Here is a 72,089-nt window from a genome sequence, read left to right as displayed (position 1 = left end):
GCAGTTACACAAACACCACTATTCTATGTCTTCTTATTACAATCGTGATTTCTGGTGTGGAAGCGGTAACCATTTATAATGTAACCTTGATATGTCTTTGCCATTGGAATGGACCCTTAGATAGCCAAACAAGTTTCTGTGAGAAGCTTTCAATTGCAACCTATTTCATGAATAATATAAAGTTTGAGTTATTGCTTGATTCGAAGTAAAATTTTGAAAATTACAAATTCTAATCCCCATTACTTACTTTTTTCTTATACCATTCAAGGAATTCCTTATGGTGGATGTTTTCTACCTCTTTTAGTGGAGCTCGGTGATGTTGCCTCTGACTTTTAGCATGATGTTGCCTGATTATCAAGTCATACACCTACTTAAGCATCCAAATTTAATGTCTTTGAATAAATTTAGGGCAAATTAAACTTACTGAATGTATGGATTGACTGCTTGGCAATTAAACAATATGTATCGGTGTGCCCTTTCCATTGCCTCTTGGTCTAAGTAAATCACATCAGTTGTCCCAAATCCATGACCTGTTTGTAAAATGATAGCAAACTCTTCTTATATTTCAGCAACCTCGACATCGTCATTTCTCCTTCCCCTATTAAATTGGGTCTCAAACCCATCCAAGTACATAAAGCAGAATGTTAAATACTCATCTGCCAAGTATCCTTTTATAATAGGTCCTTCAGGAAATGCTCTATTATGTACATTCTTCTTTAATGTAAGTAGGTACCTATGAATAATATGTCAGGAAGTCAAGCAAAAAGGTTGGCTAACTAGATAAAGTAACTTTTCAAATTGCTTCTAAATTAAATAAGCCAAGGCAAAGCATACCTCTCTATAGGGTACATCCAACGGTATTGTATAGGTCTAGCTATTCTAGCTTCATCCGCTAAATGGATAGGCAAATACATCAAAAAAATTGGGTGGAAATATTGTCTCTACGTGGGAGAGTGTTACTGCAATTTGTCTTCCCAACTTTGAGAAATCCTGTCCAATTGCCTTTTTAGAGCATAAATCTCTAAAGAAGCCATACAAGTCAATTAGGACTGAACTAACATTACGAGGCAAAATCCGTCACATGGCTAATGGAAGTAGTTACTGAATTAAGACATGATAATCATGGCTTTTCAATCCTAATATCTTGCGTAATTGAAGGTTGGCGTGTCTTGAAATGTTAGATGTGTACCCATATGGAAGCTTAACATCTTTCAAAACCTGGTAAAAGTTTGTTTTCTCCTCATTTTTTATTGTAAAGCATGCAGGAGGCACCAATAACTTGTTGGCTGTTGTGGGCTTAATGTGAAGAGCCAGTCTAATTCCCATCTTTTGCAAGTCAAGACGTGCTTGCAAAGAATCATTTGTTTTTCCTTCAATATCCAATAGTGTCCCTATGATGCTTTCACATATATTCTTCTCTTTCTCCAACTTGTTTTTTCTTATATTTCATTATTCTCATCATCTCTATTTTTCCTTTTTCCCAAATTAAGACCATCCAATTTACCCAATACATCAGATCCGGATAGCTTTCTTGGTAGAAATCTCCATTCTTCTTCCCATTAAAAAACAATGCTTCTCAACTCGAAAACAATGATCTGGAAGCAAGGATCATCTATGGCCCATGTAACAAAACTTTCTTCCATGCTTCAACCACTTGGAGCAAGTTTCATTATTACATGATGGACAAGATAATTCACCCCTTGTGCTCAAACCTGACAAGTAAGCATAAGCAAGAAAGTCACTTATAATTCATAAAAATCTGCCATCATTCAAAAAAATTCCTTTGCATTTGCATCATATGTATCAACACAAACATACCATAATTCCTTCAAATCCTCTATTAAGGGTTGCAAATACACATCAATGTTCATCCTTGATCTAGAAGGCTAAGAATAAGCAGTTGCAGTATAATGAATGGCTTCTTTAAACACAACCATGGGGGCAAGTTATAAGGAAATAGAAGCACTGGCCATGTATTATGAGAAAGACTAATTATACCAAATGAATTCAACTCATCACTAACTAACCCAAGTCGAGCATTGCGAGGCTTTAAGGCAAAAATCTTCATACTTTGCATCAAAACTTTGCCAAGCAGAAGAATCAACAAGATGTCATAACACATCATCACTATCATTATGTTTATCATAATGCCACCTCATGTCAGAAGCTATCTTTGATGACATAAACAACTTCCTTAACCTCGGCTTTAAAGGAAAATGTCAAAGAACATTAGCAACAACCTTTTTACTATTTTCCCCGAACGTGATGTCTCTATCTTCCATCTTGTTTCACCATAATGAAAACACGATTCTAAATTTGTAGTTTCCTTCCAAAACAACATACAATGCTTGGGGCATGCATATATTTTCTCATACCCGAATCCTAAATCTTTGATTATATTTTTTGTCTCATAATAGTTCTTTGGTCACCGTTCACCTTCAAGAAGAGCATCTTTAATCAAGGCAATTACCATGTCAAATGAATTTTTGCTCCAATTGCATAGACATTATTTATGTGAAATTTGAATGATGAATGCCAAATTAAAATATTTTTTTCTAACCGGGGTATAACTCTTGTTTTGGGTCTTCTAATGACTTCTTAAATGTTTGGGCATTCATATTAGCTTCTCCTTCATCATTGTATTCTAACTCTTGAAACTCATCATTAGCATTCTCCACTGGAAATGTATTAGATAACATTTCATGAATACCATCATGTATCTCACTGGGGTCAGTTATTGGCTCATGATTTGGTACACAAGGTGTTGGCTCTTCCCCATGGAATTCCCAACGCCTATAATTATTCACAAAACCCTTAGCAAAAAGATGGTCTGGCACCTCATCCCTTGTTGCCCATCTATCGTTGCAAATGTTTATATATGGATACACAATTTTTCCATCATATGATGAGTTAGCTTCAACCTAGTTCAAAAATTGAACAACTCCATCTATGAATTCATCCATATTCCTACATTACCCAAAGATAAATTATAAGCCCTCAAAATATTGAATCTAACATAGATATATAAGAATTTGTTCGTTGTAGCAATTTTACCTCTGCATATACATCCAACTGCTATCCTCCATTGAGTGCTTCTACTAATCTATAATATTAGTATATAAAAGAAAAAATAGATTTCTTGAAATTTAGTAGTAGTCATGCAAAAGCATTGTTGTCAATTGAAAATATTATTTGATTAAGCAAAAAAAAGGATAAATAATTACATAGTAGATTTATAAAGTCCCTTCAAGCTCACCACTATGTGGGCTAGCACACATAAATTTAAAGCATGTAAACATCCAAATTTAATAAAAAGTAAAAATAAAAATCTCAATGTGGAAAAATCATAAAATCTCCTATAATTCCTCACCACATGGGTTAGCACCTTCCATTACGCTCTAGTGTTGTATAAAGAAAATTCTTAGGGTAAGGATGTCACACACCCAATTTTCCACTAATGATAACATTTAGGATTAACTATAGTTTCATGGTACCCCCTGGCTACTATCATTCAGCTTATCATTTAATTAACTCTCTTTTGCTACTGATTAAAATAAATGCATTTGAAATTCTTCTCATAGTGGGGGCTTTTCTTATTCTAATCAGCTTTTATAAATAGGATAAGTATTTTAGGAGGACTTGTGGTCAGGGGATTCTCCACTATGTCTTTCTTATCCTAGAACCTAAGCTTGTCCATGTTCAAAAGCAAAACAATATCTGAAATGGCAAGCAAGGAAAGGAATGGGATGGCTTAGGATATGAAGTGGAAGTGTTGAAAGAAATGTTACTTGCAATGTTAGATGTGGATTTTTCATGAAAGGCTACAAATATCCCGAATAAAGTCATCCTATTAAGGATTTGCTTATTTGGGGGTTGGCTACACAAAATCCTTTTTCTCCATTCCTAAGGACACATCTTCTGTTGCAACACATCACTTCTGGATTGTTGATAAAAAAAATACATCTTTGGAGCATTTTTAGTTCTATGTTAGGTGGTAATAATATTTTATAAGTTATGGATTTATTTGGATGTGGATTTGTGTCATTTTTTTCATGGCAAAACCTTGGTCAATTTTGTTTTTGACAGGGAATTTGATTTACTTAATTTACAACAGATTCCTAACATTTTCTATGAAGATGATATGGAAAATTTTCCTTCTCCTAATGCGAGCAACTATTTAATTTCATAGGTAAACCATGAATAGGTTTAGGCTCTCTACTCATTATTATCTATGGAATAAAAAATATTTGGATGGATCTAACATCAAGGTGAACCGCTAACATCTTAGCAAAACTTGCAGCTTTTCATGCTGCTAGTGTGACCTGCCTCCATCATGTGGTTGAACCATCCATTACATTTCATTTTACTATATGAGGACCGATGGATTAAGAAGGCCTTTCCTTGCATGCTTATGGTGTTGCATTTTGTGTTCAAACTCTAACCCTTGCCCCTGCATGTGCACCAAATATAGCTCTTGGTGATCTGTTAGAATTGAATTTTAGGTTTCTCCTTCACCTATTTTGCTTTTAACATCCTTAATTGAATTGTTGTTCAGGATGATACTTCTTCAAATGGAAACAGAGATCCACTATGTTTTGAGGGCAGGACTAAAACTAAGGTTGAAGGGAGATTAAAGGACTAAAACTAAGGTTGAAGGGAGATTAAAGGTTGTTTTGAGGGCAGGACTAAAACTAAGGATGAAGGGAGATTAAAGGTCCTTGCTTGGCTTGTCAGGATTTTGTGGGTGGTGGGATGGTGATGTAGGTATATCCTTGGAAAGTCATATCTTTTACCTTAATTGTACTTTGAGAGTAAATTGATAAAAGAAAAAAATTCTGAGAGTAAAGAGAAACTTGTTGATGAAGCATAATAATTAAAAAAGAAACTATTGATCTATAAGCACATCAAGTAGATGACTGAATGGGGAGAAACCATTCAATGTCAAATTACCATTCATTCTCAGGTAGCTTTTAAACTAAACATAACTGTATGTGAAAATGATATCTATAATTGGAAAATTTGCAGTCCAAATTTGTAAATTTGTTATAGAAATCTGAGGTTACCTTGAATCCTAAAAAAAAGATCAGATTTTCAATGGCTGTATTTCTTGGGTTAAATCACAAATTCAAGAGTGAGAACGATGCAAAACAACCTATTGATAAAAATTTCAGTCTGTCATATACTTCCATTTTGGACGACACTTGAAACTTGAAGAGACCTCAAAAGAAATACCAGTTATTTTCTTATCAACAACAAAATAGATTGCATTCAATTAAGAGAAAAAATCCCTATTACCCAAAAGATTGGGTGGCAAGCAAGAGGAACAAGGCTATCGCTGGCTTCGTCATTCAGTTAACGAGAGAAAATTTTACACATACAATCAACTTAATGTAAAGAAACCAGAAATTAGTAAAAATAATAAATTACAAATCTGTCAACCCCCTACCCCAAAGGTAGACTAAACAAAACAGTTGTCACTTACATCCTTCTCCAAAGGTATCCAAATTCACGGAATCCATGTATAACACCTTGTGAATATAAGTCCTAAAAATTCACATCAATCAACATAAGTAAATAATATTAAGGAAAGCAAGACATAGCAAACTAAAAGGAACAATTAGACTAAAGGCCACCTTTCTTGTAGTGTTGCAGCTGCTATGAATGTAAAGCTTCATTTAGACTTACATATCAGAAAATGTGCTAGATGATGCAATGGCTAGGCAAGGGGAGAACAGGGAATTGATGTTTCGGGGCAACTTGTTGTAAGAGAATAAGTATAGGGTGAGGAATTGCCTCGTTGGACTGCTAGGCAACTTATATCATGGGGATTCTCGGCATTTTGTAAATATTCATTCTTTCACTTGGTCATTAAAACTTTCACAGTTACGTACAAATCAGGAAAAAAAAAAAAAAGGCAAAGTTTAGACTAGAAGAGGGTGTTCAATGTTCTATGTGTTTTGGAACTACTACTACTACTTTTCAATAGCATCTAATCATCATTAGCAATACTAATCCTCAAAAGTGGAGGGTAATCAAGGTACACCTATCCTCCCTACCTTTCACAAAGAAAAATAGTGGGAAAAACTTGTGGCTGTCCAATTCAAATTATCTTGTTCCACATTGCAGTACACAAGTGGAACTTTGGTTGGGATCTCCCAAACTCTAGAAGAAATAAGGTTACCAAAACAAAACCCATTAAATTCAAATTATCTTGTTCTTTGCTCTCTTGTAAGCAAGAGACTCAAGACTAGCAACTCACTGTTAATACACCCTTAGCCCATATAAACTAGCATTTATAAATGGACTTGGGTTCAAAGTATTAAAAAAAAATCATAAATATGGACAAATATCCATTGCATAAAAAAATCTATCAAAATATTGTAAACTCTATTAAAAATAACAATAAACCACCAGAAGAAATTTTGTTTTGAAAGTAGACATGCATTTTCTAGTTATGCCATATCAAGACTAAAGCAGAAAATTTCTAACACGGTTTGAGCCATAAAGTATAAAAAATATAAAAAAAAAATCATAAATATGGACAAATATCCATTGAATCAAAAAATCTATCGAAATATTGTAAACTCTATTAAACATAACAACAAACCACCAGAAGAAGTCTTGTTTTGAAACTAAACATGCATTTTCTAGTTATGCCATATCAAGACTGAAGCAGAAAATTTCTAACACAGTTTGCACCATAAGGTATTAACAAGAAAAGGTGCCATACTTAGGATCATAACTGTTCATACGACAAGAACCCAAACAAATAAGCGAAGCAATAAGTTATTAGCATATTGAATCCAAGCAAAAAAGTCCAACATGCAGCATATACAGACTATGGTTTTATGAAAATCATAGATCATAAATTAAAGCATTAGATGATTTATAAACTGAACGCATAAAACAGCTAATGAAAATAGAAGAAAGATGAATAAAACAGAGAAGAAAAAACGAAGATGATGCAAACCTTGCGAGTCGTAGGTGGAGCTTATGCCGAACGAGTAGAAAATAAATTGAAAAACAAGAAAGCCTTGCAGCCATGGAGAGAGAGAGAGAGAGAGAGAGGAAGAAGTAGATGATGATGATGATGATGATGAAGTAGAAGAGGGATAGAAACACTCACCGTTGCTTTTGATTTGAAGAGAGATAGACGAGTGGAAGACCAAGGGTTTTCAACTATATTGTACATATCTAGGCCGGCATCCCTTTAATCGATTATAGAGTAGCTACTAACCCAAATCAACTCCTCCCAGCTATCTAGACGAAAATAAGCCCTTACTCCTTGAACACCGACAACCTGCGAGCACCAACAGCAACCAACCAAGAAGGAGAAATAAAGAAGAGAGAGATAGACAGAAAAGTGAAACAAAAGCAGAGAGGTGCAAGCAAGAAGAAATGCACGAGCGAGCAATGTTTTTGCTATTTTCTTTTGTTAAGTGATGAAAAGGAAAATACCCGCGCAAACATGCAAAATAGCCACAGTTTCATATTCTATGAAACCGTTGGTAAAATATATACGAGAATCAAACACAGAGACGGACAAAATATTCGGTTGCTATATATGATTTTTTGCAACTGTTTTTTGTTGGTTGCTGAAAAAATCATGCTAAAGATTATATTTCTTGTAGTTGACGTCAAATTAAAAAAAAAAAAAAAAAAAAAAAGAAAATAAGTCCTTTAGAATTTGGTAGGGGTGCCCATCCAAACCATGGGCAAATTGTTGAAACCCAATTGGTTCGTCGGATTTTAGAATATTGAGAACCAAAACTAAATCAAAATAATTGATTGGTTTAGTTTTTTTACTGATTCACTTCTTTCGTTTTTTATATTCATAATATATATTATAGATGAATATATAAATATATGATATATTAAAAATATATATGTACCAATCAGTTGTTCCATTTAACAATTGGTTTTTATATAGGTTCATCCAATATTTTCAAACCGACGTTGGTCCAAATGGTCGGACCTTTTGGCCGAGGAACCATCCAGCAACTAGTTCTATTTTACCCCAATCCCGATCTTTGGCCAAAAATCATTGAATTGGTCAATGACCCATTTATCCTGGCGGTTGAATTGTATACACGTTTAATGGTTTTTTGGCTGTCTTTTATTTTAATTATATTTTTAATTTTTTTCATTAGAATGAGTTGTCCGTTCGAATCAGACGGTCGAACTATCAACCTAAAAATCAGTGGCCAGAATGGTTCCAGTCCCGGTTTGATTTTTAAAACATTGGGTCAATCGAAACTAAAAGGCTTTTTTATTTTGATTTCCTTGGTTCGGTTTATTTTTTCGGTTTTTGATAAACATTTGATAGAGTTTTATTATAAAACATAAATCTCACATATATTACATATTATAGTATGTGGTATTATAATCGAATTGGATGAATTGAGACAGGTTTAATGGATTTGGGACACAACGGGTTTGGGAAATTGAAAAGAAAAGTTAAACGGATTTGGATTTGAGATAAAGGGTATCTAAGCGGGTTCTGAAATGAAAAAGATAATTTACACGACACCCAACTGTTGTCATTCCTAAATACATATAAGACCATGATTCTCAGTTTTAGCCCCATGCCACGACATTGCTATAGTAAAAGTGAATTCTTCTTAAAAATCCTAGGCTTCACCACTTGGGCGAGCTTGGATTGAACATTCTTTAAATTTTGAACAGGCCAGGCCCAAAGGCCCGAGGAAGTATAAACTCTTCTAATCGAGCGTCCACATCACACTATTGGCACAACTGATCCAACCTAAATATCAGCAAGCCAGGATTATTGGAGCCTTGTTACACAGCACAAACTAATATGAAGTTGGATAATATATATATATATATATATATAAAGGTTGCCAGCTAGTTTGTTAGTAAAGTCTCTAGCTGATTGAGATTGGATTCAGTCCTCACAAAGACTGTATTTATAGCTATTCACAGCCACTTGCAAAGGTGTATTGGGAAGATATTCTTAATGCACAGATTCAAGTGGTTGTTAGTGTGAGGACGTCCTTTTGAGGACGAATCTGAGTTTTAACTGATTGTGGAAACCTGAGATGAAAAGTGGGATTTGTTCTTCACATAATGCACCTCACACCAACCTCAGCCTCATCCCATCGTGTATTGAAAACATCTCTCCACTAATAACAAATAAACTAGAGGAAATGTTCTTGATGCGTGGCTGGGATGGAGCTGTGAGGTCGATGTAAGGAGGGCTCTATGAATAATACATCCTAACTCCTGAGATGGAACCCTTCCTACCTTGAATTAGAGTAGCAAACACCCAATCGTAAGTGGAGTCACAAAACAAGTCTACATCTATCCTGAAAAACAAATTTGCCCTTTTCTGCATTCAAGGGCTTATGACAGGATAGATCGAGGATTGAGAAAGAAAGCCACCTTCAAAGCTGGCTACGTTAGTTAATTTGTTTTTCAGGATAGATGTAGACTTGTTTTGTGACTCCACTTACGATTGGGTGTTTGCTACTCTGATTCAAGGTAGGAAGGGTTCCATCTCAGGAGTTAGGATGTATTATTCATAGAGCCCTCCTTACACCAACCTCACAGCTCCATCCCAGCCACACATCAAGAACATTTCCTCTAATTTATGTTGTTATTAGTGGAGAGATGACATAAGCCCTTGAATGCAGAAAAGGGCAAAAGGGAGTTACTACCCTCTAGGCAGTAAGACCAGATCTGCTCCTCACTCCTGGCGCCTCACATGCATATCCTACCATGCATTGAGAACATCTCCCATATTTATTAATTATTATTCACGGAAGAGTAATGCAGGGTGGATATACATGTGAGGCGCCCATTTGTGAGGTAGGCAGTAGGCTGTAGCTCGTTTATTTGCCCCAATCTACCCCGTATCTCGTTTGTTGAAAGGACCTAACCAAAACCCATGTTTCATGATTCTATTTCAATTTTCGTGATGGACATGGGCCACATGGCCCATGCTTTATTTTATTTTATTCATGCCCATTTATGGTTTTATTCAGAAACGCAAATGCGATGTAATTATACAGACAGACACTATTTTGATGTTTTCATAGCGGGGACGGGCATTAAACTCATTCGGCCATACTCAACCCAAGTCCAAAGTTGAAGCCACTCATCGGGCCAAGCTTGGTCCATCGCTCCATTTAGGGCCCAATCTGAGTGGGCTGGGTTAGTATAGATTCTGACCCGTCTTTAGAGCATCATGTTTCACTTGAATTTACATACACATGTCTATATGCCCATAAGAGAGAAAATCCTCTAAGTTGTCCATTTGCTAACTCCTCCTACCCATATAGTTCTATGTTAGCATGCTCTATCTTTACAAATCTTCATTTTTTTTCCTTTTCATCATAAAAAAGGACCCCAGAAAAAGGGGTTTTTTCTCTAAAACATTTGTTGGGAAGGTTAAGGGTTTTTATGTCACCCAACAATATTTTCATGTGGCTGATCTAGACTATATATCTATACTACTATTAAAAGTGTGAAGGAGAGTGTAAAACTTTTGTATGATTAAAATACCCAAATTTTTATTTTGGTTGCTATTTAATTGTAAGGACAAAAAATGTAATTTGAACACTCACTTTTTTCTCATTTAATTTTCTCTCATTAAGTCTTATATTTAGGTATTATTTGTCATTCTTTCATTGAATCCTATATTAATTAATCATATTAAAGAAAAATAAGTTTAATAAAGAATAATTATTTTTATTGATGATAGAAATAAAATAAAAATTTAAACCAACACAAAATTAGAGTTGTTTTCCTGTTTTGTGGTGAGTCAACAATTCAACCTTTTGGGTCAAATGTTAAACCCTTAATGTAATAGTAATAGTGGTAGTAACAACAACAACAACAACAACAACAACAACAACAACAACAACGACAACAATAATATAAAAACACTTAAAAGTATACAAAATATACAAAAAAATTAAAAAAAAAAAGCATTTGGGCACATCTCTAATACCATATATTCATCATATTAAACAAAAGTAAATGTGGCAAATAGGAATAATTTTTTAGACATAGAAATATAAAATATATATATATATATATATATATATATATACAAAATTTTGGAAACATATTATTTACTATCATCTTCATCATAAAAAAATACCACGTGCAAAACATGTGCACACTTACGAATCAGATACAAACAGGGGAACCACTAGACTGGCTACATGTTCAGTCCACTGCCCATCTCAGGACAAAACTCAACTTATATTGCATTTTTCTCCAATCTATAATAACCATTTCAACCTTTTATTTATTTATTTTTATTTCAATATAAAACTTGTCCACAAGCAACATTCTTTGAAACACCTAACAAAATTTTATGATTTAGAATTGTACAGAAATTTATTACTCTTTTTCAGCTCTAAACCAAGTTTTCACATAGAAGATTCCTGAGTTGTTTAGAGAAATTCACTTAAAAAAAACCTGTTCAACAAGCCTATAAGCATGTTTATATTAGAAAAGAAGCAAGATTTTTGTAAAAGTCATAATGGTTGAAAAAATAATAAATAAATAAAAGAACTCATATATATCAGTTTGAAATTTTGAACACGACTTAATAGTTCTCAATCTTCTGATCACTATATTTGGTGACTTTTTAGCTTTTATACTTTGAATTTTATATTTTTCCCCCTTTCTTTCTTACGTTAATGGTCGTATGAAAGAAAGTCTAGTAACTAAATTGTATTAAACAAAAGGGTAATGCATAGAGCAGCTTCCCTCAATCAAGTCAAACAAATTTATTGTCTAAACAACATGCATTGCCATGTGGGGAGATCATCTTACCTAGGCATGTCAATGGACTGATTTTGGGTTGTACTCATCCAAATCAAAGTTAATTTAAACGGATTGAACGGATTAATAAGACATTAAATTGGATTAGATTGGGCCTGGTTCATTCACAATGGAAATTGGATCGAATTGAACTAATATCTAGCCCATTGATAAAAGATAAGAATACAGATGTTAATGGATCAGTCCAAAATGATCCTAAATATTCATCGGATTTGGACTGGACCTGATCCATCTATAAAGGACTCATATTACATTGGATTGGATTGGACCAAATCCAATCCGATTAACACCCTAATCTTATCATTCCAAAGCATCCCTCAGATAGGTCCATTAGTCATGTGTTCACTCCACCTGTCCATGTCAACTTCATACCCACAATTGAGCATGTGGCAAGGTCCATTGGTTTGGCAACCGGTAGACCACTCTTGAGATAATCAAGGCCTACTTTTCTGACAAGGGCAAAGAATAATCTAATTAAAGAACTCACACTGCATTTCAAGCGCCAGAAACAAGGTAAGCCTAACAAGTTGCATCAGTTGAGAAACCTCCTGTCTAAAAGAATGAAGGACCCAAACTCTATATACATTATTTCAAGGTATTGTTTGTACTACCCAAACTATACAAGTACATTTTACCTTCCATAATATCTTAATCATGTGGCCCTCCTAACTGTGCACACATCACAGTTTAATTAATTAAGAGGATGGGGACCTATTCTGGGGCAAAGGGTGGGTGGGTTTCCAAAAGCTCGAGAAATGCAGCTTTTTCCATGAAAGTAGTGAAATTGTTCTTTAACTTTTTCACATTGAAATAAAAGAGGCATTGTAGGGATTGTCTCAGGTCCAGGAACACAGGACCACCAGATTCCTCTCTTGTATCCACATTACTTTTTTGAAGTTTTGAACATGAGCTCATAGTTTTGTTCAGTAATATATGTGTTTTTCATCTCTTTTTCTCTTCAACTTTGAATTTGCTATTCTAATTACAAAAATATGCAAAAAAAAAAAGCCTAATTTTATTAATTTTGAGCATGTAGCAAGGGATTTGGGATTTAAACACTGTTTTCAAAACCGGACTGGACCAGACGGTCGGACCAGAAAAAACAGGGAATCGGTCATTTGATTGGTTCTTTTTTCCTCCAAAACTGTTTTTTCTCCCAAAATCGTTGATTTTGGTCAGCAAATTGCTGAATCGGTCGGTTAACCATTCGAACGGTTTTGACCATTTTTCAATTTTTTTATTTTTTTTATTTGTTTTTGTTAGAATGGGCCGGCCATTCAGATCGAACGGTCGGACCATTCAAACCGGTAACCGGACCCTGACTGGTTCGGTCACCGATTCATTTTTAAAAACCATGGATTTAAATCTGTCCTATGAACAAAGAAGAAAGGAACATGTGGACCCTTTTCAAGAACTCAATCTTGCTACCACATGGAAGAATTATAGGGTCATTTACACCGTATTTGTATTTGGCTGTAAAGAAAATGTGGGAAAGGAACGAAAAAGAGAAGAGAGATGAAACGAAAAATTCATCTAACAGAACAGGGCTAGTTTTACTTCCTCCCACTCTTTCTTGGTTCCCTCTGCTTTCTCTGCCTGCGTTTCAGAAGAGAAAAACAAGAAAGTCAGGAAATAATTTACCTTGCTACTCTTAACTTTCTTTTCTCTTTCTGCATTTCCTTCTTAGCAGAATGAAGGAAAGCCACTTTCTTTAAGATTGTTATTTTATGTTCATCCTTTGCCTCGTGAGTAATTAGGATGCAAAGAAATTATATATGATTGATGTTTGGATTTTGGAGCTTTCCTTGTTCAACTGGATGGAGCCAGAAGCCAAATGCCAACTGACTAGATAAAAATACCAAATATCGTTATGCTTATTTTAACCATTAGAAAGTTCAAAAGAGGGTTCAAATAATCAAGGTGTTCCACTTAGGAAGGGGGATTTGATGGAGACAAACAATTCCTTGCTTTCAAATAAGAATAAGGGCTCTTATCGTATGTGCGAAAGTCAAGTTAGATAGGCCAAAAATTGTCTAAGTTGAGAAGCCTCACAGCTAAGACTAAATGACCCAACCTTATCCAGTCAAGTTGAGGGAGCCTCTGAATATTTGATCAGTGCCATACATCTTCCTTAACAGTTTGATAGGAACCCCAATGAACAGGTCATCATCTCCCTCCATAACCATAAATATGTGATCAATAAAACCGGTTGAGTGTTGACTGATTGACTCAAGGAAAGAAAAGAATTTGAGTGGTTATCTCAGCCAGTAAAAATGAAGAAAACGGATTCAAGCCTAGGTCTTAGGTTGATTTTTTTTTTCCTTTTTTTTTACCACGCCCAGACTTTTCCAACTAAATTAGCCTGCACATTCCTATGTTGATGCTAATTACTCCCACCGATACATATTTCTATCCAAAGATACTATTAGGGTCCGTTTGGTTTGTAGTTGGAATTAGAATCGGAATGGTGGTCTATTCCCATGGTTTGTTTGATTTAGACAGAAATGAAAAATGAGAATTAGAATCAGTAGAAATGGGATTTCGTTCCCAAAGAAAGGTCTAAAAATGGCCATTCCCTTAAATGGGGGAAATGTCATTCTAATAAAAATGAAAATGAGAATCCGATTCTGCTCAACCAAACAGTTAGAATCCGAAAAACCCATTCCAATTCCAATTCCAGACCCCTATTCCTACGAACCAAATGGGGCCTTAATAAGTAGACCTCTTGTAGGATTACTAGTTATCCCTTCCACATATAATGTAAGACATGTGTGTAAATAGGGTGCAACTTGGATGGATTCAGGTTGGGCTTTTGTCAAATTTCAAAGGGGCCTAACCTAAAATGTTAACTCAGGCCAGCTCGAGTTATAGAGGGCCTAATCTTTTATTTTTGAAAGCATAAATACTATATCATACTCATTTATCATTTCTTTGTAAAGGGTAGTGATTTGGGCAAATATGTGTTTTGAGAGACAAAATAATCCCCGTGCATCAACTTTTATATCATAATAAACAATGATTTTTCTTGTCTTTAAACTTGGGATTGTGAGGTTCATCAATAATTGAATGTGCCCAAATCAATCCCCATGATAAAAAGTGAAACAAGAAGGGTTGAGACTTAAAATCTAAAGATGCCACAAAAGGGAGACGATTAAGCAATAACATTTAATCTGTTATTTACTTTGAGGGAGAAACTGTGAAACAAAATTAAGAGAATCATTATTATACTAGCAACTAAGATGGTAGGTGAGCAAAAAGATGGTGGTTTGTGCATGATTTATTAGAAAGAAACAAATATAGAAAAAAAAAATTAGTAATATTTCTGAATTATTTGGATGGGCAAATTTGTCCTTTACAAGAACAGGACAGAAATAATTGCCTGATGTTGCTTTTGGTATAAAAAATTTAGATGAAGCAACTTTGAATACCTTCAACAGTCAAATAACTTGACTTTTCCTCCACGTAAAAATTTGGAAAATTTTATCTAAAAAATAACAAAAATAATAATAATAATAATAATAATAATAATAATAAAGACGTACAGACATTCCAACGTATTGATTGTTTTATTTTTCTTTTTGGTAGAATACACAGCATTGAACCTTGACTTCCAAAATAGAGATAAACAAGGAGAAGCTTTTTCATGCCATAGTATCTTTAATTCCACAGCCCTCCCACCTAGGCTAGAAGAAAAGAGTTAATCTGTCACAACTCATTACTTGCTTTGTTCAGAAGGATAGTCAACTCTCTCTCTGTAATCAAATTTAACTAAGGCAAAATTATCCCTTTATATAGTACAAATTTATTATATATCATCAAATAAAATAATAATGGGCTTTAAAAATTATAAAAAAAATCATTTCTAACTCATTACACAATATATTTGTATATATAAATATTATTGTATAACGTGAAATATAAAATAATATATAAATAGTATATATAAAGTCATAGGTGATAGTGTGATGAGTTCCGACTATAATCTTTGTCATATATGCTAAGCCTGGCCAATGATCAAAAGAACGGTTTGTGATAAGGTTTTAAAAACTGAGAAATCTCATATTTGCACAAATCTATCTCTCTCATGCGAGACGGTGAGAAAGATCTGAGATGTGTGAAAGATATATATGCAAGATGATGAGAGAGATCTAAGATGTGTAAGACAGTGAGAGAGAGTGAGATTTGAGACCGAGAAATATTAGATCTACTTTCACCGCTAGTTTGCCACCATTGTCGCCGTTGTTGCTGCTGTAGTTTGCCATCACCATCGTTGTCGCCATCACTATTGCCGTTACAACCTACAAGCCTTCTTCTTCTTCTTCTTCTTCTTTCAACTGACATTTTTCTCAAATCTCTCTCATTCAAACCTTATTTTCTCTTATATAATATACATCTTACCCTAATATTCCAATCTAATGGGTTAGATGTTTGAACCGTTCAAACTGTTTGACCCAGATGATCAAACCGCCAACCCAAAAACTGGTGGCCAGAATGGTTCATTTTCGAATCAGTTTCTCATCTACGTCTGCTTTGCAATGAAAGGAGTCAAATAATATAGCAGAATATTTTAGTGCGAAATTGTTTTCTAACACCAAAGGAGCACGTACTATAGAGGGATTGACTTGGGCCGAGAGACACATGGCTGGTATGGGCTCCATAATTACTTCCCATGTGGGAGATCCTCAGACAGGTCCCACATCAGAAATCAACATGATGATCAGATATTCTTTTACTTGAAAAGCAGAGGTTTTAGACAAGGGTTGGCCCTAGGGGTGTCAATGGACCGGTTTTGGGTTGGACTCCGTCCAAATCAAAGTCCATTTAGACGGATTAGACGGACCAATAAGACATTGAATTTGGATGAACTGAACGAACCAATATGATATATTGGATTGGACCTGGTCCATCCATAATGAATTTATATTGGATTGAGCCAATATCTGGTCCATTGATAGAAGATAAGAACATAGGTATCAATGGACCAGGTTTGAGTTGAAACCAATCTAAATTAACAGGAATTTGAACAGATTGAACAGTCTTTGGATTGGTCCAAAATACTCATTGGACTGGATTGGACCAGGTTCATTTGTAATGGACTCACATTGGACTGGACTGGATTGGACCAAATCCAATCCAATTGACACCCCTAGTTGGCCCCAAATAATCTTCAAGCTGTATATCCAAGAAAGAGGGCCCAGACTGTGTAGCTAGCGATACGATGGATCTTGTATAAAATTAGGGAAAGGGGCCAGGCGTAAGGGTGTCAATGAACCTGTTTTGGACTGTATCCATCCAATCCAAAATCAATTTGGACGGATTGGACAGACCAACAAGATATATTGGATTGGACCAATTCAATCCAAAATATTTATTAGATTGGATTAGACCTAGTCCATCCATAATAAATTTATGTTGAATTTGATTGGATTAAACCAATATCTAGTCCATTAATATACGATAAGAATATAGATGTCAGTGAACTGGGTTTGAGTTGAAACCAATCTAAATTAAAACAAATTTGAACAGATTAGACGATCCACACATTAAATTGAACCAATCCAAAATATTCATTGGATTAGACGTGATCCATTTATAATAGATTCACATTGGACCGAATCAAATGGGGCAAAATCCGGTCCAATTGACACCCTATTAGGGAGGATTGACTGGGCTTACTGTGGGTACGGGTGAATAATACCCTAGGCCCAGCCCTGGCCCTACCCCAGTCCGGTTGGTGGAGGCTGAAATGATAAACACATGGACAGTGCTGCAAAGACCCGCTTCCATGTGTTCTATTAAAGATGTTTTGGTGTAATACTAGCTCCGGAGAACTTGTCAATCACCAACAATATCTATTTATCTATCCATCTATCAACGTGATTTTTTTGTTTCATATTTCTTCTCCCAATATTTTTTAAAATCCTTGCTATTCATGCATTATATGTAATTTTAATATTTTTTAATATTTTAGAATGGTATACATGCATACCTGTGAAAGTAACCAAAAGATATATATGAAAATGGAATTGGAATTGGCTAACTCAGTCTGGCTAGATTTCTTTTTTTCTCTCTTTCCCTCAAAGTTATGAACCTAAAAAAATACATCTTGTTTGTAGAATTAGTCTTCCTTATGCACAAAAAAAAAAGAAGTCTTGATTTTTTGCATTCATGAATGTTTCTTCTTATGTCAGCATATTCAAATAGACTTCATTAGAATTGTTCCAACCTTTCAGGTGGGAGTTTCCATTGAGCCGGTGTTAGACTTGACTGATGCACAAACATTTTAGAATAGCGTCAACTAATAACTTGATTAGGGTGAACATCAAATATTGGAAATTAAGTTTATAATGGTTCGGGTAAGGATGTAGTAGGCATGTTACGTAAGCACAATAAATGAGCACATAATAGTTGTGTGACACATGTCTCAATTAATGCATCTTTCATCCAAATGCTTTTGTTCTATTATGTAGAAATTATCTATTATTTTATTATTTTTGTCAAAATAATTAAAAAAAAAACTTATACATGTTGAGAATTGGGATTCATTTAGGTTTTCTTTTTTTATTGTTTTTTATTTTTAATTATTTTGACAAAAATAATAAAATAATAGACAATTTCTGTCTAACGGAATAAAAACGTTTGGATGAAAGACACATTAATCGGAACATGTGTCACACAGTTATTACATGCTCATTGTATCTACCTAATGTGCCTACTACATCCGGACCGGAATGGTTCGCATTAAATCAACCTTATTGACCTACTGCTTGTGATTGGTCGATAGAGAAACCCATTGGAATGTGATGGGACGAAAGTATTAATGCATTATAATTAATACAATACTCTAAAGTGAGGCTCATTCAAAGAATGTTTCAACAACTCCATTTTTTCTATTTAGAAATGAAGACCATATGTTTTTCTGATAAGTTATATTAAAAAAAATTGGAAACATATTTGCGATTCTTTGTCAAATAATATATATATCAGTTTAGTTTTATTTAATTACTTTTATATATTTAAAATAAGATAATGTCATAATTGTTATTTCCATCCAGTAGAAATTTAATTTCAGTTAAATTTCTGTCCCTTTTACATGAAAACAGAAGACAGTTTCAACCAATATTTTTTGTGGCACTTAAAATGAAGGAAAAGAAATGTTTTTTTTTCTTAAAAATTGTTATTTTGTGATGTTTGGTTGCACGTAGAATGACTTGAGAAAATAGCCAAGTATTAGTTGTAGTAAAATGAGTAAAGAACATTCCTTCTAATTTTTCATATATCTTTAATTAATTGAGATTGGTGGTGTAAATGTTTTATATGATGCAATGCATAAAAGGCCCTTTTGATTCACAGCCAGAATTAGAATTTTCTATTTTCATAAATTGTTTGATTCAGACAAGAATAAGAATGAGAATTGAAATCATCAGGAATGAAATGTCATTCCCAAGGGAAGCGTAGGAAACGACCATTCCTCAGAAATGGGAATCAGATTCGGATTCCAGACTCTTATTCCCGCAAACTAAGCAGGGCCTCAAAAGTAAGCAAAATGAATCTGTATCTATCCACGTAGCTTCCAACATTATCTACAGCTGCACATCTCAGATATGAGCGCTGCCTCAAAAGTAAACGCTAAACAGTATAAAACATGCTTGTTTGCGGTGCGAGGCTGTAGATGGATCATGTCGGAAAGCTGTGTCTCAATACCAGATAGGCTGTTGAGACAGTTTCTGGGTTGGGCATATTCTGGGCTGCTCACTTATTCACACTCATGCTTTAATATTTAATAAAAATAAATTAATATATAATTATTAATTTACCCCTTTTCATAATTTATACCATGCATTGGGTGGTACAAGCAAAACACCAGGAAAATTAGGGACACATTTTCTTTCCCTATTTATTGTTTTTCATGAAAATCATGGAACCAAAGTGAATTGAATTGGTTCTCTTAAACTAGCTAGCCGTGTATGACTATTATCCCTTCAAACTTCAATCTTTAATTCTGACTTCTGACCTTCTATTTCTAACAAAAGCCAAATCTTGTAATTCTCAAATTTCAAATTGTCTGATTTTGGGAAACCAACTTCTACTTCTTCCCACTAGTAATAAATGCATCGACTTGCTTTTTGCATCGGATAGAGGTGATTTTGTAATTTTACTATTTATAAGACGCTCAGTGCATGTTTGGTACAGGGAGTATTTATTAGTTGTCAACTAAGGTAGGGAGTATTTATTAGTTGATTACTGAAATCTCTTTACCACTAAAAATCAAAAGAATCTGATAATGACAACTTTTGAACCTTATTATCAATAAAAAAAAAAATGAATATAATTTTTAGATTAGACTAGGGCACAAATATTGTTCATCTCTTCCTTACTCAAGACCATCAAAAATCTTCCCACCTCCGATTTTTCTCTCTTTCTCTTTAAAGCCTGGAAATTGGGATTGGAAAAGGTCTATGAGTATGCTAAGTGGAGAAATTAAATACATATAATGAAATGCAATGGGTTTTGCTATTTTTGCTTGCACCAAGTCAGCAATTACAAGGGTGAACAAAAAAGTAGAGATCTGTGACCAATATTTATTAATATTGATAGAGATTTATTCGATAGTTTGAAGGAAAAAGGAGGAAGGAGATGAAAGTTTTTCTGCCCCTATTTGATATTTTTTAATAAAAGTTAGCATATTTTAATAATTATGTTAAAAGATTATTTTTATTGATATTAGGGCCCAAGATTCCCTTATCAGCTACAATCCTGGTACTAAAGTTGCCCTTATTAATCTCCACGTGTAATGTTCCAACAAGGATAAATGGTATCTTTTAGTTACTTAAATTTGTAATGGAGGCTTGATGGTGGTGTTCACACTGTATCATTTCTCTAGCCGTTGCCGAGTTAGTGGTATTTAGACCTGGCAATTGGGTTGGGTTGGTCAAGTTCGGATTGGGTCAAGACACTTTGGGTTGATTTCAGGTAGTCTTGAATTTCAGGTTAGGTTATCAAATGCTAGACCCTAATTAACCCTAAATGTTCAGGTTAGGGTTGACACATGGGTCAATTGGGATTGTCCTAAGAAAAATAACTAAAGTTAAAAAAAATAAAGAAAAAATACATGAAAATTTCCAAATTTAAAGGAATTAACCTTGAAATTCCAAATATAAAATAAAAAATAAAACTCAAAGATTTAATAATTCAAAGAGTAAAAACTAAATAGTAAAAATTAAAGAGTGCAAAGTTCTAACAATGCATAAATAGTTCGAATTAGACCTGACAATTGAGTTAGTGGGTTGACCCATGATCCAACCCAACCTAGTATTTTATAGGTTTGGTCAGGTCGGGTCATTCTCAAATTCAAGTAGCTAATAGGGGTGGATTCAAGCTGAGCCAAGCCGAATAGTACGAGGCTCAAGCTCGACTCAAGACTGTTCTACAAGGCTCAAGCCCAGTTCGAGCCAGAACCTTGAGCTCGAGGTCGATTTTGAGAAAAAAATATTTTATAAAAATAAAAATTATATATAAAAATAATTTTATTTGATATTTTTTAAAATAAGAATTATAGTAAATAATAATTAATAATTATAATGTTATTATTATATATATGAGACCCTAATCCCAAAGCCGGCTCACGAGCCTCACGAGTTGAGCTCTAGTAGGCTCGAGCTCGGCTCGTTTCATTATCGAGCCAGTGAATTGGGATCGATCTCAAGCTTGAGTTCGATTGAAACCAAGCCGAGCTAAGCTTGAGTAGCTCATGAAAAGCTCGGCTTGTTACCACCCCTAGTAGCTAAATATGAGACCCTAACCCTGCTTGTTCAGGTTGGGTTGGGTAGGGTCAACTTTTTGCTATGTCTAATGGTATTCAATCTTAACAACCTTTACTCTCAATCTAACACCATTATTCAACTTTGGGGTTTTTATTGGGTGCAAGTCAAGCGGGTTGGGTCGGGTTTTAATTCAACCCAAGCTCAACTCTAAGAATTGGGCTTAAAATCCGAGCTTGAGGTCAAGCCCAAACTATTTAGCTCAAGCCAACCTTCACAAATGTGGTGTACTTCGGTTGGGTTCGGGCTTAGGTCAAGCTTGGGCCAGTCAATTAACCCCTACTAAAAATTGATATACATTTGTGTATGTGCATGCATGTATGCATATATGTACAATATTAAAAAATATATATATGCATATATGCATGTATACATGCAAATATATACCTACATATACACCTATACATATATATAATCAGGCCAGACTCGGGCCAGATTCGGGCTTCCTAAGGGTTGAGCCCAAACGTAGCCCAAAAAACCACTACTTTAAGTATGCACCAGATGACCAAGCACTAGAAAATTAATAGGATAACTGTGACATAAAACACAAATGAATCTCTTAATTATTGCAAGGTCCTTGACCATTCATAGGCTATTTGTTCACGATAAGAAGAATCTTCAAGATAGGACAACTCTTAATTATTAATAATCTTGCATGCAAGAACCTCAAAAATTGCTCACGATAAGAGAAACATAAAGTGCTTCCACATTTGGAAAACCATTTCAAGCCATCCAATAGAAGGTACATACGAAGAAAGTGATGATGATCCATTGTATCTAAAAGTTTTCTGGGAAAAAAAGATTGCCATGAAGATAGCATCCCCACGTTTCTTCATTCAAAAGTTAATCAAAACTCAAAAGCATGTTCCATTTCAATAGATAATAGGGGACGTACCTTTTCTTCCAAATGGTATGTTCATCCTCAATGTCTCCACCCCTTAATTCCAAAAATACTTTTATCTTTTATCAAGAACAGAAGTTTTATGGAGAAAAAGAAAGGAATCGGAAGGCAACTTCTATCATTGAGAAAGAGCAGTACAAGTGCTGAAACCCAAATAAACTTTGATCTAGTGGAGGCAAATAAGAACTTAGCAACTTACATGCTTATTACAAGGTCCCCAATATCAACTACCTCTCCTAATTACAAAAGTTGTGTTCCTACAATGTCAACTCAGAGCTACAATACCTAAAATACTAAACCCAATGGGGATTCTGAATGCCTTGGTATTAAAAGCGCAATGTTATATTTGCTAACTCTAATTAATTAATAGCAATTCAGTTAATAATGATGGAATTATTGCTTTAGTCATGATTTTCAAACCATCGTTGGCTAGAACGGTCTAACCATTTGTCTTGAAAATCATCCAAACAATCCGTTCCGTTTCACCCCTGAATCACTCCTTTGCCAGAAATGATTGGCTTGATCAACAATCTATTAATTCAAGTGGCTTAACTGTTGATCCATTTGATTTGAACAACAGTGTTCGGTCTTTTTATTTATTTTTGTTTTAATCATTATTTTTTTTTCATCAAGCCATTCATTCAGACTGAACAATTGAACCACTGACCCAAAAACTGATGGCCAAAGCAGTTTCAAATTGGTTTTTGAACACTAGTTTTAATAATATTAAAAAACCAAAATGCAAAGGTAACGAACGACAGTTTTGGTGGAAACAATTAAAGAAATACCTAATTCAAAAGAATTTGCAAACCTAGATTCCTAAGAAATTATGTATTTCAAAAATTGGTTGATAGAGATCATTTGTCTGGGTATAATCCTCAAACATGATACAGATAAATTGGTAAATAGATAGAACTCAAGTTCATAGCATTTAATTCACTTTTTAAAGATCTTCATATGCAAGTCTCCTTCCTTCCATCTTTAATATTATTTTTTGCATTCCTTTTTTTATTTTGTTTCTGTTTTTCTTATTTCTGACGCTTTCCAATTAAATCACTCTTCCACAGTTAGGCTAAGAAAAGCTACCAACTGACAATCTTCTTTATAAACCTCCTTAAATGGAGATCCACTTCTTGTTTCAATTCCATTTCAAAAACGCTAGTCACGTTCCGAATATGAATCGCATAACCATTAAATAAAGGGAAATTTATGATAAAGGAAAGGCATGGTATCAGAATAGTTTTGATCAATCAAAACTCATCCATGAATTTTGATAAATAACACCTGATTAGCTTCTACGTTTATGATTGCAATTAATAGGTCAAAAATTTTTCAGATATCATATCTTTTCGATATCATAATTGAACCCACCATGGGCAAATCCCTTAAACCTGGCTTTAAACCTCCCCTCAACTTTGACCTACCCTTAAACCTCGCCTGGGTTTCTTGAAAAGGCCTTAAACTTCTCTTCAACTTTGACTGCCCTTAAACTTCCCCCAACTTTATGGGATAATGGGGTTTACAGACTCCTTCAATTACTTTCAAGTGGACAAGGCATTAAGGCTTTGTTTGGTTAGAAAGAAAAGGTAGGGAAATGAAGGGAAAGACAAGGAAACCTATACAAGGTTTGTAAAAGTTTCCCTATTTTTCCCTTCTTTTCCCTACTTTTTCCTTCAAACCAAGCATAGCCTAAATGTCTTTTTTTTTTTTTTAAGCATTAATTAAATGTCTATTACGCCTATATTAATCCCTCCTATCAAGTTAGTAGATTTTTCCTCGTTATAACTTTGCCCTTAAATTATTAACATGAGTAAATATGTTTTAATATTTCATTTTTGCGCATAAACAAACTTGCATAAAGAGAGGTTTAGAGAGAGAGATGGGGAAGAGGGAGGTGGTAGAAAGCTGCATGGATAATCTGATGATAGAGATGGTATCAGCGTACTGTAACCAATTCTATGCCACAAAGCCAGAGCTTGCCGCCCGGAGGATAGAGGCCATCGGGTATCATGTTGGTCACCAGCTCTCCGAGAGGTATACATTCTCCAAACCTTAAGCAGTTGTAGTGTTATAATTGCACAGTTCTCATACAATTAAGCTCCTGAAACGTATTTGATTTATTAAAAGATCTATGACGATTTGAGCTTTGTGTTGTCCAATTGTAGATTGGAGAATTTCGCCTGATTAGGATCCTAATTGAAATAAGAATTTCACTAGTTCATCATTAGTTGTTTCATATTGTTTGGGATTCAACTAATTAAGAGAAGGACAAGAAGGAAATTTAAATGACATTGCAAAACATATTATTTTAAAGAAATATGAGAAACAATTTTCTGAGGATGAAATGATACAAAGAAATAACCAAGGAAACAAGAAGTGAGGCACGATAAGAAAGTGGAGTGATGCCAACAACAAATCATTGACTCTTAATGGAATTTAGAAAGAACTCTTCTTTTTGACATGCGCCAATTTCTCTCATTCAATGGACCTATGAAGAAATTCTAGTCAGATTAATTGCAGGGATAAGAATGCTAGATTTGGAAGAGATCAATTCAGTCAGTGCAAGATCCATTCGAACACCATTAAAACAATCTTTACAGCCTTGCATTGGGGATGTCTCTATACTTCTGTGCTTTATTTCATGTGACATATTCCTAATGCAAGACTATAAGGTTGTTCGGGCCTTGCACTGACTGAATCTGATTTCGATTTGGAAGCTGAAATATTGTAGAGAATCGTGTTTGACAAATCCTGTAATATCGTGTGAATTCTAACAAGCATATTACCTATACAAATAAATCTTCATGTTCATTTTTTTTTTCTTCATTAAGAACCAAAACTCTCCATAGGACAATGAAGAGTTCATATAGTTTGCTAATTATTCTTTATGACAAAATGAGAAAAAATAAACAAGAAAAAAATGAAATCTCTAAACTGTTCATTGGTAGCTAATTAATCAAGAATCCATTGGTTTTCAGTGTCAAAATTTTGTATCCAAAAGAGATGTAGAGGAAAAGCTAGTTTATTCATTTCTGACAATAGTGTAAGGAACATGGACATGGCAAAGATGGTTGGATCTCTGAAGGTCAGAGGAAATAGCTGAGGAATAAAAGAAAGATCTTTATCCAATGTACATTGATCTATAAAAGACTTATGATATAGTTTCTAGAGTGACAATATGGTGGGTTTTGGAAAAGCAAAGGGTTCAAAATAGGTATGTAAACCTAATAATTAAGGATATGTATGAAGGGGAAAAATCAATGTTAGAACACCAATGAGAAAGACTTCAGATTTTATAGTTGCAATGAGTCTTTATTAAGGTCAGCACTTAGTCCTTATCTATTTGCATTGATCATAGATGAATCAACTAAACATATTTAGGAAGAAGTTCCATGGTGCATGTTATTTGTAGATGACATTGTTTTAACTAATGAAATTAATGAATGACTAAATGCAAAATTAAGCTTATGAAAAAATGTCTTAAAAAAAAGAGGTTTTAAAATAAGGAGGACTAAAGCAGAGTATTTGGCATGTAATATTAGTAATAAAAGGAGTGCAAATCAAGATACACTTAGGATTGGAAACCAAGAGATAACTCAATGTGGTCATTTCCAACACCTTGGTTCAATAATTAATAACAAGAGAGAGATTGAGGAGGATATCATCCAAAGAAATAGAGCAAGTTGGGCAAAATGGATGGGAATTTAGACTTTTGTATGGAGCAGAATGTTGGACAGCCAAGAAACAATATGTCTAGAAAATAAGTGTGGCAAAAATGCAAATGCTAAGATGGATGAGTGGGGATAGGATTAGGATTGAAGTCATCTATAGGTACCTAGGAGTAGGAGTAGCTCCAGTAGATGAAAAAAATGAGAGAGAGAGAGAGAGAGTTGATTGAGATGGTTTGATTATGTGCATAAAAGACCACCAACAACTCCAATTAGAAAAAGCACAATTTATTGCAAGTGAAGGGTTAGAAGAGCTAGTGGTAGACCAAAAGGGAATGAGTAGAAGTAGATAAGAAATGGTTTAAGCACTAATAATTTCACAATGGATATGGCTTTAAATAGAAGGAATTAACAAAACAAGAGTCATGTAGCCAACCCCATATAATTGGAATAAGGCATGGACAAACTTAGGCCAAGTTGCAATACATGTTATGTCAAATTCAGTTTTTGACTTAAATCTGTATCAGTACCCCACTTGATGACTAACTCTTTGGCATACATCTCGGCTTAGTTTCACATTACCCAAATGATTTTGTAAAGTTGAGACCATACAAAAATTGGTTTTGTAAACTTGATAATGGGCCACTTGTAGTCTTTACTTGTGATTACCACAAAGACTTATAAAGAGAGAAAAGATTAATACTTGTTTATTTTATCTCGTTATATGGTCATCTCTTAACCTGCCCTTGAATTCATTTCAGGTATACTATGGAGCATCCTCGATTCAGTGACCACCTTGAGGCAATCAAGTTTATCTGCAAGGATTTCTGGTCTGAGCTCTTCAAGAAACAAATTGACAACTTGAAGACCAACCATAGGGTATGTTCCAAGAAGCAAAAGTGTGAAGAAAGTAGGTCACCATTCTCTAATAATAACAAAAGCAAGTTCATCTTGCAGGGTACCTTTGTCTTGCAAGATAATCGGTTCCGTTGGCTTACACGCATGTCAATATCTCCAACAAACACAGATTTGTCTCAAGACTCTTCTATAACTACAATTGAGAACAAAGCATTGCAAGCCACCAGCATGTACCTCTACTTTCCCTGTGGAATTATAAGGGGAGCTCTTTCAAATTTAGGAATCGCTTGTGCAGTTTCTGCAGATATGTCTAATCATCCTGCATGTGAGTGATAAACATGACTGCTTTGTTAAGCTTCAGTAATGCAATCACAAAATTGACAAAAGAAAAAGAATACCATACTTGTTAATATCATCATGATCTACATGAAATCTAGGAAACTACAGACACAAATGGCCATAACTAAGAGGCCTAGCCCTATAATTTCTAGAATTGGATACTAGTAATTATCTGTGTAATGGACTTTGTTCTACATTTTGTATTAGGAATTGAGCTTATTAGAAAATTAAAGTCGTTTTAGTTAGGTTGTTGGCCTGATCTAGATTTCACCATTTGGGCTTTTATGGGTGGGTGAGGATGTTATCTCGTATAATTTACAGACCATGACAATTAGTGCCTCACCATTCCTTTGTTAACATTGCAATATTCATCACCCAAGCTTTATCCCAACCATATGGGTTTGGCTAACATGAATCATGTTTTGCCATTCTATTCTATTTAATGCCATTTGTTATTGCAATATCCCTTAGGAATCTAATTTTCTATCCTAATCATTTTCTGGCATTTATCTTACTAGATCTGTTGTTTACCGATTTGCTTCTATTTCTGGGTTTTGATCCTGGAGCAGTCATTTACTTCTTTTTCTAGGTTTTGATTCTAGATTTATCGTTTACCAATTTGCTTCTCCTTTTACATTTTCTTGAGTCTAATCTTCAAATACCTCATGATTGGCTTCTTTTGATGAATGTTCCTCTTTCCCCTACATCTAGAAGGCTAAAGGTTGTGCCTCTAGTTCCTCAAGGTTTAACAAGGCATAAGCCTCATAAAAAGTTTTAATTAACAAAGCTTATAAATAATTAATAAATAAACTTCTAATTCTTCATGAAATAGAGAGTGAACAATGGTGCTTATATTTAAAAACGAAGGTGATTGATATACAAAGTTACAATAATTATTATGAGATTAAACTTATATGAGCTTCACTACAAGACTTTGGGACAGACTAGAGAGTAATCAAGAGGAGGTTACTGCATGACACAATATATATATATATAGTTTTATAATGGGAGAATCAACAATGGAATTCATTGACCTAAAGTAAAGTTTAGGGAGAAGAAGAGAGGCCTTTATATGGTATTCATTGACCTAAAGTAATCATATAATATAGTTCCTAAAAAGATAATATGGTGGGTTTTATAAAAGAAAGGGGTACGAAATAGATATGTGACCTAATTAAGGGTATGCATGAAGGAGCAACAACCAATGTTAGAACACCTATCTAAGAGCACATGAAAGTTGCCATGGGACTCTGTCATGATTCAACACTTAGCCCTTATTTGTTTCCAATATTAAAGAGACATGGTGTATGCTGTTTAGTAATGACTTAATTTAATCAATGAATCTAGAGAGGGATTAAATGTAAATTTAGATTTGTGGACAATTCCTTAGAAACAAAGATTTTAATATGTAGGACCGAAATAGAATATATGCAATGTAAGTTTATTGATAATAAGAGAAGAAATCAGTGTGCACTTAGGATTGGAGGCCAAGATATATCTCAACATAACCTCTTCCATTACCTTAATTTCATAACAAGGGAGAGACTGGGGAGTTTGTCACCCATAGCTTTAGAGAAAGATGATAAAAATGGAAGGGTGCCATCTAGAGCCTTTATATTAAAGGAGAACACCCTTTAGGCTAAGGGGAAAAGACCCCCAATTGCTTATCATTATTATTGTTATTGTTATTGATAGTAAAGACAAAAATTTAGCTATGAAAAGACAACAACAAGAATGTATTGGTGAAACAATTCCAACAAGAAAAAAAAAATGTTTCTTTAAGTTTTAGAAACATTAGATATCATTAGGTCATTGTAAGGTAGTTCCTTTTGACTATTATTTGACTGAAAATATGCATTTTTGGATTCTTCTTCCCATTCGAATATATATTTGACATATTACTTTGTTTTAATTCATTGACAGGTTCATTTGTGGTTCGTGTAAAAGCCTGATATAAGTAATATTTTGTTAGAGAGAAGAAAAGCATAGAGAAATGATACCTTACTTTTTGGTTGTGGATTTAACTGATTTGGTTTAATTATCACCTTAATAAATTCAAAGTATTCCATCATGTTTTTTTTTCATTGCACCTCGAAATCTTTGTATATTTAGGGGGCATTCAATGGCATGTATTGGTTTTCTTCCAAAAATAAATCAAAATCATCTTGTTTGACAACAGATTGTTTCTTAAAACAAAAACATAAAAAATATATTCTTGGTTGTAGGTGTATTTTCTATTTTTAAATTTGAAACAAAAACATGTTCTTGAATCTAGTTTCAAATTCATGTTTTCATCTAATTATTCAACATCATATTCCATAAATTATATAATTCCCATACTAAAATATTTGTTTTTGTTTTAGAAACCAATCTTTTGTTGGTTTAAAAAACATATTATATCTTTCAAAATAAAACCAACTTGTTTTTCCCTTTTGAAAACAAAATTAGATTTCAAGAACATCTTATATTTTTTTGCTGGTGTGATGATTTAAAAAATAAATGAAAACAAAAACATTCATGTTGTAACCATGGACTCTAGGCTTGTGCTCCCTATAAGTGGTGCCATTAGCTATAAGAGCCACTAATGGGGCCTAGAAATAACACACCAGCATTGTGACATCATTAAACATAGTTGTAACCATGACAATTGTTGGGATTCACATGTGAGTAATGTATGAAATAAAGAGACACCCACATTGGAAAGCAATGAGAGGTGCAAGGGACTCATAGGAATTCAAATCAGCCCCCCACAAGATAATTTTCCATAATGCCCCATAGCACATCCCTACCGTGTATTGGAAACATCTCCCGATGATAAGTACCAGAAATGATGAGGCATCATCGGGAGATGTTCCCAATACACAATGGGGATGTGATGTGGGACATTGTAGGAAACTATCTTGTGGGGAGCTGATTTCAACTCCTCATATACAAGAGTGGCTCATAACCCAATAGTTTAGGCTTTTAGGTTGTAAATGGTGTCCATGAAAAGAGCCTATAGGCAATACTAGGAGTGTCAACAGGTTAGGTCTGGGCCGGGTCTAGGTAGAATTGCAACTGACCTTACAAGAAATACTAAGGACCTAAAACCAAACCAGACCCAATAGGCTTTGTAATTTTAGACCCAAAATCAAACCGTTCAATTTTCAGGACAAGTGGGTTTGACCAATGGATAGATAGAACCAGTTTCAAACTGATGATAATCAAGACAATATATTAAGAACCAAAATCGACCCAACTGGTCCGGGTCTGTCAGGTCGGACCTGACTCACTGACATCCTAGGCAATAGGAAATGCAGCACAGACTGTCAAAAGTGGACAGCCAAAGACCAAAGTTTTGTCCAAAATCGGCTTCAATGCACAGTATTCACACATCCTTTGCATCCTTGCATTGAGAATATCTCCCCATTACAAGTATGGAGATATTCCCAATGCGGGGTTGTAAAAAGCTGTAATCACTGAAGCCGATATCGTTTTCTCCATGGAAAAAGTGTTATTCTTACAAAACTAATGAATGGACCATATCCAACTTCATCCACTTAATCAACTATTTTCCGAGTCAATAGCATTGTAGCAAGTATTGAACTCTAGTTTTGAATTTTGAGAAGCAAACATAATCGATTTTGTTTAAGAAAATCAAAATTAAATTAAATTTTGGAGTAAATATCTTACGTGAATGGTTTTGTTTTCATTTTTGAATTTGCCAAATCAGCAAAAAAATAAAAATTTGTTCTTGAACTATAATTTTTTCCGTGGAACAAAAACAAGATGGTAATGATTTGAAACCATCAAATTGATGTAACCAAATGAAAATATGTTCTCTAAATCAAAAATTCAAAATTATTTTTGATTTTATTTTTAAAAACAAAAAACTCATACATAAAGGAGAATAAGTGAAACAATTTACATTAAAGAACACACCCTAACTTGGGAAAGCTGCGGCTGCCGCTGTTGTTGGTGGGTTTCCATCGACGTTAGCGCCTTTCACTGGGGAAAGCTGCCGCTATTATCGTTATTGAGAAGCTTGGAAGAGGAAGCCGTCAATGGAAACCCACCAAAGAAAAGCTCTCACTGGTTTACTATAATATAAAGTATAAACAATAGAACAGGGTCAGAATAGTCATTTCACGTTACTCACAATCGGACGGAGGCCCCCGCCCCCACCCCCACCCTCCCCGTGAGGAGCGAGAGACAAATTCAAAGCACCACCACGGAACCGGCCCACTCTCTCAAGTCTCTAGTCTCTACCAGTCCCAAAATTTAATGCCCCATTTCAACCCAATTTTGGGGCGGGTTTATTAACTTTATTTTAATCCCCAGTTTCCATTGACTTTGCGCGCTTAAATATTGATGTCAGCTCTTGAGTTTCTTGATTTGAGAGAGATGCTTTATTGCCTTTTACCACAACACCACCACCTTCCCTCATCGCCTGATCACTCCCTCTTTGATTTTCCGGTCATGGACTTCTCCGAACCCCCCACCGGCAAGCCCTCTCCCCGGAGGGAACTCCAGGGCCCCCGCCCAACCCCCCTCAAAGTCAGTAAAGACTCTTACAAGATCAAGAAGCCGCCGGTGCCGCCCCAGCCGTCTCACCCCCCGCAGCCGCCGGCCCAAAATCGCCCACCAGTTATAATTTACGCTGTCTCTCCCAAGGTAATTCACACGGATGCTAGCGAGTTCATGACATTAGTTCAACGCCTTACTGGCCCGTCTCCGACATCGTCTGATGCTGCCGACGCCGGTGACGCTGCCGGTGCTGGTGCTCCTTCGTCTGCTTTTGATACTACTTGTGCAATTTCTCCGGCAGCCCGGTTCGCGGCCATCGAGAAGACTAACACCTCTCCTGACAAGTCAAGAAGGGCGGTTGATTTGGACATGGCGCATGGAGTACAAATGGGTGCTAACGTGGAGAGAACGAGTTCAATTCCGGGGATATTGTCGCCTCTCCCGTCTTCCCTCCCACCCATCTCTCCAAATTTCTTCTCCCCACCGTCTGATCCGACTTCGCTCGGCTTCCTGCATGAACTCAGCCCCATCTTCCATGGTAACAAGAACTACATAGAAAGCCTCTTCATGTCCAGCCCCTCCGCCTTCTTATCACCTCCTAATATTTCTCCCACCCCATCACTTGATCTCTTCAATCCCTTCTCAGATTTTTAGCCATCTTTTCCAGCAGAAACACAGAAAAACAGGTTTAAGAAGAAGGGGAAAGAGATATCTGATTTGGTTGACAGGAGGGAGAAGAATCTTCTTCCAATGGTGGGGCAATCGGTAATTCATGGGACAGAGGTCACAGAACTTGGGACTTGAGAGGTATTTTTGGTTTTCTTTTTTCCTTCTTAGTGGTACAGTTGATAAGTCTTTAATAGGCTTTTAACCATGTGGGCCATGTGTCGATAATCCAACCCGCATGTCCTTCAGATCTTATCTTCTTTTTTTTATCTGATAACATTTTTTGTCAACACATGTGGCTTGTAATTTGTAACAATAACCGTTCAATTATTATTTATTATTATTCTTTTGTATTATCCTTCTTCCCTTAGCTAGGGCTTCTCTACACTTGCCTTTTTTACATGGTTGTTGATTAATGTGGGGGGTGTTTGGCATGTATGCCATTGTTCCATATATCAGCATTAGGTTGGAATAATCGGTGTTTCAGAAAATGGTAATATATTTAGAACCGCTTTTCATAAAAAATAATGTTACAAATTACGTCTTGAGAATCGAGAAGGCATAGTCTGGAAAAACGCCGAATTTGATGTTTTTTTTTTGCTCCTTACAAATAGAAAGTATTATTGTTGCTCTAAGAGTAACAATGTTTCCAAATAAAAATAAACACCATTTTATCAAAAAAACAGTACTTCTAACGTACACATTGCTGTATATGCTGCACCAATGCCAAACATATAGTAACTGTTCTAAGACCCTGGCACGAGCCGGATGGATGGTTGAATCGGGTTGAACCCAAGACTGATCCAAACTGCACAATAAAGTGGGTGGGCCCGGTTTGAGATTAAATAATAAATTGTTTAATCATAAGCCACCCACTGTTGAACAGACCTATTATTGACTGGTCTAACTGACCAGCAGGTTGGATTGAAGTCAGTCCAAGGTCTTCTTACAGGCCTGGTCGGTCAGTAAAACGTTCCAGTCCGTGTTGTACTCAGGCATTGTGATTTCACCTTGATTTGCTCAAATAACCTTTTCGAAACAAGGGAAAGCCACACTCTGATAAGGCTCATTTGCATAGAGATTTGGAGCCACCAAGTCAATTAACCAAGTCATTATTTATTTCTTTTGATGGCGAAACGTATATGGCGGTGGCTTTGATGGACCACGTTCAATGAACAATACGAAATAAAGAAGATTAGAATTAAATATTAGTTTAAGTTGATGAGAACAAAGGCCACAAATATAGTTAGATGGATGGATTAAAGTTAGTTTCTGACTAGTAACAATCTGACCATTTTGGATTGAACAAATATATCTTAGTCTCATCTATCAAAAAAAAACATCTTAGTCTTGGATGAACAAGGGTGTTTTTCTACCACAAAGTTGGGTAATTACGTGCAAGTAAATGTTTGAAGTTCAATAAATGGGTCAGCCTCACTGCCTCAGAGGTAATACCATTCTCTTTTGGCGGCCCATGTAGGCAGCAGAAACATGCATTCCCACTTCTCAGAAGGGATGTGAAGGGCTTACGTGGCAAATCTAGTCAAGTAGGGCTGACATAGCAAATCCCACTCTGACTGATGACCATATTGACTACTCATATGTATAGAGCTGTCCAATATCAACTCCATGACCAGTCATGTATTGTACTTTTCCGGCTTTCCTCGTTCATAGTAAACCAGAGTTTTTCTTGATTTCACTTTTAATTAATCTCTTGAAATTCTTTCAAGTATACAAGAGTGGTGTCAGTCATTTATAATGCAGTGAATCAAAGGTATGGAAAAAGTCGTTTATCATAAATTAGGCCCACCCTGTCATAACCATGTCCAAAATTTTTCAGAATTCCATTGATTTTCAAAATCGGACAGGAATGAACGATCGAACCAGAAAAATCAGATTTTCCTCTAAAATCAGATTAAATCCGTTTTCCCCAAAAATCAGATTTTCCTCCAAACCGTTGATTTTGGTCAATGAACTGCTGAACTGAGCGATTAACCATTTGAACAATTTTAACTATTTTTTATTTTTTTATTTTTTTGTCAAAACTGGCCAAGCATTTGTTTTAAACGATCAGACCATTCAACCCGATAATCAAACCCGTGACCGGTACAGTCACCGAGTCAATTTTAAAAACTATACTTTCAACTGCACACTAACAATTCAAAATTTTAAACACCTCGACCTATAACACCCATACCGGCCAATAAATTAGCATCAATTTCGAGATGACACCTACCCCAACTGTAGGTAGATCCACGACTTCTGTAGGTGGACTGCACAGTACAAACCCCAATAGTTAAAAAGCTTGGAATTCCTGTGGTTATTCGCCGGCCCTGTGAAAACTATTTCATAAATCAATTTCAAAAGAAACAAAGTTGACAGTTGTTTGTTTGCATTGTCAGGTCCAAACCCGATAGTTCCCTTTAGTTTTTTTTTTTTCTTTCTATTGGCCAATGGCTATCGAGTATCCAGTGGATGATAACTACTACATGCAATTCTAAATTAGTGTTGGTTGTAGAGTCTCGCCTAGTCAAAGATTCCACCAAGTCCTCCAGCATCTAATTCTAGTATTATACAAAAGATATTTACAGTGTGGTTCTTCATAAACCATCACCCACTGCAGCACTGCTGAATGAATCAAATCAGAAGCCTGAAATCAACTTCTCCAAGCTTAAAAAACTATAATGTTTCTTGTCAGATTCCCTCAATCTGGCACTCTACAGATGCTTTGAGCCGTTCAGTTTAGACATCAAAGCCTATTAGGAGCTCCCAGAAAATTCCTAACCTCACAATAGAAACAATCACCTTCCAAAGGTGCCAACCCTCTTGGCTTTTTACATCTTTGCTGCAGTTGAATTCCATGATCCACCGATCAAAGTGCCAACTCTTTCTCCCCTAATTGCCTTCGAAATATTGCCAGGCTTTGTTAAATTGAAGACAACAACTGCATCATGAAAAAAGAACCTTGGTGTAATCAGGGCATCAATGCTTTGCTTCTGAAAATAAACCAATTTAAACACACTGCCATACCAGGGATATTGTTTTCTTGACACAAAGTTATGGCTGTCATGTCCATTACTGATAGATCCCTTGATGTCACATCATGGTAACTTAAAGAATCAAGGAGGTGAGCATTTGGGTTAAACCTAGGGTCATCATCATAGACGCCATCAACGTTTGTAGCCTTGAGTACAATTTCTGCATTTACTACATCAACAATACAAGTCAATATTTTGTAAGCAAGGTACATGGTGTTCTAAGATCCTCTATTTCAAAGAGAAATATATTTACATATGGTACTAAATATCTGATCAATTACATCTTTTAGAGGGATTTAAGCTAGGGCACTGCCCAGCCAGGTTCAGATGACCAGCCATTACGGTGCCATTACCTGCAAATTTAAAATGGTGAGCATCTAAAGATCTCATTATCTTGTACGGAACATAATAAAGGTTTAACATCAATCGAGGGCAACATCCCAGAAGTCCATCTTTGGATGAATAGGATAGTCTACGTCCATAAGGGGGAAAGGGATATTCTAAGTTAGGCACACAGATTGGATAGTTGGAACCTACTCCATAATTGACTTTAAAATACTAAATTAGTAATCTAGTTCCACCAATATAAAAATATTTGACTTACTTTCTGCACAGCGAAGGGCTGCAGCAGTATCTGTTGTGAAGAAGGGGTTCCCAGTTCCTGCCGCAAAGATAACTACCCTTCCCTTCTCCAAGTGTCTTATAGCCCTTCTCCGAATGTAGGGCTCTGCCACTTCAGACATCCGGAATGCTGTCTGAACTCGTGTTGCGATTCCGATACTTTCCATCGTAGCTTGCAGAAATATTGCATTCATTACAGTTGCTAGCATCCTAAACAATTGGAAAATCCAGTTAAAGCAGTTGGAAGGAAGTTAACTGCAAGCATTTAATTACTGAGACTGTGCTTCAGTGGTAATTATGCCCCGGCCCTGGGCCCCAAAAAGAACCAGAAAGAAGAAACAAAGAAGAAATAAACAAATAAACAAATAAAGGTGCCAAGGAACCTATTCTTCCAAGTTCACAATGTTTCAGTCCAAGTTAATTATCTTTAGAAAAGATTAGGTTGTTCATTTATACAAGTCCCAGCAGAGTTGCGGATTCGAGTCCCGCTACCTGTTACCATCTACCTTGAGAGTAATTAGTTTGTCACTGTGTTGTGTAAAATAACAAAAATATATAGGTAAGGCCAGCCAAGTAGGAAAATAGAATTGCTTGAGGTCATTGCACTGATGTGGGCCAGCCCATCTTGAAGTCCCATGGTCTGCAGCCCATCATGCACCTGAGATGGCCTATAAGCCTATAAGCCTATCCCCAGTCATGTCAATCCATTAGCCTAGATGTGATATTTCATCATTATTTTTGAAGAGGTCGCATATGTTGGGAAGTTACTTTAATAGGGGGCAATCATAGAAATGAGGAAACCGTGATGCTAATACACTTATTTAAGATTTTATTTTAAATTTGATTAAATTTCCTTTCTTGAGAAAGTTAGCTACACATCCTAGTTTAGTTTTAGAGAGCATCCTAGTTGTTTTAAGAACAAGTCTTTTTTTCAGGATAAGTAAAAGGTTAGTTTAGGAAATCTTGTTTGTAAGTTCCATAAATAAGACTTTGGATCTACTAAAAACAGGTTAAGGTACCCAATCATGAACAAACACATTGACAATATACTGTTACATTTACCAGCAACTGTCATGCTTATTCATGATTGGGTTACGTAGCCCATCGTACACATCCTGTGCATAAGGAGTTCAAAGGCGTAAGTAAAAATGAGTTACACATCATTGAACGGTATTCTTTTTGTTGATATTGTAAATGAGTAAATAATGGCTACAGTCTTCACATTCAGCATACCTTTTGCACAGGTGTAAAGGCCTGCATAATTCTCTCTTGTATTTAGCTTGAGGGAACCTTCCCCTCTTAAATAATATAATACAATACTTTAATTTTTCAAAAAAAAAATATATTATCCGTATCTTGTTCTTGTTTTGCAGAGAAGTTCAAGGATATAGAAGCCAATATGACCAATCAAGATCAGAACCTTGATTATTCAACCACCTTAAACAATCAGCAAATATCCATTTCTTGTTCCAATTGCCCTCATTTTTCTTTTATTTTATCAAATCTTCTTATTAAATCCCAATATCCCAAATTTTTTTTAAGAAATAATGAAATATCCCACATTCTTTTTCTACAAGTGCAAGAATGTAGGTTTGAACTGAGAGTAGACACTTCATGCACAAAATACTAGACATTAGGTTCCCAGTCCACTCCACCCTCCCAAAACACATTGGGTAATGCCCTTTCTCTATCCCACATCCTTTTTTTTTGGTAGTTTTCTTAACTTAAAAAGCCACTAACCTAAAGGAATTCCAGAATGACAAGTTATTAATTCCAATTTTCCCATAGGTTTCATAATACCTAGAAATGCTGAGATCCCATTATCCCATTCCCACTAATTTTCTTGTCACTGTATACTGAAATATCCCTGTAAGCCCATTGACTCTGCCAAGCTGGTAGACAGATGATGACTGTATTCAGGCTCTGAAAGTTTTGAGGAGAATAGCAGTGGAGCGAGTTTCACGGTGGAAAAAGAAAATGAGGGAATTGGTGAATTTGTGTGTGTGTGTGTGTGTGTGTGTGTGTGTGTGTGTGAGTGTATGTGTGAGAGAGAGAGACATCGGGTCCAAGGGTGACAGAGGAAATCTGGGGCCCAGGGAGAAGAAGAGAGAGTTCAGGTCCAAGGGTAAGAGAGAAAATCTGGGGCCCCAATCAGAAATGGGTACCCTATCTATATTTTTTTCCTTTTCCTAAAGGACCTTTTTCTAGAATCTTCTTGCCATGTCAGCAAGTGGTGGCCAGTTATTTGCCAGTTGTTGGTCACTGCCCATTCTGCCTTTCAACTTGTCTTGAATTGCCTTGTAAACCAGGTTAGCCATTGGTTTAAGATGGGTTGACCCAGGTTCATGGTCTTTTATAAATCTATACTTTTACAATCTCTTTATGTTAGTAAGATAAAAACAATTTTCAGTATATCTCTTATGAAATATTTCATACTTTAGAGAAAATCTGTGAGGCACACAGCACCATCCTACACCATGTATTCACCATACCATAGCTATTAAAGTTCAGAATAGATGAAGAAAGATAACTTGATTTAGATTTAGGATTCAAACTACAAGTCTTGGAGTAATAATGTAATATCAATCAAAAATAAATAAGAAAAAGAGGGGCATCAGTATGTCTGTTCCCCAGCTGAGATGCAGATAATTACAACAGAATTGAAAAACAAATAGCTCGTCAAATAAACAAATAAATAGGTCTTCAATAAATCAAGAACAATGATGCCTATAACAATTATCATCTGAGATAATGCATCAAAAAAGATAGCAAGAGTTTTTTACCCAATATAATCAGCAGATGAACGGTCAAGACTGCTACTTCCTGCCCATGAAGATCCACGGAAGATATTTCCCCCACCGACTACTATTGCAACCTAAACATTCAGTAAAAGAAACTAACTCAGACCTCATGCATCTCAAGATGAGGCAGGCAAACATATCAGTTTACAACCATCCAAAGAAACGTGTCATTTTAGTTCCTAGATTCAACCCAATCCTACCACCAAGAAACTGAATCAAACATGAATTAAAAATCACTGAGTTGAATGGCAAAAAATGCAAACCAGATAGAGCTAAAAGACAACCAGAACATTTACCTCAATGCCAAGCCGAGTTACAGATGCAACCTCCCTTGCAATGGCCATTGTAATCTGCAAAAGTGCAAATAGCTGCAATGCTTAATAGATAATCAAGGGACGCAAACAACAGAAATTATACTGAGTCACCCATTATCCACCTTTGGATCAATATTTTGTGTGCGGTCTCCTGCCAGTGCTTCTCCACTTACTTTAAGCAAAACCCTTTGCCATTTATATGGCCTTGACTTTCCAGCTTCATCCATTGATAATCCGAATGGTGTTGTAGTTGACATCCGAGGTTGTCTGTTTGCATTGAAGATATTAACAAGTAGACAAGCAAGCACATGATGCTCTAAGGGGTACAAATTTGTTATGTCTTACCTCCTAAGTCAATTGAGATGGAAAATTAGCAAATAAAATCTGAAAGCAAAAAGTTTAAAATTTCAAACATCAAAGATATGAGCTTAAATTAATGAATTCTAGAATGAGCTAGCTAATCAATTGTCTATAATGCTAACCAAAGCACTTGCTCAATTTTCTGGGAGGGTCATTCTAAAAACTTAAATTTTGTATCAACTATGGTACAATCACTGATCTGTATTTCAAATGGCCAATCCATCTTAATCTACTTTCTCTTTTTCAGTCACTAATTTGAATTACCCTCAGTTCCTTGGAATACCATACATTTATCATTAGTATTAGCATGCATTCATCACAACATTCTCATACCCTCTGCACTGATTTTAGGAATGTTTTATTTCTTGGTTGCCAAAATAAAATGTACCCATTTCAAAAGCTCTAGTTAGCACCACTTAGCTCAAGAATGGAAGAAAGGGTTGTTATGTCTTTTCAACTTCAACAAAAAACTTTTGCAATAATTTAGTGCAGAGTCAAGGATGAACCAGTAAAAAAGATTAACAAGATACATCTAAGCTTCATCAACAATTGATGATGGTAGTTTATTTACAGTATCAAATATTCATCCTACATCGAAAGCCAAGTGGTAAATAAGCTATTGATACTACTCACTAATCTGGGAGCACTTTCATACCTTAATTTCTTTTATATGCTCTTTCCATATCACTTCAGTCAACCTGCCCCAATTTCAACCCAAGCTCACATAATTGTAACTGTCTTAAAGAATAAATATCTAGCATTCTATCCATCAGGAGATGTAAATAGGTTCCTTATCATTCAGAAACTTTATCAATTGCCTGTGCTGAATGCCGATCACTTGTAGAAGAACAGTTAAACATAAACTGATGCGCTAACATAAAAAATGCACTCTATCTTTTCGTGTTTTTCTCCCACTCGGTAATTCTTATAGCAGAGCAAAAATGACAATGTGTCTAAATCTACCAATACAGGCATATGCATTGTTTTACCTTGAATAACCAATTCACAAAACACAAACATTTCTAAATATAATATCCAATTGCGATTTCCTAACTTCCTTCCTAAACATTCTAAACATCCAAGTCCAAGACGAACAATTGGTCTCATGGCTTACAAACTAGGCAAGTAGGTAATCGTTCATCAAACTCCGTTCACCCAAAAGAAAAACAAAATTAAAACACAAAATTACTTGCAAGAAGCATACCTGAGATTCGATAAATAAACAGAAAGAACAACTTGCAAGAGGCATACCTGATTTTCATAGAATCCGAGAGTGGACCCATTTCAGAAGAACAGTTAAGAACTATCCTCCCAGGTGTGCTTTGACAACCCATCATGGGACGACTTTTGAGTTTAACAGGAAACAGAAGTGAAGATGAATATGAAGATTGAGACAAAAGGGCGTTAAGAGACATGGTGGGAAGAAAAGTAGGTGATATAGCCATTACAGCAAAGCGATAATCACAAGAAAGCGAAGAAACATCAGAAAGGTGTTACCCAAACAGGCCTTCCCTGTTGAATTCGTCGTCGTCGGTAGAGGATTCGCCGGTTGTTTCAGGAGATATTTTCCCCTCAGTCCGTCACTCGGCGCTCACTGTGTTGTTTCACGAGATATTTTTCCCTCGCTTTTGGATTGCACTTTGGACCGGGGAATGGGGATAACGTTTCCTTTTTCCTTCGAAAGGAGCACAATTGCACAAAGATGTTACTATCACAGTTGCTTTTGTACACCAGGGAAGAAGGTCTGCTTATATAAACACGACCGATCAGCCATCAGATTAGAATCCAAAAGAATGGCATACGTCGATTGTCGACGCGTGGATGATGGCTTGAGGTTTGACGATTTTAACTGTCAACTTTGATCAGGGCTTAGGCTTGAGTTATGACTCAGCAGGGAAATTGAAAATGCCCAAATTGCCAATTGCTTATCCATTAAAATGGATGTGGGACTCATCCATGAACGTGGGTCCATATATTGCCACATGCTTTTTTTTAATAAAACCAAGGGCAATTTTAATAAAATCCTTAATGTTTAGTTAATTAACTCCACTCTTATTGTTTAGCTATTATATTATTAACTTTTTTTTTATAATTGTTCGAAATCTCCTATTAACTTTATGTCACACTTCGTTCACATAATATTACATGAGTAATAATTATTTTAAAATTCCTAAAATGCCCTCCCGGTGTGGTGATAGGGAGTGAGGTAAGCACTGAATGTTACTAAGTAGAAGCAGGTCGGTGGGAGCGAGTTCTAATTCCGCTTTCTCTAAGCTCAAGGGCATGAGACCGCCTCTCGTAGTGCCAATGGATGTCTGCAATCTTCACCGATATCTTGACACCGGTGCCTTGGAAGATGGACTCGGCCAATGACAGTATCATTTCACGGTGGTTCAGGGGCAACTAGGAGTACCAAGTGAGGAAGACTTCACCATAGGCACTATTCCAACTGGCACCATCACAGTGGAAGAACTGGGTATCCTCTGCCCAGTTGTTGTAGTGACCAGCATCTGTAGGACCACTATGACCCCACTCAGGCTTGCTAGCAACTTCAGCGACAACTTTCAAGCTATTGACCATGTACTGCAATCATCCAAACAGACACCCATTTGAAAATGGGAAGATATCTGATCGTGCAACAGAAAAGATGGAAGACCCTTCCCTTCCTTACCTTGTCGAAACACTGGAAGGCTTCTATACCTGGGAACCTCCATGTTCCATTCTGCTCTGGATATGAAGGGTAACGAAGCTCTCCTGCTGGACCCATTCCCACTTGGATTTCTTGAATGAACAATGCAATTCCAAGCTAAGTGAATTGATCGAAAATAGACTAAGCTACCGATGCTAAAGATTAATGCAGAGAAGTAAGTCAAATAAGAAGGTGTTTGAAGTTGTCCCTGAAAGCTTGCATGAAGTCAACATAGCACTGAACGAGCGTTTGACCCTTGAGCACCAGAAGGTTGTCGCAGCCCAAAGAGACATATTCATGATTCCTCTTTCCCCATTGATTTGTGTAATCGAGCTCTGGATCTCTCTCTATCTCTTCCACCACCCATTTAGGCAAAGGAATCCTGAATCACGATATTATCAAAATTCAAAGTGTCAGGCCATGGATGGATCACATGATCCACCTACAAAACAGAGCAAAGCAGAGTAGATTGGAACCCAACCATCAGAACAGAGAAACTGGAAACGTATTTTCCTAACAGTAACGAGCCTTCTCCTCGTTTGTCTGAACAACAAAGAAGTCGGAATCAGAAAGAAGAGAAGAGAAGACATATGCCTGTGGATGTCAGTCTCTCTGAGCAAGAGAGGTACCTTGCTTGTGCTTTTGCTTTGCTTCTTTTTTCCCCAAATCTTGAGTGTAACATCAAGTTTTGGGTTTAGAGCGCTGCTCCATCGTTGTGTATTAAGAGCGCTGCTCCGCCGTTGTGTGTTATGAGCACTGCTCCACCATTGTGTTTAGATCCACCGCTGCAAGCAGCGGCGATTGAAACAGGGAAAGGGTGAGAGAGGAAGAGAACAAAGGGGAAAAGAAAAATCTAACAATGGAAGAAAGGGGGGAGAGACCAGATCAGCGTATTTGGCATTAATGGTGATATCAATTTTTAGCAACGGTACTTTAATACAATATATAAACAGTAAGGGTATATTTAATTAATTTCATAAACAGGAGGGATAGTTCAAGGAAATTGCCCTAAAACGAAATTTCATTTTAGTGAAAGCTCTAGGCACTGGTCTTTTGGATATACCATGGAACTGCCATACTCTGCGGGATAAGATTATCTTTTTGTATAAGTCTTTTAAATTATGGAAGATATATTATGTGCATATGTCAAGGAATATGCTTACCCATTGTTAGGGGTGTCAGTTGGATTGGATTTGGTATAACCCCATCCAGTCCAATGTGAATCCATTTATAAATGGACCGAACCCAATCCAATCTAAATCTAATACAATCCATTAAAATGTAAATGGACAGGATTGGATTCAACCCAATCCAAATCAAATGAAATATCAATTTTTTTATATAATCCAACCCAATCCCGGGGCGAACAGTCCAATCATTCGGTCTGACACAGACAGTCTACTCTAATAAAAAAACTTAAGTATATTAAAATAAAGAAAATTTGGAACACTAAAATCAATTTTTAAAACAGGACTGGACAGGGAACCGTTCTAGGGTCTAGTTCCCAGATCGAACAGTCCAATCATCTGGTCTGACACAGACAGCCCACTCTAATAAAAAAATATAAAATTTTTAAAAAACCCAAAAATGGCCAAAAACCCTTCCTAGATCGAATGGATCGACCACTTAGGTCAGTGGTTCGCCAACCAAACCAACAGTTTTTTGCCAAATGGTAGTTTTGGGGTAAAACGGTCCCTGATTTCTCTGGTCTGATTGTCTAGTCTAGTCTGGTTTTGAAAACATTGATTAAAATCAAAGCATCTTCACAAATTTTTTTTTTAATTTGTTCATTTTATAGATTAATCTTCTTCACGATAAACCATTAATCTTCTTGATCTCAAAAAGCTCTTTTTTTTTGCAAAATTTCCCCAATAATGCTCTACAACTAGCTAGTACCTATAAAACACAAAAAGGTTCTGGTTTCCGGTTCTATTGTGAAGATTTGATATAAGTCCAAATCAAACCGATAGAAGTTTGGATGAATTTATTTGGATTTAGTCCAACCCAATTTCTATACTTGGCTGTTTAAATTCAATTGATTAATTTTAGTTCGGATTGGACCCAACCTAAAGCCGATCAATTGACACCCCTACCCACTGTATAGCTACTGATTATTTATAATGTTATACTTTTTTTAGCAATAAAAAAACGAAATTTCATTAATTAAGGGCAAGATACATCAAGAAGATAGATAATAGGATAAGTCATGAGCTACTGGACCCAATAATAAACCTTTTTCACAAGAGATGTAAGCAAGAAAATGAAGGAGCTTGTTTGAGTTGCATGAAACATGGATAAAAACCACCAAAGAAAAGCCACATTTCTCAGCCATGATGTCCACAAAAATAGGCCAAACCTCAAGAGGGGAGATATAACTAGAGGCAGAGTTTAAACACTTTAATAATAACTCATAGTTAGAGTTTAACACCATAGAATTTTAGCCAATTGTAGACTAGAGAAAATGGTTTATGCTTCAGCAAAGATGGGGGATTGCAGTATCATAGATGAAGAAGAAGCTGCCAAAAACTTGTTCTCTCTATCCAACACAACAACACCTGCCCTTGCATACCTATTAGTAGAAAAAGGCACCGTCCACCCAAATGTTTACAAAATGTGTGTGGGGAGCACTAGGGTGGATGCCAACAGATCTAGATCATGCCAGGCCAATCAAACTAGAGGGTGGCTCTGATATACTCAGAATCTACGCCACCAACTTGTTCAACCTAATAATAGAAGATAAAGGATTATGAGGACTACTTATATGTATAAAATTGTTGCTATTATTCCACAGTTGCCAAGATATAACAAAAAAGAACAAACACGACTGCATTTTATCATCCTTAGAAATGGAGCTATCCTTCACCCACTGTAGGAGCATATCATGAACCGAGACAACAATTCCCATCAAACCTTAGGCCCAACTGAGAACCTAACCAAATCAGTGTTATAGACTCGCAATGAAGGATTGCATGATCTACTATTTCGGGATGAAGAAGGCAAACAGGACACAAAGGATCTGAGACCACTTTTTTCTTCTAGAGGTTGTTGTAAACAAGAAGGTTTTTGTTTAACACTCTCCACATAAACATTTTGACCTTGGGAATAACATCTTTATTCTAAATGAAATTCCAAAGTTTTGTGTTGTCTAGGTGAGCCTAACCTCTATGCACTGTTTGCTACCATCTGAAACCTCAATTTCCATCTTCTAGGCCACATAAAAATTCAACTTCATTGAGAAGTTGTCATTTTTCTCAAAAAGCCAAATAGCCATATCGCTCACCTCATCTTTAGGAATATATATTTTTTTAATTTCCTCCACTAGGCTAGAAGGGAAAGCATTCATTAATCTATCCAAGTCCCAATCCTTAGTTGCTAGGTTTATAAAGTCAATCACCTTTTCAAAGAGGCAGTCTTAGGGCTTATTGATGTGAACCTTGCAATCCAAGACAGAGGGAATCCAAGGATCGCTCCAAGAATTGCTAGAGAAGCCATCACAAATTTGCCCAAACCAACCCTTTTTTTAGAACCTTCTTTTCCATCATTAAACTTCTCCAAGCCCATGAAGCATATTGGGGACATCTTGCACTGAGGAGGGAAGAGTTAGGAAAATACTTTGGTTCTGGCCCAACAAAGAGTTAGGCCTTTGAATTACTCTCATACACTGCTTGGGTTTACAAAGCCTTGCTCAACTGACCCAATTAATATTTGGCCCATGGTTTTAACACCTCCACCCAAACCTCCTTTGGATACTACTCACTTCTTCACAAATTTGTTTAGGAAGATGGAACATTGACATAGTGCAAAACCGGGATGGAATCTATGAAAGACTTGATTAGAACTTCCTTACTTGTAGTAGACGGATACTAAAGACCAACTTTTTGACCCGAGACCATCTCAAGTTTTTTCAAGATAGAGAGAATTTCCCCACCTTTTGCATGGTTTGCTTTGCCAAAAATGTAACTAACATCCACAAAAAAAAGGATGAGAAATAGTTGGACAGTACCTTTTCAATGTAATACCTTATTGAAGAGATTTAGATAACACCTTAGAAACTAGAAGAAAAAGGTATGGAGATAGGGAATTACCTTGCTAGAGTCCTTTAGAAGGCTTAATAACCCTACCTAGAGAGCCATTAATCAAGACTTTATAAGATACTACACAAATACATTACATGATCCATCTTCTACTTTTCTCACCACATCCCATCTTAGCCATTATTTTATCATGGAAACTCCATTCCACTCCATCGTATCTCTTCATCATATCTAACTTAATAGTCATGTACTTTGACTTTCTTTTAGATTTGCACGTAGAATGAATCACTTCATGGGCCATCAAAATCTTATCTAAAATTTGTCTCCCGGCTAGGAAGGCACATTGTTGGGGGCTGATCAGATTACTCATGACAAGCTTGGGTCGGTTAGCAATTATTTTTGTAATGATTTTAAATGGAATTTTGTATAAGCTAATTGGCAAATTTTGGGTAATGATTCAATTCTTTGAGCATACAACCAGAGTTAAAAATTTCTCGAGTTGCTTCAATCACATTAGGGCCAACTACGTCTTAGTATTTCTGAAAGAATAAGTTTGGAAGACCATTCGTACTCTTGTTTTGGCTCTTCTCATTGATTGATTGCCTTTCACTGAATGTGTGGAGCTATTTAGAGTTTGATATTTCCCACAAGGGGCATCCTCAAAGCTAGAGGTGGGTGGGTTTTTATTTCCAATGGAAAGAAGGGAGTGGATCTCGGTATGGTCTTCTTCCAATGGAGAAGAATGCAATATCCATTGGATTTCTCTCTATGCTTCTATGTGCAACAATATATCTAGGAACAATGGTTGCATGTGGGCTTAATCTCGAGAAGATGATGGGTCTACAACTCAAACAAGTGGTAATAGATGATCTCTTGATTCCTTCATTTTCTTTCATTGGAAACACATTGTTTGATGTGGACATGATGCAATGGATCATGATGAACTACCTTGGTTATGAATTGGAAACCACTCGTTTGGGCTACAATGCAAATGAAGAGTATGTCTCTCCTCCTATGAGTGGCATGGAGCATGTTGGAAAGCTAATGGAGAGTTGTCTTGATGAAATAGCTTCTAACCATAATTTATCTGTATCAAGATTCAATGCTCTTGCCGAGTGAATCCTAGAACAAGCAAGAACCATAGATATATACTTGAAATCTCATATTGCTCTGACTGACATGAAGAGCAAATTGTGCCAAAAGCTATCACAGGAACTAACGCAACTCATAACCATTGCCTCCCTGTGCAAATTGTGCTTCAGGTTCTTTACTACGAGAGACAACGTCTTCAAGATGTTATGGTTGGTGGCAAACTCATGGGTGGGGAATTTTCTCTTTCTCTATTAACTGAACCAGTCCACTAGTCATCTTTTTTCTCTTCTATTCTGCCACCATTCCATGTTCATCCTCCAATTTCTTCTTCTTTCTCAAAAGGGTAAAATAGAATTTTTAAATTTTTCAATAAGTTCACATGTGTCTTCATGGTACGTTTAAGTCAATTTATGAAAACTTAGGGTATATTTATGCCATTTTCCCTAAAAACATCACTTTTAAGTTTCTTGTATTGAAAATAATATTTTCACCTTTTTATTTATACGTCACCTAGCAACAAATAGCAATACAAATATGCATCAAACTTGGATAAATTGTGACCATTATCCGAGAAAGTGGCAATGATACCAAGCACTAGCTAAGCATAGCTAATGATTTTTTGAAGACCCACTTAACGTGTGTATTCAGCTTAAAGCAATTTTAGGGCCCGTTTGGATTACAAAAATATGGGTTTGAAATTGGAATCGGAATGGGCTATTTCAATTCCAATTATTTGGTTGGGCATAATCGAAATTCTATTCCCGTTCCTGTTGGAATGGCCATTCCTTGCCCCTCCCTTACGAATGAAATCTCATTCCTGCTAATTTCAATTTCCATTTCTATTTCTAACTGAACCAAACGGACTATAGAAATAGACCATTTTCATTCTGATTCCAACTGTGAATCAAACGGATCCTTCCTTTTGTTTTGTTTTTTTTTTTTTTTTTTTGTTTTTTTTCAAAAGTGGTTTGTCATTTGACTTTGTAGCATCTTCTTTAATATGAATGCGGTTTTCTTCTCTTGGTGTCATGGTATTTTTCCTATTTAGCTACAAACATGTGTTGACAAAGACTCACAGCTTTCCGGGTTTCCCAGCTCACATAACAAAACCGCTGTACGAAAGCCCTCCCAAAGGGGCACTCATTGCCTGCTAAATCTAAGTCAAATTTAGTTACAAACATGTTTGCTCCTTTGTAATGTGAACATTTCAAAGATGGAGTGGACTTTTAGCTCCAAGAAAGTCAATAAACCTACCATCATATAGATTGGATATCCCACTTTGCTAGAGGCTTCATCACACGCAGAATATTTAAAAACAAAAAGAATACCAAACAGATCAATCTTTTCTGTCCACTGCTAATTCCAGGTATCTCTTCACTTGTAATGTATGTATAGATCAAATATTTGATGATTTTGATTTCTTTGTTTATGACATTTCACCAGCATCCAAAAGGACTTTGGACGATTGGACCCACCCATCTCACCACTCTCAAAGAAATACTTTTTTTTTTTTTCTGGGTTTCTGTTTTTAACAGAAAATATGAAGCATAAGAGCAATATAGAGGGATCATTGTCTAATAAATTAGACTTGCTTTAGCAGGCTCCACCCGAGCGGCTTTTTTAGTTTTTTTTTTTTACTTGTCGGCAGCGCATTTAGCACATGGACAAGGGGATTGAGGCCTGAGAAGGGTGGGGAAAAGCCGGCCGACCTGGTTGAGTGGTTGGTGGTTTGGAATAAATAAAACAACTAAACAACGATGGACTATCATCACCCATCCCCATGAACCATGTGGGGCACAGGCACTTGAAGGTTAGAGACCATGGAAGACAATGAAAACGACCAAACACTCCCTAATCCACTAAGCTTGGACCAATCAGAAATCGTCAACTTTTTAATTCCCAGACCGTTTTTTTTTTTTTTTTTTTTTGAACTCAGAAGTCCAAACCAGACAATTAGAGGTTGGATTACTTGATTCAGATTTACCATTGTTAAAGTGAGCGATGCCTTCAATCAAATATAAATGTACAACGACATTTGAAAATCAAAGTGGGCATTTGGTCTAGTGGTATGATTCTCGCTTAGGGTGCGAGAGGTCCCGAGTTCAATTCTCGGAATGCCCCTTTTTTTATTTTGGCCATTGGTCATCCCAGCAAGCAAGGCTAGGTTCAGCTTTAAAAAAACAAATCTGGGCAAAATCAGATGTTACATTTATTTATAATCCACATTCTCACCTGCCAAATGTTTTCAGATGGTATAATTAAATTGATGTTATTTTAAGCAAGGTGAAACTCCAAATTTCGGATAGATTAATTTAAGATGGTATTTTGATTTTTTTTTTTTCTCATTAAATTTCAGAATTGCATCGTATATATTGTGTGATTAAGTTTAATTATAAAAAGAAGTAATGTGAATATTAAAGAATATTAATATGATAAAAATGATAAATATTTACCGGAAATTTTTGATAATTTATTAAAAATCTTGACAAAATATATGGTATGATGCATCCACTGCACCCTTCGTGAAAAGAATGTAATTGGCTGAATGTAATGTTAAGTAAATTTGTTAAAGGTGAAAGTATAATTCATAAAAAACATGAACTAATGAAATGTAAATAGACTTTCATATGGATTGGATGACATCTGGATTTAACCGGAAGAGATAAGACGGGACAACCACCATATATGTGTGTGTGAATATGTCACATCATCACAGTTCAACCTCCAATTCAACCCCGGTTGAACCTCTAACCCGTGCCCCTTCTTTCATTTTATGCCCGGTCTGGTTGTTAGTTATTGTTTGGATTATGGATGTAAAAGGTAGCGTCGCTTAAGCCGTCAATTGCTCAATCCCTCTCTTCTTTTCTCCACTCCTAACATTGAGCATGATCTTCAAAAGCCTAAGCCGCAACTGGGATTAAGTGCTTTCATTTTCATGGTAGAACAAGAACCACTATTTTTCTATGATGAATCAGAGTTAAATATTTGTAAGAAATTCAAAGGGAAAACAGGAGAAAGAACAAAAGATTCAATAGATTCGTAGACGAAATCTGGTAATAGGAAATCCCACGGAAAATAAATAGACAAAATTTTGATTTGGGATTGAACTCTGCAGCATCTGTGACAAAGAGCTTCGTAGGATCTATGCTTATAGACTGAGACTCCAGCTTTGGAGTCAAAATCTGGATCTTTTTTGTCGTTACTCCAAACCACATAGTTACGGAGGCTTTTCTCTTGTCCAAGACATGTCTAGGTTTTCACTGCGGACCGATTAATTCCATGGAATCCTGTACATCACGTCGTGATGACCACCGACCGGCTGAAGCCGTGATTGTGATCGCAATCAGATGGCTAAGGTCATGGTGGCTGCCTCAGTTACGGTTGTTCTTGGAGAAAAAGAGAGAGAACTCATCATATGCATGATGGAGAACCAGCGGCGCTAACGAAGATTGGAAATACATTAAACTAGTTACTACTAGTTTTGTTTTCTTTTATGAACACATTAAACTTCTCCAAACTTAAAATTTTGAAAAATGCTGTAGATCACACCACGGTTTCAAGAACGGACAGGACCAGACAGTTGGACCGGAAAAATCAGGAATCAATTTCATTTTACCCCAGAACTATCATTTTGGCCAAAAATCCATCCATTTGGTCAGCAAATCACTGATCCAGGCAGTTAAACCCTTCAAATTGTCTAATGGTTATTGTTGACATTTTATTTATTTTTAATTTTTTAATTATTTTTATTGGAACAGGCCATCCATTTTATTTAAACGGTCAGACCGTTCAACCCAAAAACTGGACCTCTGAACGGTTCGTTGTCCAGTTTAGTTTTAAAAACTTTGGATTACACCATTAAATCTAAAATTTTACATGCATGAGTGCCTCGAAGCTTAACTTTAATATCTATTATCTGAACAAATCTCTTCCTGGCATTATAAGGCCCTCATTCAATTTAAATTTTCTTTAACACCATAGACCACAGTACCTTTATTGAATGAATCCTCAACTAAAAAATATATAAATAATATATACTTTTGCGGTACAGATAGAAACTGTTAAAAAAAATTCCACACAACATCCTGTATGCAAGCAATCAAGTAATCGCTCCCTATGCCCAACAAAAAGTCTCAATCACGGCACTGAAAGATGAACCTAACTACAATAATACCCATATGGCACCAATTATATTAATTATATTTAGGTAAGTTTAGAATACAAGTACTTAATGGAATAAAAATATACTTTGGGTCGGAATCACGCTAATAAGCACTTATTTACATAACCCGAATAAGTGTTTTTTCTCAGAAATAAGCACTTTAATGAAAAGCACAAATTCTGGGCTTATTTTTAAGTGATTATTTTCTTTACGCCCTATCTTGGCCCAAAACGTTATTATTGGATATAAATCATATAATTGCATTTTCACCAAACGCTCATGAATAAATACTTGTTTAATAACTACTCCCAAACTCTTACCTTAAGACAACAAACCATCCAAGATTTTGTAGCCTGTCAAATCAAGACTGATTGAATAACTCATCATATCTCTGGCAAAACAGAAAGGAAAAACATTTTAAGACGATAGATTTAAGGGTTTCTTTATTTGCTTTCTAAGAATCTAAAAAGCGCTTTGACTTTCCTTCTTTTTGTGTTCCAGGATTAAAGGTCGTACCCGGTTTGCACAATCATTGATTATTAAAGCAAAGACAAATACGCTTTAGATTGTTTGTACATCTTTCCGAAACTAAATCATAATGCACTACTGAATTTCCGGCTTCAAAAACATGCCATCATCATCTGCTGACGATGGGCTGAGTTTCTTCTGTTCGTTAAAATGGTGAAGATGACCTGGCTAGTTGCTCGTGAGTGCAATCCCTGAATTGAGATGAACAAACGTATTAATTAGTCTGTACTACGTATCATTCCAGGACCCCGCTGATACGCCCCTATAATAGGTGTATCGGAGGTTTGACCGGTTCAGGGGGTAAATAAGACCTTAAACCGCCCCCTGAACCGATTGCAAAAAATAAATAAATAAAATAACCAAAATGTGTATCGATTCAACCAATACACCAGGCGTATCGATGTTTTGAACCTTGGTCTGTACTAATCATCCATAATCATCCATGAACAATTAACAAAGGACATTAACTACTTTTTTCTTGTAACTTAAGACGATTTACACTTCCTCTGATATTGCAAAACTCAAGTTAAAATTGAAAAATAAAAAAAAAAAAGTAAAAGATGTTCCTAAAATATTTACAAGAGTAAATCAACAAAATCACAAAACTTCTTTTTGGGTTGCTTAAACCCATATCGACCTAATCCCAACTCCAGGTCAAGCCCTTCACTATCCACTTTTGATAAAATAGCAATATTCTCCACCTCCAATGGAAACAGTCCCAAACAAGGCGTGTCCAAATTTATGCTTTCCTCTTGGCAAGCATCAAGGGGATGCTGCCATGGTGCTTCCGGTTGCAAAAGTTTCACATCGCAAGAACATTTATCCTTGATCTCTTCTCCATGGGTAGGCTGCTTTTCCAGGTCCCAATCATGATCACTTGATTTCTCAATTTTGTCAGAATATAAAGTTCGGGAATCGTGAGATGATGTGGACTCTGGAGAACAAATCCTAGCTTTAGAATGCAAAGAGGATGAATCCGACTCACAATTGTTAATCATGCTGAGAGGACCAACAGGACTCTCCCTATTAGTACAGGTCTTGGTGCATTCCCTTTTTTCGCAACCAATACCCTCGGCTGACATAGCACTATCAATGCCTGGTTCATGGGGAACTGGAATTGGCCTTTGCCTAAATACACCCCACAGATAATAATTTCCTAAAAATTCTGCAAAATAATTAGTTGAACAAATTGTTAGTACCAATAAAACACGCAGAATTACTTTCAGTTTTATACAACAAAATCCTAAGAGCTTACTCCGGCATGATGGTGGCAACTCAAGAGAAGGGAAAATCAAGAGCTCAACAACTCCAATCACAGCCCTAAGTGCAAGCTCCCGGTCAATTAAGTCATACAGCAACCTGTCAAACTTTGTCTTATCTCTGTGACAATATAAACATAATCATGAGAATGAACAAACTCCAGGAAACTAAAAGCAGAAGGTTAAAAAAATGCCAAAAAGATCAATACCTCTCTGTTATGGGAAAAAAATAGAGACCAATTTTGTCGTCAGTTGGTGGTGATCTACAAAAAGTTGGGGGCCAGACATCAAGCTTCGGTAAAATTTTCACATCAAGCAACGGTGGCAATGCTTTTGCCTCCGAAGTAACTTTTGAACAAGCTAGGCTTGATACGTGAGCCACACATGGAACTGCACCATGGTTCTCATTACAGATGTTGAAGGATCCCCTGAAAGTAGTACAACCCCCACAAGTAAAATCAGTACCAAACATGCAAACAATAGGAATGGTGGGGGGTTGGGGAAGGAAAAGGAAAAAGGAAAAGATCTTACATCCAAATAGGATCAAGTATTGGTTGTGCAGCACCAGAGGAAGGACATTCTCTAAATGACTGATGGCAGGCATCCAATGATGCTGGAGAAGTTCGACCTTCAGCAGCAACAGCTACCTCAGAATCCGGAGCTACTTGGGAGCTTCTAACCTCAACATAAGCAACCTCTTCACCAGAGTTGGTTTCATCATTCAGGACCAACCTTCTTCTCTGTTTTTTAAACTTGCCGCCTCCACTTCTTCCACCACAACAATGTGAACTCTCATTCTCCTTATGCGAGAGAGGAGAATCACTCACTACACATAAAGTCTCTGGAACTACTTCCTTGACAAGTGCCTCAGTAGGCTGCAGAATGGAAGCAACATCAGATCTTTGTGCATATGTTTCAGCTTCTAAGCAATCATTGCAATCCTTCTCCCTCTTTCTCAGATTTGTATAACTTCCAGCAGCTCGATGGTGTTTTAATTTTTTGTGTCTACTTCTCCTCAATGGATGTGAACTGAAACTCTTAAGAGGAGACCTCTCGGCAGTCTTTGAAATGCATTCCTGACATGTCCAGATTACCTCCTCGTTGGGTGCTGGAAATTTATCTAAGCAGTAGCTGCAGAACAAGACAGATAGAAAAGCACATACGTTAAACCATTTTCTCTACACAAATGAAAAGAATCAGTAATATAGTAAACATATTAGAAAAATTGCAAAATAAAGCATCAATCCTGAATCCCAGTTCCTTGCTTTTCTTTTATATTCAGACGCATTTATCTATATGGAATCCCACTGTTCCAGGATACCTTAAGCTTGCATTGACCAATCAATTCAGTTTTAACTTTTAACTACTAGGATAAAAACCAATTAAGATTTCAAGCTTGCTGCTCTTTTACAAATTTGACTGTCTGCCATCTTCCATATATAAAATCATGCTTTTTCACACTGAATAAAATTTTCTTAGGTTATAGCATGAAGGATCTTACACTTTCCATTTGGGTTGGCAAGATATGGTTTCTACTGTCAAAGGAGGTGATCACTTGTCCCATTGTCAATCTCTTTCTTTTTTTCTTTTTGATCAATACCCATTGGCAGTCTCTTCATTGTATTGAATACTGCTTGTAACTTTACGTGTTTGTGTACTCAAGGGGTCCAGGCCCCCTGTCTTAGGGCCTTGATTGCCTGTTGTATCATCTGCTCTTTGTTTCAGTAATAAAATTTCTTACCTTTCACAAAATAAAAATCTTACGCTTGTTATTTAAACCTGTTTACCACACACTAATTTTCTTCTAGAGTTTGAAACGTCTTCTTACTTTTTCAACTTTTGCTAAAAACAGGGCTTGTCTAACACAAGACGTGTGTGTGTGAAGTACAAGCAACTAATGGGGTCTGCAACAGAGCATACCGGTGTTCTGCAGATATCTGACACTTGGAGCAGTAAATCAGGAACTCAGAGAAGCCTGTTACACCACATATCTGACAAACAGTCGCCTGCAACAACAAATTGAAATTGTTAGACTTCATATTTATAATATATCCTACGTTAAAAGTACAAGGAACACCAATTATTAGCCCCAAAAGAATACCAGAAAGCATTGCCCTCCTGGACAATAACCTCTAAGGACCTAAATGATAAGAAAAACTATTGTTCAGATTAAATTTTAGCTCCAAGGGGTTCACATGATTAGGAAAATGTGCAAGAAGAAAACAGCATTTTTTATTGTTTGAAAACAACTTGATTAAATAAATATTTTGTGTAGATGGTCTTTTCCATTGTCATAGCAGGCTATGAAAAACTGCATCATTGTAGTTTTAATTCCTAGATCCTTCAACTGCATCACCAAACAGACAATATTAGCATAGAGCCATAGACAAGATTGCCTTAACCAACGGGCATATTAAATTTAGAATAGCATTTTGGGGGAAAAGGATTGAGTTTTGAAATTCCCAACATTCTGTGTGTAATATTCAACTGAATCTTCCTACCAGACACTCGAAGATAATCAGTGCAAATTTAAGACATAAAGCAAAACACAATGGTAGAATATTTGCTGGAACCCACCTACAAGCAACTTTTTAATCTATTATTGAGTGAAGCATTTGGGCAAAACATGAATGCATAAAGAGGGTGGAATTCATATTTTCAAGCACATCTTGCAAACAAAGAGGGTTAGAGATTGAAACCCAAAAGGACTGGTAGGAAATACTGAAACTATGACAAGCACATGCTTTAATCCAAGCAGGTCAAACAAGAAAGGTGAGAAAGGAAATATATGAGCTGTTATACAGCACAGGCATCATATTCATCAAAACCCGTAATGAGAAACCAAGCCACATCAGAGCACTCAGCAAACCAAAATCACTTCTAAGAAGGAAGAAGTGTTACCAATGTGGTAAAGCCATTACCAGTCATTTTGACTTTAGTCGATGCAAAGAAAAAGAGGCATTCCTAAATTTATAATATTGATTCAATCTTGTAAATAAGTTAATATAAGCTGAAACTCTAAAAGAAAAAGAGTGCCCTTTGTTTGTGCAACTCCATACAAACATACCACAGATTGGGGAAAAACTTCGAAGAATTCCTCCGGTTCCTTGTTTTATTTAATGCTTATTTCATAATTTTTAGACCGCCATACAACAGTGTTCCATCACAAATAGTTAAAGCGACAGTAAGAATATAACAAGAGGTAAACATGTTCTATGTCGCTTCCAAAAATTAGAGATATAAGCAACAAACAAACAAAGCCTGAAAATGAATTTGTGATTGACTAGGTTGACTACAATGACCAGTCATTATTCAACTAGCTCACTTAGCCAATGCTCAGTTGTCCCAAGCAACAACATTATGACCATCAACCGGCTAGTAAGTGATGTAGTCAAACATGCTCTCAACTAACAATTCGATCAACTACTAGATGACTAGTTAGTGCATTGATAGCACTTGAAAGGAGGTGATACAAATAAATTCTGCATGTAAGAAAAAATGTTTCATTAATCTCAAATTGAGACTAATGGTCTATGGTCAATTTGAGACATTGGCACACCAAACAAAAAGGAAAAGACATGATGTCAACAAACAAGAAAAATGGAGGTGAAAAAAAAAGAGACATACATCTTAGAAACAAATATGAAACAAGCTACCTCTAAGGGCTTGAACTTAACAACATACATAGCCAAATTGGCATATTACAAGTGCGAAAAGATTTCAAAGGAGGGATTTTATTCCGTTTCATTTATACTAATAAATGAAAATCTAGGAAATAAAATATCAAAATTAAAATTAGAGATGGAAATTTGACCCGTACAAGTGGGGCACCGCCCAATCAAGCTGGGTTTCTTGACCAATGATCGGGGTTCGGGGCGGGTTCAATGAAAATCCAAAACTATATATATAACATTATATATTATATTTAGGGGTGCAAGTCAGGCAGGTTTGGTCGAGTTTATAGTCAACCCAAGCCCGACCCAATCTTCCCAACCCAAGCCCAATCCACACTCTAATTTCATGCACTCGGGTTAGGCTTGGGCCCGGGCTAGGCTCGGATTGGTTAATGAACCCACTCTAAAATATATATGTAAATATGTATGCAAATATGTATATATAGGTAAATATATACAATTGTACATACATACAAATATAATGCGGGCTCAGGCTGGGTTTGGGCTACCTAAGGGCTAGACCAAAGCCCAGCCCAAAAACTAAACAAGCATGAATTCTTGGGCCCAAGCCCAACCCGTGTAAAATTTTGAGTTGGGTCAATTCGGGCTCAGGCTAGGCCCACTCAAGTTGCACCCTTAATTATACCATATTAGATTACACAATATAAAATAGTATATTATACTTGTAAGTATACAAGTAGGAATGACCAGGGCAGAGAGGGGCAAATTCGGGGATCCTTGTTATAAATAGGAATGGAGAGATGGGGCCAAAGTTTCTAACCTTGTCAAGGTTCAAAAACCCGTCTGAGTATATTATATAACATAATATATATATATATAATTGTTAATACATGTTGACATATATCATATCATTTTTTTTGAAAAGGTAAAGTAATATTTATTGAAACAAGAGATACACAAGGAAAGCTGAGATCAGTCCCAAAAAGGCTAACAAACCAAATCAGCAATTACACATTCCACCAAGAACTAGAAAGATAAAGAGCAAGCACATTACAATATCTGAATTCCTCGGACATTGGTAGAAAATTAAATGTATATTATTAAAACATTTATTTTATTAGTAATCTCCATTTTCAATTAGATAAATTCAATTGTATGAGCTTGTTATTCAAATTGAACTGATTACCATATTTGAACTATTCAAATTTGATTCAATTATGTCAAATTTCAAATTAGGAATCAACACCTAAAGGGATTATTAGAAATCAATACCTGAAGGCTACTTGTCAATACTATCAAGAAAATTATAAAGACTTCAACAAATCAATTCTAACACTTAAAAATTGGATGGAAAAAAGAGAGCCTTACATATACTTTTAACATAAAAGGGGAATATAGGCCTACACTTTTCCCCACTTTCCTGTTAAAAAGGGGTTTACAAAGAGATAGATGTATGATGATGGTCCATTTGATTCACAACTCCAATTCCAACTGTTTGGTCAACAAAAACTAGAAACTGATTCCCACTCCTAGCATAATGGCATTCACCCATGTGCGAACTTTTTAGGCCATAACTTTGCACTCTCATGTCCAATTGGGGTGATCTTTTTTCCTTTTTACTTTGGTAACTTTTTTAAATTTATGCATCCAAAGGGGCCTAAAGCACCTTGTCCTGCTATTTTTGCCAAAGGACCCTTTTTTGGTCCTCAAATCACAATTTTTACCATTTTTGTAAATAAAAAATAAAAATTAAATTAAAAAATATAAACATAAACTAATATTTATATATAGTACAATATTAAAGCTACAATCAGAACAAGCTCTTATTGAATAATTCTAGAATGAGCTTGATTAGGCTCAATTCAAGTTCAAATCTTCAAGTAATCTTTAATTAGTTATTTGAGCTCGAGCTCAACCAATAAAAAGCTCAACTCGAAAGCTTGTAAGCTTAGCTCAATATATCGAATATAAAAACATATTTTGTGATGTATATTAGGAAAATATATTTTCATGTGTAAAATATATTTTATATTCTATATATAATATAAGAATATGCCATATATTATAAAGTATAAGGGCAATTTCCTTAAACTACCCCTATTGTTTGCGAAATTGACCAAGTATACCCTTAGTATTTGGCTATTCTGTAATGATACCCCTATTGTTTCTAACAATTGACTACCTCTACCCTTACCCTTAACATTAACATCCGTTAATATTTCATCAAAATATACAAACGCGTGATGTATATTTTTTTAAAACCCAATTTTACCCTCATCCTCTTCTTCCTTTCAACAACGGTAAACTCTCTATCTCCGATCACTTATTCTGATAAGTTGTCGCCCAAACACTCGTTGACATCATCAACATCCTCAAAGAACAAAGGGTGTCAAGTTATCTTAACCCAACGGGCCCTCAAATTCCTGTTAGGCTCCGTTTGGTTTGTGGGATGGGGGTGAGAAAGGGAATATTCCAAAAAAATTCCCTTTTCTCATATTTATTTTAAGGTGAAGAGGGGGATGGGATGAGAAAAAGGTGGGATGCAAGATCCCAAAATCGTGGATTCATGGTCACACCAAAATAGTGCAACCCCAGTGGGAAATCTCAAGAAAGCTCGAGTTACGATCTCCCTCCTCCCATAAGGCGACAACAACGTCAAAGCACAACCATGCCGGTGGGATCATCGTTGTTAGAGTTAGAAGAGCACATGCCGAAAGCGACAGCGACGACAACTAAACAAGTTACGACAGAGTTAAAAGAGCACGACCATACAAGTTACAATGACAATCGGGAATAAACAGAGAGGTTGAAACGAGAAGAGAAGAGAAAGAGAGTGGGAGATGTGGGAGATGAAGGGGGTAGTCGTCACCTAACTCGCCTTTGTTCGTCTAGAACGAAGGAGGAATGTGAACAATGCCATTTCAGAGGTGGGAGATGAAGGGGTAGTCGTCACCTGACTCACCTCTAATCATCTTAAACAAATGAGGCAGGTGAACAGTGCCATTTCGGTCCCCTTTACACTTTCTCATCCCATCCCACCCCAATAAAACCAAACAATGGAAAGTTAAATTTTTACACTTTCCCATCCCATACAAATCTTCGCACAAACCAATAGAGCCTTAGGGAATTGAATAAGGGCTGACCACTTATAATAACAATTAACAAACAATGTACACAGGAATTTTAACATTTACCAAAAGTGTCATAAAAGTCTTCATGTGCCCTCCTACATTGACAAAAGCTATTGCTTGCTTAACAAGGCCAAAAATGGCCTTATAGGCCTTTTTAGACTAATTCACATACACAAGTGAAGCGAAGCACTGAAGCTCCTATTGCTGAGACACAAGCATAGGTCAATGTTGGTTGAGGGCGAGGAAGTTCATTTGCATCATCGTCATCCTCAAAAAAACAATGGTGTCTTCATCATCAACAACTCACCCAGTACCCAAAAACAAGCAATACCCTTATCCCCAATTCTGATTTCTTCTTTAACCCTCCTCAAGATCCTTGATGAATCAACAGATGAGAACCACCAAGGCTTAGTAACACAAGCGCAACCTATGGAGTGATAGATCTCTTCTTCATCTTTTACGACGCAACTAATGTTGTCAAAGATAACAACGATCTGATTTTATCAAAGAGGAGAGAGAAAGATCTAAAACATTATTCAAGTAAACTCAAAGCACAACTAGTCAACACTCAACAGTCCTTTTATTTGTCGGGTCTCAAGAGTATTTGATGTCAAGTCTCACAAGATGATGATTCCCCGCCCTGCAAGATACGGAATAAAAATGGCACCATGGGATTTAAGCAATGATGGCCGAACAACAACGGTTTTTGAGAGTTGATGGGCTAGAAGTGGAGGGTTTCTTCCCTGTAGTTCGATAATCGACGATAGCCAGAGCCAGAGTAGAGAGCTTCTTTGTCTGATAAGCTTTGTTAACTTCAACAAGAGACAGAGTAGAGAGTTCATTGACACAACCACCACTCTCTTCTAAATGGAATTAAGGAGTTAGAGATCCGGATGACGATTACATATCAAACTCTCTAGTTGATTTGTGAAAACAAAACTAACTGTTTTGCACTATTTTCTCTAGAACTATGTCCAAGAGAAGAAGCTCGAGTTAATTCTTTATCCTTTGACCTTTCTCTCTTTCTACAAGACCATGGAAATAGGGTCACACCTCTAAAGGGATCCTACTTCCTTGCTTTCAGCCCCCTCCTGTGTTGGTTTCTTTCCAACTTGGAAGTCCCCAAATCTATGAGATTGTAGTCCATTCTAAGGCTTTATTTATGTCCTCTTGACCCCTCTGTGTGTCTTCTATCGACATTGAAGGAATATGAAAGTGGATCAAGCTCATCAACATGATCCTTACTTGGTTGTGTAGAGACCTCGGATAGGCAATTGGGGGTAACGTCGTCCGTGAAGACAACTAAATCTAAGACGTCACCATAACCAATTGTGACGACTCCAAAGCTGTTCTCTCCCACGACAAAGTAGCAATACCACTCTCCCATGAGCACAAGAATGGGATGAGCTTTGAATTTGATTAAGGGCAAAATGAACATTTCAGCTCTTCCATTAATATTTTAGCAACAATAGTAATTTTCCAAAATAGTAGGGGTGTTGTTAAACAAAAGTCAAACAATAAGGGTATACTTAGTTAGCTTCACAAACAGTAGGGGTTGTTTACGGAAATTGCCCAAAATACAATTCATACATAAAATATAAAAACAATCAGTTTTTTAACTTTCATGCAAAACTCAAGCTCAAACTCAAACCAAGTAGAATTTTAGTCAAAACAAGCCAAAATAATAAGCTATACCAAAACTTATCTCAACTCAACTCAATTCCCCTAAAATTATTACATCTAAAAATAATTATATATAAACAAGTTGACATGGCACAATCTAACCCATTCAATCCAAATGGTTAAACAAATGACCCACAGCTAAAAGGCAAAAACAATTTAACCTCTAGGTTGGTTTTTAAAACATTGTCTACAACACAATCCAAAATAATCTATACTCAGTGACAAGGCTTGGAGGGCAAAACCTAACATGGATTAAAGATGAGGAAATAAATGTGGTTGGGGCGACGAGGGTTCAACCATTGGAGGAGGGAAATAAACATGGATGAGGATAATATATGTGAGATTTCTAAGCCATTGGGGGGACCAAGCTTTCTCAAGCCCCATAAACTTCATTCCTAGTTAAAGGGTCTAAAAGGGCAAGGGCACGACAAAAGTGACAAGTTAAGGTACTAAGAAATGATGTAAGAGTCCCATTTAACAATAGATAATGGCACTAAACCAGATGAAATGGCAAAATAAAATTCACAAAACCAATCCCATAGGTGAGATAAGGCTTGAATGACAACAATGGTTTATATTTTTATGCTTAAAACCACGAAATCATTCTTGAAAAATAGCAATTTACAACCAATCTCAACCAAAGAGCAATTTACAACCAATCTCAACCTATCCTCGCAAAAATCCCCATCCCTATCCCCACTAATAAAGACAATATTTCGCCTAAAGCCTTCCCCACAAGGATCCCCATCCTCACAAAAATTCCCCCTATAATTTTTTTATGATGTCAAGTTCCTTTTATTTTTTTATTTTTTGTTTTCATTTTATTCAAAAAGTCTTTTTAAAAATAAATTAGTTATAATTTATAATCCCATCAAAGTATATTTGAATATATTCAAACATGTTTAAATACATCCAAACATATTAAAAAAAATATTTACACAAAAAATATTTACACGAAAAAAATATTCAAACATGTTGTCCCGGTCAGCACCAACAATGGGATAGAAATTTGCCCACCCCCACGAGGGAAAATCATCCCCATTGCTACCCATTCGGGGCTGGTCCCAGTAAGGATAAAGGAAAGGACTATTGTAGAAATTCTAAAAGACACTTCTACTTACCAAAACGACTATTGATTAGACCAAACTTTCAAAACCAGACTCAAAATGATAAAATTAAGAACCAATATAAACACTAAAATAGACCTAATATTTTTATCCACCACTCTCTCTCTCTCCACAAAAATGAAAATAAAAATCAGCAAACCTACGGCCAATCTCAATCTAAAAGCAATAGTCCGATAATGATGTTCTCCAACATTTTATTTAAGTCCAGTTTAATGAGTAGAAAATCTAAAAGACAAACTATACTTACCCAAACTACTAACACTACTGACCAAACACAATACAGTACCTTCAAAACCAGATTCAAAAAGACAAAAACCAATCATAAAAACTCAGATAAACCTAACTAGCAACATAACAAAACCAGAACAATGAAGAGGAAAACATCAATAAAAGAAAAGGAGAAAGAATACAATAGCAAGAATCCTTCAAAACCCTAAAGCAAGCTCCGAAGAACGCAAGTTGACACAGAAACCGCACAATGCAGCATTACCATTGGTACAGCAGATTCACACGACGACGACTTCCACCAATGATTCACATTTCTTCATACGAGCATGGAACTCACAGATAAGACAAACTTAGAGAGAACCAGAGTGTAGTGATAGATAGAGTGACAGAGAAAGAGACAGCAAGACGAGATAAAGAAGAATAAAGCAGGATAAATATATAGAAAAAAGATTCAACGAGAATAAAGCAGGATAAATATATAGAAAAAAGATTCAACGCAGATTAGGGTCAGTGTTAAGAGGATAGAAGAAGCAAGCACAAAGAGCCCCGTCCACCGATCATAGTGAAAAACATAGAAAGACGAGCAACGTGGAAAGAATCGGTTAAGAGCAGAAAGCCAGAAACGTCTAGAACAAGGAACAACACACAAACCAGCTATTTATGCAATACTCCGGAATCCGGACTTTATTTCTGTTTTTAATCCACTTCACTACGATTTAAACATTGAAAAACAGTTTTTCACCCTTTCGCCTTTCCGCGCCGATTCTTCAATTTCGCCTCCACTTTCAGAAGCGGTATTTGTTCCTGCACTTTAGTTGCATTAGGGTTTTGTTGACGTCACCAGTATATCCAATTTAATAACTTTAATCACATCCAACGAATCACAGTTCGCCACGTTACCATATACAGTATTCGACGATACCACGGCGGTGATGTAGAAGTCTAAGAGAATCGGTTTAAATTACGAAAGTGCCCTGCTGTTTAAATAATTGGTCACTTTAATAAAGTTAATTAAGTAAATTAAGCAATTAAATAAACAAATTAAATTAATTAATTAATTAAATTTAATAAATAAAATTAATTAATCTAAATAAGTAAATTAAGTCAATTAAAGAAAATTTAAAAAAAATAATAGAAAACGGAACTACTTTGGTCAACAATTTGATTGTTTGGTTCAAATGGATTGATTCATAACGTTTTGAAAAAATGAAAAGTAAAATATAATTAAAATAAAAATGACCCAAAACCTTGATGTTTGCCATTTCCTACTCTCTCTCTCTCTTCTTCATATGTATCACAATTTTCCATCTCCCTATCCGATCACCCATCATTTCTCTCCCTTATTATCAGAATTCTAGCTCCATTAAACTATATTGGTTTGATCCTTTATTGGAGGTAGCGATGGCAATTCTCCCCAACCCCAATGGGTAGCTAATTTTCCTAGATTGTTTTGTTAGGGCGAAAATGGCAACAAGGATTAATAGAGATTCTCAATTAGGGTCGGGGTCAAGGATGAGGAATGAGGTCTCCACCTACCCCGACCCTGATTTATATATATATATATATATATATATATAACTGTCAACTAAAAAAATTTGAGGATTCGAGTCCTATGAGGAATTCGTCCCTATTGGGGATGTAGGACAATTTTTATCCCCAATAGGAATTAGGGTCGAGGATGGGGGTTTATTTCAAAATCGGAATCGAAGATGAGGATGGGGAATATGATCCCTACCCCAAACAAGCCCCGTTGCCATTCATAGTTTTAAGGCATGTAGGTAGGGGTCTCACCATTTCCTTTTCTTCCCCCTTTTGCCCTTCCCAATTAGCTAATTAATTAAGCCAAATTCCTCAAACCTCAAAGTTTAAACCATCTCATGTCCATGACCACTTCCTTTTCTTCCCCTTTTTTCTTTCTCAATTAGTGAACCAAGCCAAATTCCTCAAGCCTCATAGCATAGACCACATCATGTCTACCACCCTTACACATGGGTTGATCCATTTGGACCAGACGTTTGAACTATTAACTTAGAAATTGGTGGTCAAAGTGGTTTCGTTTTGAGTCAATTTTTAAATTACCTTGATTCATTGGCTTAATTTACTTAATTATATTGATTAGTTTTATTTATTTAATTCAATTAATTTAACTTTGTTTCCTTAATTAATTTAATTTACTGATTTAATTACTTAATTATCTTAATTAGTGTAATTTATTTCATTTAATTAATTAACTTAATTAAATAATTTAGGGATATTTAATTAGATCCTAAAGTAGTTTACTTAATTAAAGTTTGATATCTAACAAATCTATCAACACTGTCTATTTTTGCCTACAGTTGGCCTTTTTATCAAAGTTTGATATCGAAAATGGCTTTTTTATTCTTTAAGGTCGAAATTGTTTTTTTTTTCCCACAAAATTCAGGGATTGTTAAAGCCAAAAATAATAATTTTTCAGCTCTATATAGGGCTACAATTCAAATTTGACATCAATCCCTTAAGAGGTAGATTTGAATATCCCTTTTGATCCTAACAAATCGGATCGGATCGAAAAAGCCGATCCATTAACTTAACGAATCCATTTTGGATATTGGTTTATCTGATCCATTGTGATCGACCCAATCTGTTAATATGTATATTTTATATATTATATATTTTAATATATTATTATATTACATAAATAATATAATATACTATTTATATTACATAATATAAATATAATTATAATCGAATCGAATTTGAATCGGGTACCGGATAATACATTCCAATTCGAATTCAAATCATGGTTTTAAAAATCTGACGATTCTTTATCGGATTCGGATCAGCGTAATGGATCGGATCGGATAATGTTCTTACCGAATCCGATCCGATCCATTTGCAGCCGTAGCTCTATGGAAAAGATTTGTTTTCCTTTTTTGAAAAATTTGAAATTCTGTTTATAAGATACAGACATATCAATTTAGCGATGCTAGCGAGGTGAGAATTTCCAAGCTCATAAACCCAACTTGGCATAGAGAATTCATAGGATCCTTGCCACCTTGATCCCAAAAGCCTCGATGAACCAAGGTGTGAACCACCCTATTAGAGATCCTGGGCATAAGACCAGAAGAAACACAGATTTTCATACATCACCCTCATGGATGGACCGATGGAACCCGCTTTGAGCGCTTTTGCCAAAAACAAACCATGCTCGTCTCGGATTATAACTCTAAAGCTGACCTTATTTTCACCCACCAAATGGCAAAAGCACTTCAGTAAACTAATAAAGCGGTGCTTAAAAACAAAATTATCCCTCATTTTCCAGAGTCCAAAATAATAACAGTTCCAAAGTTCTATAGGTTGGCACATAATATATAATTGTTTGGTTTGAATCAGAAAATAATTCTCACATGCCAAAAAGTATTAATGCAATGTAAGCCATGGGCTATTTAGCTACCTTTGTTTGGAATTGCTTTTCTATAAAAAGCGGTACTCTAAGCCATCACTTCCTGGAGCTGCATCTCGTTGCTGTCAATAGAAATATAAGGTGGCAGTTATGTGGTATTGGATAATGGGTGTTATTGCTGAAAATGTTTGCTGGAACATTGATATCATACAAAAAAAAAATTGTTGTTGCTCCAAGAAACATCTTACATGACAGCAACGATTCCAAACCCCAAAAAAAAAAAACACCATTTTCTCAAAATAAAATACTTTCAACTCACACATCAGCACTATCTTGGAAACTGACAGACTCAGGTCACTCAGCTGCTACCTTTTGCTTAGTACATTGATCTTTCTAAAAGCTGCACATCTTACCATGTGGAGATTGGATATGAGATTTGTACAATGCATTAGATATATTTACTCTCTGAAATTCGTTCCCTCCCGAATTTGGAATTTTCTAATGCATTTCTTATTTAAGCCTTGCCTAATTATCCCCAAATCAATGTTTCTATTCTCCCTTTGTAGGTTAAGAACTTGATTAATTTCCATTTTAGTCTATGTACTAGTATCAAGCCTTGCAAGCTTGCGTATTTATATATACTTTTGCTAGTGACCCCGTGTGATGTATAGTTAATTAAAATACATTTGTATTATATTTAAAAATAACTAATATGAATAGGATAATTAAAATAATAATAATATTACAAATTATTAAATGTAATAAGATAAATTATTTGCACTTCATATAAAAATTATAAAAATTAATCAAAATAATAAAATTAATAATGGCCTAATTATAAATGTCATAACTTAGCCCAAACCCAGTTAGACTTACAAATTTTTTGGCTCAAACAATTATTTTCTTCTAAGCTAGATTTATACTAACCACACACATAATGCGAACAATAGAACCATAAGCGGATTGGATTCAGATCAGATCCAATTGCATCCACATTTACATTCAATTATGGAATCTTTAGATCCACATTCCCATATAATTATTATGTTAGGTTTTGGATCATCTTTGAATTTAATCCAAAACAATCTTATTGTGTTTAAAATGGTCAAAAATAAATAAAAAATGTTAAAAACAATTACTTTTAAAGTATATATGTGTAATAAATATATATAAATATAAAATAGTAAAATTATCAATTATAAGCCTTATATAATTATATATAATATTTATATGTATACATAGTTATACTACATGTATACATAAAATAATAATTTTTAGTTCGAAAAGATGGGATTGAATTCACATCTAATCCGATTATTAATTGGATGCAAGTTTTGACATCCAAATCTAGGATAATTAGATTTGGAGTAATGTTGGCTATTGGATTTTTGGAATGCAGTGACAACCCTGGTGGGCAGCTAACCCTTAAGCTCAACCTTGAAGATACATACATATATACATACATACATACATATATTATATATTATAAATTTGTTTAATGAAATAAAAGACCTTTGATTTTCGAGGTAATATTCACTTTTACCTCAATTCACGATGTAGTTTTACAATGTTAATTACATTTAAAACTAAACCGGAGTGTATTAAAGCACCTATCCCGCATTTGAATCGGTAGAATGGGGGGAGCCTTAATCTGAACTGACTTGGCATTTCATGAATCCAGTTTGGATAAGAGTGCATTTGATTTGATGTAAAACGTCATATACTAATAACATTTTACACTGAACCGTATAATAGGTGACCTTTACATTTTGAAAACCATGATAAAAAAGTATAAAGTCTTACATCGATTTATCGATGTAATATTCACATCAATAATCAATATAAAACTTTATGTTTGATAAGGTTTACATCGATTCATGATGTAAAACTCCAGATCTTCATTTACACTTCTTTCAAACGCCAATAAAATCGAAATGATGTAAACTTTTACATTGTTCTTGATTTACACCAATTTCAAATGCAACCTCAACCGATTACAGCCCTACACTCCTTATGAAAATAAGTATGGAAATTGATGAAGGAAGATTTGGCCCGACCTCATAATCTCTCAATATGTGGCAAAAGCAACAGCTTGGCACAATAGCATGCCCGAGGCGCGAACTCCGAAAAGAGGAACCAGCGGTCTAAACTCCCTACGAGGAGCCCGAATACCCCGCAAGGAGCCCGAGCTCTCCCTTAGGCCCCGAACCTCACAAACACAAAGGGCAATAACCCGAACTGGCCTGCCCCATGGCAGTTCGGGACACACCTCTATCCGAACTCAAGACTTCACATCGCTCACCACTCCAGCACTTCACTTCCAGGACGTCGAACTGGACAACCGTACCATGCCTGACACCGAGGAAGCCCGTATCCAGGGGCGTCACACCTGACTGACTTGGGATCTGACACTTGACAGTCGCACTTCAAACAGCCACCTGCCACCGCCATCTCCAGTTACAGAGACAGCTCCGACAAGGAGCAGTGGCGGTTCTGTCCCGGCAGAGGGGATGACACCCGAACTGGAAGAAGCACAGAAGTAATCATACTCGACCTGACAAAAGCCTCGGAGTGAGTGCGCGAAGTGGTTATAAAAGGCTCCCTACCCCCCAAGAACAAGGTATGTGAACTTTGCGCCTTCTGGTTTTATCTTGCCTTCAAAAGAATACTAACTTGAGCTTCGGAGCAATCTCACCGGGCTCCTTCCCGGAGATTCCTCATCTTCTCTGTTTTAGGCTCCCTGTTGCTCCAGTTGGAGGCAAGGTCGTTGATAGTTAAAATCGGCCGGATTGCGCACCATCAATTGGCGCCGTCTGTGGGAAACGCTTCTAAAAGCCTCCCTCTAAAACTCTCATAACTTCCTCTTCTTCCAAAAACTCCAACACTCATGACTTCTTCTAGTAATGTCGGACGTGGCACAGAGACGAACACCACCGGGGAACAACTCCAAGTCCCCGTGGTGTGCATCAGACAGTTCACCATCCCCCTTCGATGGATGGGATCCCCAGCTTGAATGCGCCACAAACAGTGGCGCCCGTAAACCTTCCTGCCATGAACGTCCCTCTTCCACTCCCTATCGAAACAATTTTTGCTGAACCAACTGTTGTCCCCCTAGCGACCCGCCAGAACCAATTTGACGACCTAATGCAATGCATGCGGGCAATGCAAGCACAAATGCAACAATTCCAGCAACATCAACTCCAGCAGCACCAAGTACTACGCCACCTCTCTCAACACCACTACTAATAGTAGTTCCCCCAACTACCCCTAAACCAGTCACTGCTTCCACCTCGGCACCCCGCTCCGAAGCCGATTAAGGCCTCCCCTCAAGGTGGACGCTCTCATTAAGGGGAAGCCTCCCAACTCCAGAACCCCCCTAACAGCCAGCCCTCATCCCTAGGCCGAAGAGAAAGGAAAATCACCCCCGCCTCGCAGCTCGCAGGCGGGTCGGGAACCTCACCCGCAAAGTCAGCACCTCGGCGCTCCAAACCTGAGTTCTCGCTCACAGAAAACTGATTCAGCGCCCTAGCAGTAGACTACCAACATTCCGGGCCCATCGAGCTAGGCAGCACAAAGGCCAGTAGCGCCAGTACCAGGCCCGCTCAACAACGAAGGCGCCGGCGAAATCGCCGAACTGCCACCCGTGTCCTACTCGAGCTCAGAGGTAAGGATGAGGTAAAAGCTACCCCAATTCTCTCAGTTCCTTCCCCCCTCGCATCAGAACTCCTGGCAATCCCCATGCCCAGAGACTTCAAGCTTCCACCTTTGGATAAGTATGATGGGTCCTTTGACCCCAACGACCACATCGATGCTTTCCAGTCCCAAATGCACCTCGCTAGGGATAGTGAATCATGCATGTGCGTGGCCTTCACCACTACCTTCAGGGGGTGGCCCGCACCTGGTACAGGAACCTAGCCCCCCGGGTCAATAATAAGCTGGACCCAGTTCGTACAGGTCTTCACCGCACACTTCGTTACTAGCAAGTGGTGCCCCAGAATCGAGGAAAGCATCTTCGGAGTAGTGTAGATGTAAGGAGAATCCATCTAGGGTTCCATCAAGCGGTTCAATGAAGCATGCTTGCAGATACCGAGATTAGACCCCGCAGTTCAGCTCGCGGCGGCCAAGAGAGGAGTAACGCACAAGGAGTTCAAATGGCACATAGTAGCCAGCCAGCCCGCGACTGTGGCCGAATTCTTCAAGCTCGCGGACAAGTTCATGAGAACAGAGGAAGAAATCAACCAAAGAACTGAAGGCGGGGTTGAGAAAAGGAAAAGAGAAGGTGAGCCCTCCAACCCAGGCGATAGAAAAAACTCGGCTCGGGAAGCGATGCCAAGCCAGCCGTCCCGAGCTCCCTTAGCAGTTCGGACAGATTACATGCCATTAAACACGAGGCAGACCGAGATCGTGATGACAATCAAAGACGCCCCATACGTAAAGTGGCCACCTCGCCTAAAGAGTAATCCAAACGAGAGAAATAAAAATCTATATTGTAGTTTTCATAGAGATCACGGTCATAGTACCGAACATTGTAATAATCTTCGGGACGAGATAGAGGGACTCATCCGTCGCGGATACTTGAGAATTTTTTTACAGCATAATGATAATAATAATAAGGGAGGTCGGCAAGGGGAGCACAGAAAGGATGCCCCCGAATCCAGCAGCAGACCGGCCGAAGCGTTGCAGCGACAGCCTCCGGAAGAGAGGCCAATTCGGGGAACCATCCATGTGATAGTGGGAGGTTCCATGGTAGCAGGGTGTACTTCGGCAGCAGCCCGGACGTCAGTTCGTGAGGCAGCCCGAGAAGAACAGAACCCTCCAAAGAAGCCAAAGACAAAAGAACTGATCTTCCTCATGGAAGACGATGCGCGAGGTGTCTCACTACCCCCACGATGACGCGCTTGTCATAAAACTAAGGATCAACGACTTCAAAGTCAGGTGCGTACTTGTGGATTTAGGTAGTTCGGCGAACATCCACTTTAAATCGGCAATTGACTAGCTACAGCTGTAGAGAAGCAAGCTGAAGCCCGCAAACACTCCTCTAGTGGGCATCAACAAAGAGGAAGTCAGGCCCCTCGGGAAGATAACAGTACCTGTGGTAGTCGACACATGGCCTTGTGCGGCCAGACTCAACCATGATTTCCTGGTGGTCACAACCCCCTCCCCATACAATGCCATAATAGGGCGGCCAATTATGCATATTCTGCGGGTAGTGGTCTCCACTTACTATCTAGCAATGAAGTTCTCCACAGACTTCGGTGTGGGGGTATTGCGGGGCGACCAGCTTGAGTCCCACAAGTGTTATGTTGCCGCCCTGAAGGGAAAAACCAAGGCAGCCGATGACCTCCGAGTTTCTCCCATAGAGGAAATGATCGCGATCCCGACCTCGGCTACGGATCTGGCTCGAACGCTACAGATTGGTGCTTTCGTCA

General features: G+C 36.5%; 4 protein-coding genes, 1 long non-coding RNA gene and 1 other non-coding gene across 10 annotated transcripts; 3 read left to right on the top strand and 3 right to left on the bottom strand.

Moving 5' to 3' along the window:
* Positions 1 to 24,053: 24,053 nt before the first annotated feature.
* LOC148851654 (uncharacterized) lies at positions 24,054 to 29,580 on the top strand. The gene is made up of 4 exons (XM_088946330.1): positions 24,054 to 24,573; positions 26,969 to 27,086; positions 27,165 to 27,390; positions 29,328 to 29,580. The coding sequence occupies exons 1-4, from the start codon at positions 24,419 to 24,421 to the stop codon at positions 29,354 to 29,356; spliced, it is 528 nt and encodes a 175-aa protein (XP_088802456.1). The 5' UTR covers positions 24,054 to 24,418; the 3' UTR covers positions 29,357 to 29,580.
* A 2,006-nt stretch (positions 29,581 to 31,586) lies between these two features.
* LOC148851653 (protein MKS1-like) lies at positions 31,587 to 32,932 on the top strand. The gene has a single exon (XM_088943404.1). The coding sequence runs from the start codon at positions 31,755 to 31,757 to the stop codon at positions 32,562 to 32,564; it is 810 nt and encodes a 269-aa protein (XP_088799530.1). The 5' UTR covers positions 31,587 to 31,754; the 3' UTR covers positions 32,565 to 32,932.
* Positions 32,933 to 34,961: 2,029 nt separating this feature from the next.
* LOC148851652 (Amino acid kinase family protein) lies at positions 34,962 to 41,434 on the bottom strand. 4 transcript variants are annotated; one of them, XM_088947450.1, is made up of 9 exons: positions 40,962 to 41,084; positions 39,696 to 39,734; positions 39,473 to 39,617; positions 39,333 to 39,386; positions 39,019 to 39,110; positions 36,219 to 36,445; positions 35,896 to 35,967; positions 35,607 to 35,783; positions 34,962 to 35,520 (listed from the first exon to the last, which is right to left on the bottom strand). In XM_088947450.1, exons 3-9 carry the CDS (start codon positions 39,605 to 39,607, stop codon positions 35,411 to 35,413), a joined length of 867 nt encoding a protein of 288 aa, XP_088803576.1. In that variant the 5' UTR covers positions 39,608 to 39,617; positions 39,696 to 39,734; positions 40,962 to 41,084; the 3' UTR covers positions 34,962 to 35,410. The 4 variants fall into 4 exon arrangements, with proteins under 4 accessions (XP_088803576.1, XP_088803573.1, XP_088803574.1 ...); XM_088947447.1 differs by lacking the exon at positions 39,696 to 39,734 and having other exon boundaries at positions 40,962 to 41,408; XM_088947448.1 differs by lacking the exons at positions 35,896 to 35,967; positions 39,696 to 39,734 and having other exon boundaries at positions 40,962 to 41,434.
* A 307-nt stretch (positions 41,435 to 41,741) lies between these two features.
* LOC148851651 (uncharacterized) lies at positions 41,742 to 43,313 on the bottom strand. The gene is made up of 4 exons (XR_016099799.1): positions 43,029 to 43,313; positions 42,881 to 42,942; positions 42,382 to 42,781; positions 41,742 to 42,293 (listed from the first exon to the last, which is right to left on the bottom strand). It is a non-coding gene; the product is annotated as an uncharacterized LOC148851651 (long non-coding RNA).
* Positions 43,314 to 49,574: 6,261 nt separating this feature from the next.
* Positions 49,575 to 49,646, top strand: TRNAP-AGG (transfer RNA proline (anticodon AGG)). The gene has a single exon. It is a non-coding gene; the product is annotated as a tRNA-Pro (tRNA).
* A 3,019-nt stretch (positions 49,647 to 52,665) lies between these two features.
* On the bottom strand, positions 52,666 to 64,047 carry LOC148851649 (PHD finger-containing protein 1-like). Of its 2 annotated transcripts, XM_088947465.1 has the most exons (7): positions 55,725 to 55,908; positions 55,576 to 55,614; positions 55,395 to 55,480; positions 54,006 to 54,605; positions 53,684 to 53,902; positions 53,471 to 53,595; positions 52,666 to 53,380 (listed from the first exon to the last, which is right to left on the bottom strand). In XM_088947465.1, the coding sequence occupies exons 1-7, from the start codon at positions 55,767 to 55,769 to the stop codon at positions 52,791 to 52,793; spliced, it is 1,704 nt and encodes a 567-aa protein (XP_088803591.1). In that variant the 5' UTR covers positions 55,770 to 55,908; the 3' UTR covers positions 52,666 to 52,790. The 2 variants fall into 2 exon arrangements, with proteins under 2 accessions (XP_088803591.1, XP_088803592.1); XM_088947466.1 differs by lacking the exons at positions 55,576 to 55,614; positions 55,725 to 55,908 and adding an exon at positions 63,541 to 64,047.
* Positions 64,048 to 72,089: the final 8,042 nt, after the last annotated feature.

Source organism: Nelumbo lutea, chromosome 5, assembly GCF_056320005.1.
Source record: "Nelumbo lutea isolate HS-2025 chromosome 5, American lotus-T2T, whole genome shotgun sequence".
Classification (NCBI taxonomy): Eukaryota; Viridiplantae; Streptophyta; class Magnoliopsida; order Proteales; family Nelumbonaceae; genus Nelumbo; species Nelumbo lutea.
This window is presented reverse-complemented; position numbering and strand designations above follow the sequence as displayed.

Coding starts and splice junctions, on each gene's coding strand:
- LOC148851654 (XM_088946330.1), top strand. CDS start 24,419: ATGGGGAAGAGGGAGGTGGTAGAAAGCTGCATGGATAATCTGATGATA. Junction 24,574..26,968: donor GGTCACCAGCTCTCCGAGAG/GTATACATTCTC, acceptor AATTCATTTCAG/GTATACTATGGAGCATCCTC. Junction 27,391..29,327: donor TATGTCTAATCATCCTGCAT/GTGAGTGATAAA, acceptor ATTCATTGACAG/GTTCATTTGTGGTTCGTGTA.
- LOC148851653 (XM_088943404.1), top strand. CDS start 31,755: ATGTCAGCTCTTGAGTTTCTTGATTTGAGAGAGATGCTTTATTGCCTT.
- LOC148851652 (XM_088947447.1), bottom strand. CDS start 41,155: ATGGCTATATCACCTACTTTTCTTCCCACCATGTCTCTTAACGCCCTT. Junction 36,446..39,018: donor TCATCTGCTGATTATATTGG/GTAAAAAACTCT, acceptor CCAATTGTTTAG/GATGCTAGCAACTGTAATGA. Junction 35,521..35,606: donor TCAAGAAAACAATATCCCTG/GTATGGCAGTGT, acceptor TTCATGATGCAG/TTGTTGTCTTCAATTTAACA.
- LOC148851649 (XM_088947465.1), bottom strand. CDS start 55,769: ATGACAATGGAAAAGACCATCTACACAAAATATTTATTTAATCAA. Junction 55,615..55,724: donor CAAAATATTTATTTAATCAA/GTTGTTTTCAAA, acceptor CTTATCATTTAG/GTCCTTAGAGGTTATTGTCC. Junction 53,381..53,470: donor GTTGCCACCATCATGCCGGA/GTAAGCTCTTAG, acceptor ATTATTTTGCAG/AATTTTTAGGAAATTATTAT.